At 37.9% G+C, this 72,089-nt stretch overlaps 1 long non-coding RNA gene across 1 annotated transcript; it reads right to left on the bottom strand.

Annotated features, from left to right (window-relative positions):
* Positions 1-27,866: 27,866 nt before the first annotated feature.
* Positions 27,867-56,338, bottom strand: LOC115426278 (uncharacterized). Its single transcript, XR_003936325.1, has 4 exons — positions 56,182-56,338; positions 41,937-41,946; positions 41,247-41,258; positions 27,867-27,877 (listed from the first exon to the last, which is right to left on the bottom strand). It is a non-coding gene; the product is annotated as an uncharacterized LOC115426278 (long non-coding RNA).
* Between the last annotated feature and the right edge of the window lie 15,751 nt (positions 56,339-72,089).

Here is a 72,089-nt window from a genome sequence, read left to right as displayed (position 1 = left end):
GAAATATAAAAGACAGTTAATACAAACACACCTGTTTGTACTCTTTTATTCCCTCACCCAATGAGAATCGATAAGAGAATCGATATGGAATTGGATCGATAAGCAATATCGATAATGGAATCGGAATCGTTAAATTCTTAACGATTCCCATCCCTATGAGTATACCTACTTATTTTTCAGTCAGCATTGCGTATACCCTCTTCTAAATCCCCCTGATGCGTAACATTCAGTCGTATCTAAGCCAAATTGCCCATGTTTTCCCCTAGGATGGTGAAGCCATGACCCGCCCTACGCTGCCTCTAATTGGCTAGTACTTGGTACCTTCACTGATTAGAATCGTTAACTTCAGGCATGAGGACTGATGAGCCAATCAGAGGCAGAGTAGGTTGGGTCATGCTGAGGAAAATATTGCTAACTTAGTACCAGGGCCAGAGCTCTGAATAGTGCTGGCCACCTCTGGAACCTGACTGGACACTTGAGGTCCCAGTGCCACCCCAGTTGATTGACAGGTCACTGCACGTCTCACTGAAAGATGCGCGATTATTGGAAATTAGAAAAAGAAAGGCAGAATAAATGTCTTTCAAATGAGTGACACATATCGAGAGAACCTACTTTGATGGAATACATAATTCTGAGGTAAGTTTTAAGGTGGTTTCAGAATGAGTCACTGTTTTAAACTACTGACTATATGACTGCACATTTAGAGGAGAAGACATTTTGTCGCCAATAGTTCAACTGTGTGAGTAGGCTAACGTTATGAAAGGCTAATGTTTTCCTGTGTTTGCCTCATGTTGAGTACATTTACTTTCATACACCTGCTTGTGTGACCAGTAATACCTACAAACTGCTTCTGATCAACTCACCATAATTTTGTGACAACAGTGAGTAAATACTACTGACGGATTTTTGGCTAAACAAAATAGAGTAGTCTTATATGTCACTGTTTCTAAAATGGCGTTCTTCTGGACTACTAAAAAAAAAAAAAGTGGGGGGGGGGCAAAAATTTAGAGTATACCCACTTCTCCAGGGACCACTACACCACTGGTTTTGTTGTCCGTCCCGCACAGGGTTAACACGATATTTTCGTCACTATAGATCTGGATACAGGGCAAAAATTAGCATCCTTGCTAGCTGTTTTATATCCTGTTATCCAGGCTAAATAAATGGAGACTGCCTCCGCATGAATCACTGTGTCTTGAGTTTATGCACGACCAACAACAAAACACAACGCAGAGGGAATAAAGCAGTCACACTTAGTATCTTTGAGTTGTGAGTCTCTGATTAAACGAAACAAAGCTATCTTTGTACATTTCCACTGGATGACAGAAATGATAACCTGCATTATTTTGTTAAATTTCTTTTCTGACTTTTCATCAAAGAAATAATCAGTAGGTAAAAATATATTCATTTGGAGTTGGATGTTTTGTTTGAGCTACGAGTTATGCGGTCTCTAAAAAAGGATCAAATTGTCATGAATGTAATGGAATTCAAGGAGAAATCCTCATGAATCCTCACAAACAGTCTGACAGTTTCCATAATTTTCGGGTACAAGTCATAGATTTACAGCACTTTACTGAACTCAGACATTTCTGATTCTTTCACCATGAAAACCAAGTGAACTGAAAAGATATGTTCACAAGCCCCAAAAGATTTGATCAGGATATTTATTTATTTAGTTAGGTAATTATTTGTTTGTTTGTTTGTTTGTTTGTTTGTTTGTTTGTTTGCTTGTTTGTTTTTATTAGTGATAGTTAACAAGACATTGTGGACAGAAAAACAACAACACATAAACAAAGGGAAAAATCTAACAAACAAACCAAAAACAACAAGAGAATAATGACAAACAACAAAAATGACAACATCATATTACAATGAAAAAGATAATAAATGTAAAGAGCAGCTAAACAATGATGGGGGGGGGGGTTGTCCAAGTGCTTTTCTAGTTACTTATCATTTCCTGGGCTTCAGATCCAGGTGGCGTTGTCGGTCCTGTAAGTCCCCCCTGATTGCCTCGCAACATTCACATTGTGAGCTTCATATGAAAACAACATGCCGGCTAAAATGCCCCCACCAGCCCGAACTGAAAATGGAGTTTTTAGAAGAAAAAAATCAGGATTTCATTTTCGGCCCAAATTGTGCTGCCCTAATCAATACTATTAGAAAACCCAAATCACAGGTACAACATCCTGTGCACTAGTAGGGATGTCTTCATAAAAGCAGGAGGGCTGATTTGGATATAGCATAAAATACCTGTTTTGTACTATAGTTGGTGTGGCTTATTCTTCTTATCCTAATCTCCAACATGATTTTACAGGGTGGGGAAGCAAAATTTACAATGAACATTTAGTTGTTTTTTCTCAGCAGGCACTACATCAATTGTTTTGAAACCAAACATATATTGATGTCATAATCATACCTAACACTATTATCCATACCTTTTCACAAACTTTTGCCCATATGAGTAATCAGGAAAGCAAACGTCAAAGAGTGTGTGATTTGCTGAATGCACTCGTCACACCAAAGGAGATTTCAAAAATAGTTGGAGTGTCCATAAAGACTGTTTATAATGGAAAGAAGAGAATGACTATGAGCAAAACTATTACGAGGAAGTCTGGAAGATACTATTAAAGAAGAATGGGAGAAGTTGTCACCCGAATATTTGAGGAACACTTGCGCAAGTTTCAGGAAGCGTGTGAAGGCAGTTATTGAGAAAGAAGGAGGACACATAGAATAAAAACATTTTCTATTATGTAAATTTTCTTGTGGCAAATAAATTCTCATGACTTTCAATAAACTAATTGGTCATACACTGTCTTTCAATCCCTGCCTCAAAGTATTGTAAATTTTGCTTCCCCACTCTGTATACTATTTTATGTCTAAAAAAAATTCCTCATAAGTTTGTTTGTGTGAAATTAAATGTCCATTTAATTTTTTCCTTTTGTTTTCTGATCATAAAACTATTTTTTCACTCATGCAGCATGAATATTCTTCAAGCTCAAACTGCCCCAAAAAAGGTTGTCTGAGTATTTACAAGGATTAATACAAAAGGCGACCAGGCGAGAAATATATGGGGGAAAAAATGACAAGCAGATGGTTTTAATCTGCTGGAAATATAATAGAAAAATTCAAGCATTCTTCCTCCTTTCAAACACTTAATAGAACTTCTTATTGTTTTGAACCTTTCGACCACTGAGGCATCCCACAATCCTGAAATCCTCATCAGAATATTGTATCAATTACAGACTAGTTTGTTTGAACAAAGGTGTGTTGTGCCTCCCGGTAATTCTACCCTAACGTGGGGCAAAAGGGACAGAGAATAACTGTGGCTTTCAGAGAGAAATGATAGGATGAACATACCTGATTATCAAAGGTTTACTACAAATGTTGCAAACAGGCTGATGAGTCCTTCTCATCAGACCGGGTTCACTGATTGAAGTGGTGTATTTGTACTGATCGGCTTATTTTTAACAAGGGCTACATGATATTGGAAAACTACGGTGGCCCAGAGGTGCAACAGCCCAAAAAATTATCCACTAGCCCAAAAAAACTATCCACTACAAGAAAAAAAAAGACAACAGCCCAAAAAATTATCCACTATAAGAAAAAAAAGACAACAGCCCAAAAAATTATCCACTATAAGAATAAAAAAGACAACAGCCCAAAAAATTATCCACTATAAGAATAAAAAAGACAACAGCCCAAAAAATTATCCACTATAAGAAAAAAAAGACAACAGCCCAAAAAATTATCCACTATAAGAATAAAAAAGACAACAGCCCAAAAAATTATCCACTATAAGAATAAAAAAGACAACAGCCCAAAAAAATTATCCACTATAAGAAAAAAAAGACAACCCAAAAAATTATCCACTATAAGAATAAAAAAGACAACAGCCCAAAAAATTATCCACTTTAAGAATAAAAAAGGCAACAGCCCAAAAAATTATCCACTATAAGAAAAAAAAGACAACCCAAAAAATTATCCACTATAAGAAAAAAAAGACAACCCAAAAAATTATCCACTCTAAGAAAAAAAAAGACAACAACCCAAAAAATTATCCACTTGTCCCAAAAAATTATCCACTATAAGAAATAAAAACAGCCCAAAAAATTATCCACTATAAGAAAAAAAAGACAACAGCCCAAAAAATTATCCACTAGCCCAAAAAAACTATCCACTACAAGAAAAAAAAAGACAACAGCCCAAAAAATTATCCACTATAAGAAAAAAAAGACAACAGCCCAAAAAATTATCCACTATAAGAATAAAAAAGACAACAGCCCAAAAAATTATCCACTATAAGAATAAAAAAGGCAACAGCCCAAAAAATTATCCACTATAAGAATAAAAAAGGCAACAGCCCAAAAAATTATCCACTCTAAGAAAAAAAAGACAACCCAAAAAATTATCCACTCTAAGAAAAAAAAAGACAACAACCCAAAAAATTATCCACTAGTCCCAAAAAATTATCCACTATAAGAAATAAAAACAGCCCAAAAAATTATCCACTATAAGAAAAAAAAGACAACCCAAAAAATTAACTGGTATAAGAAAAAAAAAAAGACAACAACCCAAAAAATTTTCCACTCTAAGAAAAAAAAAAAGACAACAGCCCAAAACATTATCCACTATAAGAAAAAAAAGACAACCCAAAAAATTATCCACTAGCCCCAAAAAGTTATCCACTATAAGAAAAAAAGACAACAGCCCAAAAAATTATCCACTCTAAGAAAAAAAAAGACAACAGCCCAAAACATTATCCACTATAAGAAAAAAAAGACAACCCATAAAATTATCCACTAGCCCAAAAAATTATCCACTATAAGAAAAAAAAGACAACTACCCAAAAAATTATCCACTAGTCCCAAAAAATTATCCACTATAAGAAATAAAGACAACAGCCCAAAAAATTATCCACTATAAGAAAAAAAAACAACCCAAAAAATTATCCACTAGCCCAAAAAGTTATCCACTATAAGAAAAAAAGACAACAGCCCAAAAAATTATCCACTCTAAGAAAAAAAAAAGACAACAGCCCCAAACATTATCCACTGAAAGAAAAAAAAAAAGAGAACAACCCAAAAAATTATCCACTATATATTTTTAGAATAATTTTATGTTTAGCGCACCGGCCTCCTCTTCTGGTGGGTTACTTCGTTAGCATTAGCCACATTAGCTCAAGGCCTTAAACATTTTCAGCCTATGCTTTCATTTTTTGTGGTGGCCTTAATTTTAAAGCAAAAGACCTTTCAGGTAAACAGTGCCCCTTTAATTGAAAAGGTGGATGATGTTTTTTTTTTTTTTTTCTTATAGTGGATAATTTTTTGGGCTGTTCTCTATTTTTTCTTACAGTGAATATTTTTTTTGGGTTGTTCTCTTTTTTTTCTTACAGTGAATAATTTTTTTGGGTTGTTCTCTTTTTTTTCTTACAGTGAATAATTTTTTTGGGTTGTTCTCTTTTTTTTCTTATAGTGAATAATTTTTTTGGGTTGTTCTCTTTTTTTTCTTACAGTGAATAATTTTTTTGGGTTGTTCTCTTTTTTTCTTATAGTGGATAACTTTATGGGGCTGTTGTCTTTTTTTTTCTTTTAGTGGATAATTTTTTTGGGCTGTTGCACCTCAGGGCCACCGCAGAAAACACTGACATTGTGATTTTTTTTTTAACCCTGCGATATATATTGCGATGAGAACAAATACACAGGTAGATAAAATAGCTGTGAGAAGAAAAGATGATCAACTATATTTTACACCAATTATTGACATGGATTGATAGAATTAATGGATCAACAGGTATTAAACAGATCAGTAGACGGTCTTGGTTGCCAGTGTGTTTTAGTCTTTATAAATAAGGTAAGACCTGTTGATCCACTAATCCTATCAACACATTTAAATAACTGGTGTAAAATGCAGTTTGTCATCTTTTCATGGTCATCAGATATGACCCATTTGGATGTTCAGAGGCCCCGTAGTCAACATGGAAACACCGTCATCTTCTACAATATTGATTCACCAGTAAAACCCATGACAGTGGATGGAAACATTTGTTTTATGTTCAGTTAATGATATATTTTAGTAAAAAAAAAAAATCACCTTTTCTTCAGTTTTCTCTGTTTTTCTTATAATAACCCTCAACTTCAATCGGAGCTTTAACGAAGATCTACACGATCAGTGAATTAAATATTGGAAAATACTTGATTTATACGGATAAAATACAAAATACAGAGGATAACATAAATAAATGGTGACAAATCACTGAAGAAAGGTTAGATACATAGAGAAAATGAAAAAATAAAAGTAGCTCTGGGTCTTTATGGGTTAAAGAAAATATTTAAGTCCATGTAAGTGTCTGTTATTATGAAAAAAAAGGACAAAGATAGCTTACAATAACATCCCCAAATTGCACCCAAAAATATAATTTACTATTATAGCAGACAACAACATGCAACAACAACTGTATGGCAACTGTATGTAATAAAGTAAATATCTGACAGTGGATGGACACTTGTTTTATGTTCAGTTAATGCGAAGTTAATGTTTTGTTGAAGAAGTCTCATTTTCTTCATTTTTCTCTGTTTCTGATATTATGATAATTAACTGTAATCTCAGCTTTTATTAACATCTGCATAATCAGTGAATTAAATATGTGAAAATATCAGATTTTTGTTGAAGAAACACAAAATACAGTGGATAATATTTTAAAAATTGGTGATAAATTATTATTATTATGGCAGACAACAATAAGCAACAACAACTGAGGATCTGAAACAGATTATTTTTGCCAACTGTATGTAATAAAGTAAACATTTCATCGTGGTATCTGATTGATAGCTTATTTATTTTCGCGTCTCGGGTCAGCCTGAGGTTGTGTTTTCGTTTATCACACGGATATTGTTTGTCTGAGTCACACTGCAGGAGCACAAAGATAGTTTATATTTCACAGACTTGGTTTAATGCCAGCGTTTCAAATTATATATGACTGCATTAGTAGCTCTGACATGTGGGAGTCATATTTATCTTCTCATTTGTGCTCGTCTTTTTCTTTTTTTTTTTTTCCAGAAACAACTACAGTGGAAAGAATTTACTGTGATGTTCTGAGCTTTACGGCACATCTGATGTTGTGGGGAAGGGTGTGGTAAATTGCAGAAGACAGGTGTTGTTATGAGAGTCTGTGGATGTTCTATCCATTTTTATTAGCTGCATGTGAAATACAAAGTCAAACCGATCTGAAAAAATCATCTGTGTTTGACAAACTGACTCGCTCAATTCCTTATGCTGTGAAACAAAGTCAAAAGATAGTGAATAAAGTGAAAAGTCGCCATTATTTGAAAACATCAGAACAGTAGTGTCATCATTACTGAAATGGAGAAGTAAATAAAGGTAGGGTAGGAGATGTTTTCCTGGAGCATTTTTTTTTTTACTATATTGCTTAAAATTAGTTCAAAACTATTCAAATAATGTATAAAGCAAAGAATAACTCACTGCCGGGCAATATTCAAGAAATGTTTTGTGAAAAAGAGAGGTTATGATTTAAGGGGGAAATTATACATTAGATAATAGATTACACTGGTCAACAACAAATTTATTGTTTAAGTTTTTTGAGCTGATTTAGGATAATTTTGGTGTGCTGAATCCAAAAGTCACATTAATTTTGCTCAATCAGGTCAACTTTCTGAACTATGCTACATATTGGCTTTTTAACACTTTTGCTTACATTTATGGGCATTTTCTGTAATGGGACTAGTACAAAGGCTGAACCCAAATGCAAGACCAGAACACAGATGACCAATTGAGGGTGTTTATTAAACACAATCACAGTAGTAAAAACACAGCACAAAATAGTTAACACGTCTGTGTAGGCGTGTGATACTGGACTCTTCGTCCGGGCTGTGAGCGGGGAATATGGATGGTCAGCACGGCCGAGCCGGAGGATTCCCGTCAACACCCCGACTAGGGCAGAACAGAGGATAGTCAAAAAACAAGCCAGGTCATACACAGGAGGGCAATTCAGGAGGCAACGGGACATGAGGGAAAGGCTACTCACGGTCAGGGTCCAGGCGAGGGTCAAAACACAAGGTAACACGTTGGAGGCTGAGGTAATCAGGGAATAGGCGGAATCAGAAGTCGAAGTACGAACCAGGTCAGAACCAGACGAGCAGGCAGACAAGGAACAGGCAGAATCGGTGGTCAGAAGGCAAAACGGGTCAAAACAGGCAGACAGACTGACAGGTATCCAAAAACGCTGGTAAGTGAGCACACAAAGGTAGAACACAAACTGGCAAAGAAACAGGGGAAAACACAGGGTTTAAATACACAAGAGGGAGGGAAGACAATTGGACACAGGTGGAGATAATCAGGGAGGAGTCAGGTAATCAGGAGCAGGTGAAACAATCAAGGAAGGGAAGTAAAGACACCAGACATGACACAAGAGGGAAACTTAACAAAATAAAACAGGAAATGACAGAGAAAACAGAAAAGACAGACACAGTCTGGGAGCAGACATGACATTTTCACATCATATGATACAAAATTCTGTCATATTTCTCGCAATAAAAGTTCTGAAGATTTTACTCTTGCCAATTTATGCTTAATGTTTTTTTTAACCCATAAAGACCCAAATAACCACCGCCGACCAAATTTATCCGTCATATAAAACGTTTAATAACTTTAGATGCACTCATCCTGTCAATCTATGTCAATAATTGGTGTAAAATACAGTTTGTTATCTTTTCATGGTCATCAGATATGACCCATTTGGACATTCAGAGGCTCCATGGTTACCGTGGAAACACCGTCATCTCCTACAACATTCATTCACCAGTAAAACCCATGGAGTTGGATCAATGACAGTGGATGGACACACTGGGTTTATGTTCAATTAATGAGAGATTTTGTGGAAAAAGTCACTTTTTCTTCATTTTTCTGTATTTTTGATTTAATAATCCTCAACTTTACTCTGAGGTTTTATGAACATCTACATGATTAGAAAATGAAATGTAGGCAAATACCTGGATTCACTGCAAAAATGGAAAATACAGAGGATAACATTACAATAAATGGTGATAAAACACATAAGGACGGTTAAATATAGAGAAAAATTCATTTGGGAACTGCCATAACTGTCACACTGGGTCCTTATGGGTTAATATTACAGGTGAATGAAATGGCTTTGACTAGAAGATCTTGCAAAAATAAGCCTGACGTATTCTGCTACGTCTGCGGTGAATACACCATTGTACCTAACAGGAATCAAGTCACAAGTTTCATAAAGTGTGCTTACCAATCTTATTTTGGTATTAATTATTATATTTTGTGAGAAGATCAAATTTTTCAAAATCAAATTAGCAAAAAAAACCTGACCTGATTGAGAAAAACAGATGTCATTTTTGGATTTAGCGGTGCAAAATGGTCCTAATTCAGTTGAAAAAACCTAGACAACTCGCAACCCAGTGTTATAGATTAGATTCATAACGTGCGCACAACGTTAAAAAGTTTCTGTGTCACCATCTGTGGAGTAAAATTGTGGAACAAATTGTGTGTGGAGATAAAACAAATATCAAAGATAATTCAGTTTAAAAAAAACATACAGAATTTATTCTTGAGAGGTACAGTATTTAATATTGACAATGAGGGCTGTTTGGTTATGGATAATGTTGTATTGATAAATATGCTGTAATTATTGAAGAAAATTGTTGAATTGTTGAGTCTGTTTGTATGAATGTACTGCCATGATCCTATTGTGTATAATTCAATTACCACATTATGTTTTAGTTGTGAATAAAGAAAAATGTATTGTTTGATTATTGTATTAAGTTAGTGATAAAGGTGTAAAAGCAGTTGAGGGGTACGATTAAATAAGTTTATACTTCTTCCTACTTCTTTTCGACCATGCAAAATTCAGACACGTACTTGAAGGTAGATTCTCTTCATTTAAATGTTATTTTGGTTTTGTCTTAATTTACTTCATTTTGTGTTATTTTGTTTCTTTGCATGTTCTAAATAAATAAATACATACATACATACATACATTTAAACTCCTTTAGCCCTATCAGCCCGCCCGCGGGCCGAAAAAATCATATTAATATTCACCTACTATAAAAATATAATAAATCAGGACAATGAATGTTTTTTTCAACTTTTGCTCAAAGTTTAGACCCTAATGTTAATAAAAGTACATCAAAAGTGTATTTTAGTGCAAACTTTAATGTTTAAACATGATTTTTAATCTTTGTGGGGTGAAATATACGCTATTAAAAATCTCCGACACGAACAATTAATTTATGTATATCATCGTCAATCCAGCCGAAAAAAAAAAAAACAGGCAAGGATAAAAAAATTCCAATTTCTCTTTTAGTTTGTTACAGTTTACTCAGGCATAGTAATAGATACAATATTTTAGACAATGGGAATAGATTCTGTGAGGTCTCTAAATGTCCATAGACACCAAGAACATCCATATGAACCTTATTATTGTGAATTTTTATTATTATTTTATTATTAAGAATTATTATTCTTCATTTACTTTGGAAATATCTTTTTAGGCATTTTTCCCCTGAAAATATGGTCAGGGTTAAACAGGTTAAAGAATCCCTGTCACACCCTGATTGTAACCAATTAATTCAATGCTCAAACACAAAAAGAAAAATTTTAGTCACCTGTGGAACGGACAGGACTGAAAAAACACCATCCAATCATTTTAACCAGCCCATCGAAATGATTGAATGGTGATATATCAATCAAACTCAACTGCCATTTGTCCCTCCCCCCTCTGCGAGTACAATCCGATACTCTGGAGGCGTGGCTTCGGGGGGAAGTCTGAAGAAAACAGTTTGGACTTTTGAATTGTGTGTGTTTTCAAAATGTAGCTTGGCTGACCTGTTTCTCCAGGATCGCCTACCCCACCTTTAAGAAGAAGCGACATGTCACGCATTACAATTCAGCGGAAATTACAGCTTGAGGTGGATAACTGGTTTCTCTGCTGTTCTCATGGATCTCTGTGAAGGAGAGCTGTAGGACCGATGGAAAATACAGATAGAAACTGAGCCTGTTTCATCAAAGCAGATACACTTTGCTGACAGACTGTACAATTGTGATGTGGAAGACAACAAATTGTTTAAGACAGAATTTGAGAGCATTGCGACCACAATAAAAAGCAACAATAACAACAAAAGAAGACCATGAAGGCAATCTCTGTCATCTTAAACGCTCCCTGTGCTTTTAAGAGCCGGTATTTTATTGTCAAGCAATAAACAAAACAGCAAGAATCTTTGGACTCCTGCTTTTAGATTGTCGGGGAAAACAACAGTTCATATAAAACACTGTAAATCTGTCTTCTTCTGTTTACGAGGACTACATCTGTCCTAATGGGTGTAACGGCTGATATTTGCTTCTGCGGCCACTTTTACCAGAAAAGTGCAAAAGGTATATTGACTCGACTACATGACATTGGTCCGTAAATGTACTTGCTGAATTCTTTTACAACACAGAGACGCACAGATACACAGATGGAGGCCATGAACAGACTCAAACTAGTACAGGCTGAAAGAAGGTGTCAGTTTATTCATTTGAAGACATCACAAACATATGACAAACACATTAAGTTTGGATTGCAGCAAGCAATAATTAAAAAAAACAAAAAAAAAACATTTATTTTGGCATCATTAGTCAAAAATCCATAATTAGCTTAGAGGATTAGACTTCTGTACCTCCACTGGAGTCTGTTCCAGGCTTTAGAAAATCCATCCCATGATAAAAGCACAGTCCACAAACAAGCTGTGACCAGCGTAATGAAGGGTTATGGTTGGATTTCACCCAGTATGACTGATAAACTTTAGTAGGGCTGTGGGGAACAAACAGACAAGTGTTTTAACCCATAAAGACCCAGCACTACCTTTGTGATGGCTCGCTAAATGATTATTACCTCCGCCAAGGAGGTTATGTTTTTGCCAGGGTTTGTTTGTCTGTTTGTTTGTTTGTTTGTTTGTTTGTTTGTCTGTCCGTTAGTGTGCAACATAACTCAAAAAGTTATGGACAGATTTGGATGAAATTTTCAGGGTTTGTTGGAAATGGGATAAGGAAGAAATTATTAAATTTTGGTGGTGATCGGGGGTGGGGGGGCCCACGGGGGGGGGGGGACTGATCAGCCTTGGCGGAGGTCTGCGCTCTCCGAGTGCTTCTAGTTTCTTCTATATTCAACCTTTCTGAACTGATTTATCACCATTTATTGTCATATTATCTTCTTTATTTTGCTTTTTTTTCAGTGAAAATCAATAATTTTCCTATATTTAATTTACTGATCATGTACAGGGTGGGGAAGCAAAATTTACAATACTTTGAGGCAGGGATTGAAAGACAGTGTATGACCAATTAGTTTATTGAAAGTCATGAGAATTTATTTGCCACAAGAAAATGTACATAATAGAAAATGTTTTTATTCTGTGTCCTCCTTCTTTCTCAATAACTGCCTTCACACGCTTCCTGAAACTTGCGCAAGTGTTCCTCAAATATTCGAGTGACAACTTCTCCCATTCTTCTTTAATAGTATCTTCCAGACTTCCTCGTAATAGTTTTGCTCATAGTCATTCTCTTCTTTCCATTATAAACAGTCTTTATGGACACTCCAACTATTTTTGAAATCTCCTTTGGTGTGACGAGTGCATTCAGCAAATCACACACTCTTTGACGTTTGCTTTCCCGATTACTCATATGGGCAAAAGTTTGTGAAAAGGTATGGATAATAGTGTTAGGTATGATTATGACATCAATATATGTTTGGTTTCAAAACAATTGACGTAGTGCCTGCTGAGAAAAAACAACTAAATGTTCATTTTAAATTTTGCTTCCCCACCCTGTAGTCTGTATAGTTTTTTATTACTGTTATTACTATTTTTTTTATATTGTTTGTTTTTGCATTATCCTTATGCATGTATACTTTTTTCCTGTACTTTATTCTGTTGCTGAATTTCCCCATTGTGGGATCAATAAAGTCTAATGTAATCTAAAGTCTAATCTATTCAGTATCAGACGTGAAATAGTCTGATCGGGACATTGGGGCAAAGAGGAGAAAGCTGTTTGATGAGTACTTTCAGTTCTACTGTTTTTTTTCCCTTATATTCTGCCTAGTATAGCTCAATCTATGGATTTTTTTTTCCTGATACATAGGTTGATTAAATGTTTGGGTTTTTTTTGTTTGTTTTTTTAACTCTGACAATCACTTATTTCACTTACATTACTATTAAGTCTTTAGTTTAATCTACAGTAGCCAAAGTCAGGGTGAAAAATGCCATAATTTCAAAGTGTACACCTTCCCTCTGCAGCTTTCTCTTCCAAAAATAAATAAATAAATAAAAATTTGTAGATTACCAACCCAAACCCTAACCTTAACCCTATTACATCAACCTGATATCCCTTCATCCCATTATGGAAAAGTGAAGCCATTTTTCCAAGGTTTTGTGTCAACATATGGAGTAGAGCTGTACAATTACATTCAGGTCATGCCCACCAGACTCTAATCAGCTGTCTCATGTCCTCTCCGACCACTTGAATTACAATATGCTGAAAGGTAATTACCGAGTTTTTTCTCCAGCGATGGCCTTTGTACCTTTTATCCCAACATTTTCTAATAAAAATACATTTTCTCATTACTCCAGATACGTTACTGTATGAATTACTATGAAGGCTAGTGCTGAATATAAACTAAAAACACTTCATTTTATTTATCTGCATGAGCTTGGTTACACTTACAGAGCAATGTTTATGGAAATCTATGTCGTTTAGTTTTAAATATCTATATGTGCACAAAACAAGTGTTTGCAACTTACAAATTTGCTTCATTGAGTCCTCATGATTGGCCATTTCAGTTTTATACAGCACGCAGAACACTATTTTATCAGGTCTCCAGCACTTTTGATGATTGGCTTTAGGCTTTTTGGTATAAAATGTTTTTAACAGCATGTTGAGAAGCTAGAGTCGACCTAACTGAGAATGAATACACACCGTTCATTTACACATTAAAAAAAATCAATGTACTCCTTTGGTTATATCTTATTTTGTCAAGGATCCATCTATAGCTTTATGCTGGAGAAATTGTGGTAAAACAGGTGACCATACACACGTATTTTGGGACTGTCCGAGCTTGTTTATATACTGTACTGGAAAAATATCAAAGAAGAAATTGAAAGAATTGTAAAAAGAGAAGTCCCTTCAAATGTTTTGTTCTATTTACTTGGAGTCATACCGGTCAATGATTTTAATGCAGAGCAGATATATTTTACATATTTTACGACTGATTGCTAAAAAAAATAATAACAGTAAATTGGAAGAGTGTCAAGTCACCAACGGTTACAGAATGGAAACAAAGACTGAAACAAGTGTACACTATGGAAAGAATGACCGCATCATTACAAATGAAAATGCATCTTTTTAAGCGGAGATGGCACATGGTCGAAGACTATTTGTATAATTAAACTTTTTGGGTTGTTGACGAGAATTGCTCTTATAAGCCCTGACATGAGGTGTTTTGCATTTATATAGATGCGTACATATGTATACAAATATATGAATATTTCGATATTTGGCAATGCATCTATAGATGTAGTATAATATTTGTAACAATAATAATACTATGTGGTGTAATTTATTTATTTATTTTATTTATGTCTTGTCTCAGATATTTTGTTCTGTTTTATATTGTGCAAAAATCTAAATAAAAAGTAAAAAAAAAAAAAAAAAATCAATGTATATATGTGATCAACAAACGTTTATATTTTTAGATAGGGCTGTCCAAATTAACACATTCACGCAGATTACTCCATCATCATGATTAATCTGATTAAAAATTTTAACGCAGTTTTAACCAGTTCATCCGGTAGAGACAGACAGTAGAACCAACCCAAAAAGGTGGAAGACACTAAACAGCACATTGGCCCTCTGGATAGAAATATGAGGATAAAAAACAAGACAGAACAGTTGATTTAAGTTGTGTTGTTGAAATTGTTGAAGGTGTTTAACCCTTTCATGCAATTATGAGAACTTTGGTCACAATATTTGTGTGTTTTTATTGCTCTTTAGGCATGAAAAAAACATGCGATTTAGGTTGTTTTTTTTTAAGGAGTTCCAAAACTGTCCACTCAGCCGGACCCCATGCATTTAATTTTTCAAGCAAAGAAACATGTATTTAAAACCTAATATCAGAAAGTGATACGGAAAAGTATGCAATAAAAACATTTTTAATGCTGCTAATCAGATGTTTTCCCACATTTTAACATACTCTAATACTAGTTATTATTCATTTCATGGAGATAATATGCAAAAAAAAAAAACTGTTTTGTTTGTTGATTTACACTAAAACATGTTACTGCAGATCAGGTTTATCAAGAACAGCACAGTTACAGTAACAGTATGAAATGCACTGTATGGGATGATGCATAAGTGTCCACTGTGTTGGCTGATATGGAACTAAAACAATAAAACCCATGAATATACAAGAGAACAGCTGGAGAATAGCTGTCCACTGTAGTGACCTCTGTGCATGAAAGGGTTAATAAACACGTTAAGTACATATATATTCCCTTCTTTCTTGAGTCTTTTTGGTCATGCAACATGAAACACAATTAATATAGATTAGGGCTGCATGATATTGGAAAAAACTGACAATACATTTTTTTTTAACCTTGCGATATGAAAATAAGACTCAGGAGGATATAATAGCTGTGTGGTGCTGACGTAAATGGTCAAACTAATTAGTTGTGTTTTCTCTCGTTGTGGCAGCAGGTGCATTAAAGCACTATCGACACAGAACACGTGTTTTTTCCCTTTCATGCATGAATTATGAGAACATTAGTCAATATATGTTTCTTCAGTGATTTTATTCCTCTTTAGGCTTGAAAAAAAATGCAATTGAATTTTTTTTTTTTTTTTATGAACCTTTTTTTCATGGAGTTACAAAAACATCCACTCAGCTAGACACCATACATTTAATTTTTTGAAACAAAAAAACACGTATTTAACCCTTTCATGCATACTAGTCATTACAGTGACTATTCTATTCTGACTATTCTCCAGCTGTTCTCTTGTATATTCATGGGTTTTGTTGTTTTAATTTCACATCAGCCAACACAGTGGACGCTTACAGGGGTTGGACAATGTGGTGGAAAAATTTACTTTTTATGTTTTATACTCTTTATATTTTATACTGTTAGTACATCTTCTTTTAATGCTGAGTCATTATTCATTATGTGTGATGTTTACCACTCTGTAACACCCCCAACCCAGGAACGGAGTTCTTGCCTTGAGTTAAAACCCAAACACCTAAATGTCTGAATGTGTAGATAGAGGATGGCGCCTGCACTCCAGATTGGATCCAAGCAAGGTTAGAGTGGAGAGGTCATCATGACCTCTTCATGGAGCAGAGAAGGAGTAGTATGGGGTGGTACGATGTACGTAAGGAATGACATCATAGTTTGAGGGGGTTGGATTTGGTTCTATATAATCTTTAGTTTTCTCTTGTTTAAGCAGACTTCACTTACAGAGTTTCTCTGTGATTGACTTCTCAATAAATGCATTTATTTATTTTAACTCTAACTTTCTCTCCTCCTCTTTGTGTGTGGGTTATCAGTTGAACATTTCCATAACAACAAAATAATGGAAACACCTTAAAAAATCAGCAAAATGTAATTTAATATGGTGTACACTACCAGTCAAAAGTTTGGACTCACCTTCTCATTTAAATGACATGAGATGGACCGCAGAGGGCCAACAAGTGTTCAGCATCACTGGAAACTCCTTCAAGACTGTTGGAAAATATTTCAGGTGATTACCTCATGAAGCTCATTGAGAGAATACCAAGAATGTGAAAAGCAGTAATAAAAGCAAAATGTGTCTATTTTGAAGAATCTAAAATATAAAACATGCTTTGAGTTATGTCACTCTTTTTCTAACGACATAATTCCATAGGTGTTCATTCATAGTTTTGATGCCTTCAGTGAGAATCTACAATGTAAATAGTCATGAAAATAAAGAAGAACCAGGTGAGTCCAAACTTTTGATTGGTAGTGTAGGTCCGCCTTTTGCGGCAATTACAGCCTCAATTCTCCGAGGTATTGATTCATACAACTTGTGAATTGTTTCCAAAGGAATTTTAAGCCATTCTTCAGTTAGAATACCCTCCAACTCTTTTAGAGACGATGGCGGTGGAAATCGACGTCTTACTTGAATCTCTAAAACTGACCATAAATGCTCAATAATGTTGAGGTCTGGGGACTGTGCCGGCCATACGAGATGCTCAACTTCATTAGAATGTTCCTCATGCCATTCTTTAACAATTCTAGCTGTATGGATTGGGGCATTATCATCTTGAGGCGAAGGTGTTTCCATTATTTTGTCCAACCCCTGTATGTATCATCCCAAACACTTCAATTCATACCATTACTGTAACTTTATTATTCTTGAAAAATCTGATCTGAAGTAACATTGTTTTATCGTAAATCAATTGCTAACTGTTATTAGACTAATTAACAGTTTTCTTAAACAAAAGTTGTTGTTTTTTTCATATCTCCATGAAGTGAATAATAACTACTATTAGAGTATGTTAAAATGTGAGCAGTAGCAGCATTAAAAATGTTTTTATTTCCTAATTTTCACACTGTATATCACTTTCTGATGATGGTTTTAACCCTTTCATACACAAATTATGAGAACCTTAATCAAGATTTTTTTCCTGAGTGTTTTTATTCCTCTTTAGGCATGAAAAAAACAATGCGATTGAAAATTTTCTTATGAAAAATAAATACATTTTTAAAAAGTTAAAAAAAAAAAAAAAAAAAAAAAAGCATTTAAAAAAGAATAGTAATAATAATAAAAAAAATTCTTAGGAACCTATTTTTCATGAAGTTGCAAACATGTCCACTCAGCTGGACACCATGCATTTAATTTTTGAAGCGAAGAAACATGCATTTACTGATAATTGTGTGAAAACTATAACTATTACACTCAGGGGAGATCTACACAATGTTACCAATTCATGTCAGAAACGATATGTAGTGTCTTAAATCTTTAATAAAGATATGTGTAAAAAAAACAAAACAAAACAACAAAATCCATGAATATACAAGAGAAGAGCTGTAGAATAAGTGTCCACTGTAGTGACCAGTATACATGAAAGGGTTAAAAATGAATCATATTTAATGTGATTAATCAAAATTAATCTACAGCAACCCTGTGATTAATCTGATTAAAAATTTGAATCGTTTAACAGCACTAATTTGTAATTGACTGATCAGTTGTGTCGTTTATTCTATAAAATCAAACATAATCCACACCAAACAACTTTTATATCAACAGATCTGCTGAAAACTGTCTCTCTTTCTCTTCTTTCTCAGGTGTTTCATGTGCTTTTAGCCTGAAGCGGAGGACAGAGATACAGTACATTTTTATAATCAATATACAGGAGTGTCTGTTTCACTTATTGAAACACTTACAGCAGAACTAAAGCTTTAAATCTTCTGTCTCCAAGCTTCCATCAGAGAAATGATTCCTGACTCTTTACTCTCCTAAGTGAATGCAAACAAAAAAATCTCGCTGATTTGGATGCAGATAAAATCTAATTTGTGGCGTAGTAATGCAAACAGATGAGATGTCAAAATATTTCCCGACACAGAATCTTGTTTTCGTTCCATAGACTCGAGCCTCTTAAATGGACCCTCAAACGCTCGCAGACAACAACATTTGAATATTTACAGCCTATTCATCTCAGTGCTAATCTCAATGTGCCTCCCATGTGCTTCTTATCTGAAGGGCTTTTCTAACTGGCACATGTCTGAATACACAAACCCACAAGGCTGCAATAAGCCAAAGTGGCAGTCATGGCATTACTGCACCCAAAATTCTTGCCCCACTTGCTCAGACTGGAGTAGTAATTCCCATCTTGGCATCTGCTCGCACTCTCAGTCGATGGATGGAACGTGCATATGTGGCGAATCCAGACCACTCCAGGGTCTTTGTAGTACGTGGGTATGGCCATGAATGTCTCAGCTGTGGCAACTTTCCATGGCAGTAGATTTTAATGTTTCCACTGAGGGGAGTAATTGCAGACAGGCTCGGCCAGACTGGCAGCAATGAAGGGAGTACACACAACCAAACAAACACACACACACACACACACACACCTCAGTGGACACACACTGGTGCCCACTTCACACTGAGAGGGGCCATAATGACACTGCTAATGGTATCTGCTATCAAAGGCAGGAGAATTAGCCATGAAGGACAACAAATTTCAACATCAGAGACAAGCATGTTAACTGGGATGTTTAGATGAGCTGAGTAAACAAACTCACAACCATTAATAATGTCAGAGGGGCATACTGGGAATTGTAGTAATGATGTAACTGGAATGATGTAGAGTAGCTGTCCAATTTTCACTCGTAACAACAAAAACAGACCGAAAAATAAGCAGATTTTCAGTTTTGTTTGCATCTTTAAATCTGATTGATAGTGTGACATTTCCACATCACTGTGCCAGGCAAAGCTGTAATTAGTTGTGCTGTAGAGATAAGATGAATCATGCTTTCTTTTCCCCAGATCTATGTTCCTGCAGCTTTTATTTGTGGATGTGGGTAAAAGCCATTGCACAATAAAGTTCAAGCCTTTGGTAAAATACTACAAAAGGGCATGGTATAAAGGGTTCGCTCTCTGCACTCGTACAACCCGGTTCTGCTAAGACTCCAGAGTATGATGTGTTTGATCACCCTGCTCCCTTTGCTCCCAAGATTGTTTTGTCAAGGATCTAGCAAGAGAAACATAATCAGAGAAGTTTCAAGAGTTGCAACTGAGGATTAACCCAGACCCGAGAGAGCGGGTGGGTTAAATTAAAAAAGAAAAACTTTGATCGGCAGTAAGGAGGGTTACACAATACAGTTTCCAAGAATAACTGTTTGCCTTACACTGCTTTACTTCTGAAAGAAAGTGTGAAACTTCTCTCACCTGTCCTCTGGGAGGAAGTCTGAGGGAGAAGTTTGCCAAAGGTAATATTGTCTTTGGAAGCCGTGGAGAAGAATATGCATTATTCATTACATCTGGTCAACTTCAAAGGCTAGATGTAAGCAACAGTAAGGTATCACTGCTTGAATGTTATCACCACAGAGACTCACCATAGGTTTTTGTTCTCTAGGAGCAGCTTAACAAGATGTTGTCTTAGGAATTACATGGAAGATCAGAGCTCTGAGCTGAGAGGAAGTGAAAGATGGGGGAAAAGTAGAGCACTTAAAGAATTTCCAGATTCTGATGTTTGACAGCAAATCATCACCCTTGCAAAAGAGTTGTCCTTGTCCTTACACTGTGTACTCTGAAGGGGTGGGTTTAGTTCTTACCACCTGGTGGTAAAAAGCACCTGGACTTGAACTTTCATTGACACAAAACTGAATCAGAGCTGTCAAACACAAAAAGTCAGAAACACACAAAAAGTATTTTTCTTTCTACTCTGCACACAACAATCTTTCCAAAATGTCTTCTTGGAAAGTCTGGGTCTTTGCCAAAGAGTATGACAGGTCTCCTTGGTGAGTAATAAACACTGCACTGATTACACTCATCATAAGCTCTCTGCTAATGTTTTTTTTTTTTTTTTTTATTGTTTCTTTATTTGGAATGGACATGTAAATTCACCAGCATATCAACACTGGTAAAAAAACAAAAAAACAAAAACAAATGTCATTCCAGTTTTTGTTTAGTCCAGTACATGCATTTCAATAACCAATAAGGCAAATGAGTCCCAAAAACAAAAAAGCCTCAAATCGTGGAACAAAGTTCGTTTGTCCTTGTATTGACCATTCTCCTTAAACATCCAAAAATTTAACAGCAATTGCACTCAGATAATCACAATGGATATACATTATCCTCCAAAGGATGATCTGGTTTGCCCAGAATAAACATAGTCAGATGGGGCTCATGTACTCACTTAAAAAAACACTGTGACACAAATTAATTAAAGATTGAACAATATATACGGAACTGTATATTGAAATTAAGGGTATGTGTGTGTGTGGGGTCAACTGCTTCCGCTGTCATAGAAATGATCATCGAAAACCAGTCAGAAACTCTGCTAATGTTAAACTGATAGAAGGCTTCAAAGATCAAGAATATCAGAGTAAATCCAAACCAAATCTGTGGAAAACAGATTTGAGCCCCTACCCATTATGCAAAGGCACATACTACAAATAATGTAAGTCAGGGGTCACCAGTCCTGGTCCTCGACGGCCAGTATCCTGCATGTTTTGGATGTTTCCCTCTTCCAACACACCTGATGGTCATTATTAGGGTTCTGCAGAGCTTGATGATAGGCTTATCATTTGAATCAGTCGCGTTGGAAGAGGGATACATCTAAAATATGCAGGATACCGGCCCTCGAGGACCAGGATTGGACACCCCTGATGTAAGTGAATCTGATACAAATAAACAGACCCAACCTAAAACATGGACGGTTATGGTTTAGTCTTAGTTAGAGCTAATTTGGCAGGTAACATGATCATACACATCATCCAGATCATAAATAACAGCACGGTCAAACATTTCAAACTTTTCCTTTAGATGTCAGTTTCTCACTGTATTGAGTGTTATGTACTAACCTATGGGTTTCTAGCATTAATGTCATCTGCAGAAACTGCTAGTCTAGTGAGGTTGCTTCAGTCTGCTTATACTTATACTTCAGCATCTGCCGACAACAAAGTGTTGAAGTTTAGTTGATGTTAACCTGCAGAGTGCCAAAAACTCCATGACAAAGAATTACCCAGGATTTTAGTCGTTCTACTTTGGGTTCAGCTTCTAAACTTTGAAGTGCAGTGAGTTTGATTTGCACAGATGCTTCAGAGATACATTGATGTTGATATGTTGAGTGTAAACATGTTTTTGATTCAATATCAAACCCCAGTGGGACAAATTAAACTACCACAGTCTGGGTAATTAATGGAAACAATGCAGCCGTATGTACACGAAAATGTTGACAAGTGTTTCCGTCATCTAGACATTGGTAATATTGTAATGATGTCACTTCAAAATAAAGTGAAAATGTATAATTTTGTTTCAAGTAATGTAACAACAATGGCCTAAGATGAGTGAGATGATGAAAGGAACACTTGTTATCTTTGGTTGTAACTTGCCTACATAAGAGATGAGAAAAACTCAATTCAGATGATGGATGGATTATGACTCTAATCTCAAAAGATGATGATACTTTGAGGTTGAGGGGTTCATGGGCCATAGTCTTTTGCCGTGTTTCTACGTGGTAGAAACTACGTGGTACCGGCTCCACTCGACTTGACTCGGCCTTTTTGCGTTTCCATTATGAAAAAGGACCTGGAATCTAGTACCTGGTACTAGTTTTTTGGTATCACCTCCACCAAGGTTCCAAGACTGGGGAACAGATATTAAAACGTAATGTGTAAACTAGGCCTGTAACGGTACACAAAATTTTCGGTTCAGTACGTTTTCGATTTTCAAAGCCACGGTTCGGTTTTTTTTTTCAGTTTGGTACGGGAAGAAAGAAAACCCCTCAAAATGTCTTTAATACATTTATGAATTTTTAAAAAATATTTTTCCCCCAATTTTTGGACACAATAGCATATAGAAAAAACAGGAATATACTTCTGCTGCTATAAATCAAATAGAAAATAAAATGAATTATTAATATTACTAAATTTATTTTAAACATTAGTGTTGCAGTTTTCCCTGAAAGGTTGTTTTAAACAAACAACAAAAATCAAATCACAGTTCTGTCAGTTCACATTCTGCAGAAAAATTCCACATGAAGTGCAACATTAACAAAATGACAAACTGGTATTCTGTTTAAACAAACTGAAGAGCAACAATGACAACAAAAAATTAACCAAATTACTTATTTTAGGACAGAGAACAAACAGTTTAGGACACTTTGTGTACATGCGCGCGCGTGTGCAGGGTGCGATTTATCTTTTTTTTTTTTTTTTTTGGTCGGACCCGGGATGGGGGGTCCATAACTAACATAACTAACGCTGGCGTGAAACGAAAGTGAAACTTTATATACTTTTAACGTCCAACTCCTGGGTTCTATTCCTCTATTATACAGCGTATGGGAGAGAGAGAGAGAGACAGACAGACAGACGGACAGAGCTAGTGTCAGTGTTTTGGAACTACCGTAGTTCATAGGTGATAAACAACGTCTGTCTTATTATCGTCTCTTTCCTCGTTGTTGTCTTTCACCGGGACCTGAACTGATCCAAACTGGACTGTAATGATGAAGGAGGGTCTTCAGTCTCTTCCTTCCAGGTTCACATCATATTTGCTGTTTTTTTTTTTTACCTTATATCAGCTGCTATTTCGTATTTCGGGTCAACATGCGCGTCCTTCAATATGTCCATGTGGAACTTGCACCGATTTAAAGTTCTTCATCAAACAACGTCTTTTGTTCCTTTTTCTTTTTCTCAACATACTGTGCCGTTTGGGTACAGCTGTGTACTGAACCAAACAGGTGTGTACCGAAACGGTTCGGTTCGGTAAGTGTACCGTCACAGGCCTAGTGTAAACAGTGCAGACCACTCTATTGCACTGTAGGAAAGATGTGATTGGTAAATGTCTTACCAATAGCAGTTACAAAAAAGAGGACAACCTATGGATCTACACACCACACACACAAGCTGTGCTGGGAAACAATTAATGAACCAGCATCAAGTTTTCCCATCTGCTCTAAAGTGAACAAGAGATTGGAAAGATTAGGGTCAGAGTTGGAGCAGCTCATCCTGTAGCCAAAGGGGCTGACACTAGTTGAGAAGCACAGGAAGGGCTGGAGGGAGCTGCTGGGGCAGTTTGTTAGACCACAGAGACAGTCATCTGATTACTTTCCTCCACAGCTAACGATCACCCTCACAACAGCAGAGATACAACAAACACGTTATAGGGATTCCTGCAAGGGCCACTTGTACACCCATAAATCATCAGACTACTTCTGGACCATAACATTAACTGCTCTCTGTTTCTCAGTTACTCAGGCCAGTGAATATATCATAAAACAAAATATGTACGGCAGATAAAGAAACTCAAAGGTGCGTCTTGATGTATGTGTATTTCAGGAGGTGGTATGGAAAGGAAGACAGCGAAACAAATGAACTCAAAAATATATACGCTTATAAGTTGCATTTAATTTCACAGGACATAAAGCTAGCCATTATTAGTTTTTCTCTCCGACTATGAAGCATACTCTAAAGCCATTGGCCACGGATGACGCTGTACCTTGGTTATTACTGAAAAACAAATCATAAACAATAACCACACTTCCTGCTTAACTCAACCACCATAAATTACACCTCAGAGCCATGCTGTCATTTTGTCTATCTTAATATGACTCAAAACAAACAACAAATTGTGATTTCACATATTGGAAACACATCGTTTATCTTCGGGCTGTATCCTCAAAGACACCAAGTGAGTTGGATGAGAAACAGAGCAGAGCGTATTGAAAACTTTTCACATATCAGATGCAGACAGTGTTGATTAAGACTCGGCTTCATTAGCAGTAGGTCTCTTAACTGGGTTGTCTGCTGTAATAGGCATGCCTGAATGAAATATTTATTAAGTGTGCCCTGCAGAACAGATGTGACAAATAGTACATTTATAGACTGTCAGCGGTCCTGTTTGTACGAAGGGCTCCTGGATTTATGAGGATCTGTCCTGCACAGTTGTTACAGTCAGATTACACGCAACGGGAAACCATTTTGTATCTATGTTTCTACAACTAATGGTCACTGCTAAATGAGAACTTTTTTATCTTATAATTCAGAATCCTTAACTGCATGCTTGATTGATTACACATGATAAACAGCACAATAGGCTGCCTGATGCTAAATGAGTCAGTGTGACTGCATCTATCTATTTGCACTGAAAAAGGGATACAAATCGCTCCTGCAGCTATCCTCAACATCAATCTTTCCTGCCTTGTTGAATTCCTAGGAGGGAAGATAAAAAAAAGAGGCAGAGGGAGAGCATTGTTTTTATAATGCAAGTGTAAGGCCCAGTCCCAATTCACCCCTTGCCCCCCACCCATACCCCTTGGCCCTTGTAATTGGCACTACCCCTTGAAACAGAGCAGCAAGAGTTAGGGGTTGAAATATTCTCCTATGAAATGGGACAACCCTTTACGACCTGTTACATCATCATCAGTCATCAATGCTGTTATAAACAGATGCGACAACTTGGTTTTCGAAAGTATTCATCATGCCGTCAGCAGCTGTAACCATCTCTGTTGCATGGGCTTTGGTCATCTTTTTGTGGCATTCAACTAGGGCTGCTCGATTATAGAAAAAAAAAAAAAAAAAAAGATTATTTTAGCAATAATTGAAATCACGATTATTAAAAACGATTATTTGTTAACCTTAAAGTTGTTTATTTTTTTCTTGCAAAGCAATGTAAATATACTCTTTAAACATAAATAAAGCTTTTAACCACTAAAACAAAGTATGTTCACTTTTGTATGAAACAAAAAAAATCTTTGAATGCAAATAAGTGTACTGTAAATTCAAGTATGTTTCCTTTTGTAAATAAATAGTGCACTGTCATTAAACTGCTATAGACTTGCCATAGAACTGTAGCAATAAAAAAAAAAAAAAAAACTCACATAAAGTGCAAATTATAAATTCAAGTTTGTTCAATGTAGTATGAAACAGTAAATTCAGTGGCGTGCTGTGAGGTTTCAGTTCAGGCCTTCTGTATACATCAGCCATCTAGAATACGTACGTTAGGGTTATATGGGTTAGGTTAGGTTAATACGGGAGTTGCAGCATAAAGAGATTCGGAGACTGAAGATTGCATTGCGGACGAAGTTGTTTTTATGCGTTTTAGTTTTTCATAAGATTACGATAAAGGTGGCGGTGGTTAAACTTTAGATGGTTAAAAAGGTTTGTTGTGTTACGGGTCGGTGCGGACACAACTACGAAACACTTTTTGCACGTGATGTGTTTTTGCTCTTCGTCTTCTTCATCAAACCCAAAGTGATTCCATACAATTGAATTTGACTTGCCTTTTTTGTTTACCAAGCACTTCTGCTGTGATTCTCCTGCCATTTTTCCAGACCGCTAGGTACAACTCTCCTCTTGGGGTGGACCTGCCGGCTAGCAGGCAGCTGTAGCTTAGAGGGGGGCGGGGCAGAGCAGCTCATGGTAGCTTGCGTGCGCGTGAATTAAAATAACTCAAAATTAATAATCGTTTTTTCTCGATTACATAATTTTTGTAATCGTTGCGTGTAATAATCGACATCGTAATTGAATTTCGATTAATTGCACAGCCCTACATTCAACTATAAACTGGAAAAATGTGATCTATAGCACATTGAAACTGCATTAAACAGTCGATCAAATGAGTAAGTGTTTTACAAAGAAAATACGTACATTTGTGTGTTTCTTTCATCACACTGCTGCACTTTTTAGCTGTGTTTACCTCCATCTTGCCAATGATTCAAACAGAATTATGGGAAATTTCTCCTACCCTTCTGTTCGCAGTGTGGTCCCGAAAAATCACCGTTTCAAGGGCCATACAGCCCTCCACCTTATCTCTACTCTTTGGCCCTTGCACTTGGCACTACTCCTTGAAACGAAGCTGCAAAGGTTAAGGGTAGAAACATTTCCCTATGAAATGGGACAACCCTTCGTGACCTGTTACGTCAGCGTCAGCAGTCATCGATGCCGCTATAAACGGATGTAACAACTTGTTTCTGAAATAATTCACCATGCCGTCAGTAGCTGTAACCATCTCTGTTGCATGGGCTTTGGTCATCTTTTTACAGCTATCAACTATAAACTGCAGAAATGCGATCTATAACACATTGAAACGGCATTAAACGGTCGATCAAATGAATAAGTGTTCTACAAAGAAAATACGTACATTTGTGTGTTTCTTTCATCACACTGCTGCACTTTTTAGCTGTGTTTACCTCCATCTTGCTAATGATTCAAACAGAATTATGGGAAATTTCTCCTAACCCTCTGTTCGTAGTGTGGTCCTGGAAAATGTCAGTTTTTCTCTCCGCTTTAGCCCTTCCCCTCCATCTAATCGAGAACTGTGACTACACTACTCCTTCACGTGTACGTGCAAAATGGAGGGGGGAAGGGGAGGAGCCAAGGGGTGAATTGGGATTAAGCCTAGATATGTTACTGTATGAATTACTATGAAAGCTAGTGCTGAATATAAACTAAAAACACCTCATTTCATTTATCTGCATGAGCTTGGTTACACTTATTGAATAATGTTTATGGAAATCTATGTCATTTAGTTTTATATATCTATACGTGCACAAAAGAAGTGCTTGCAACTTGCAAATTCACTTCATTGAGTCCTCATGATAGGCCATTTCAGTTTTATAAAGAATGCAGAGCACTATTTTACCAGGTGTTTGGCACTGTTGATGATTGGCTTTAGGCCAGTCGTTCCCAACCTTTTTTAGTCCATGACCCCATTTTAACATCAACAATTTCTGGCAACCCCATACATTCAAAACGGAGAATTTTTTTTTTTTTTTGCTAAAATTAATCAATGTAACAGTTTGCTATACTATGTTGCAAATAAATGTTAATTTTAGACGACATTTAGTCTATATAATATATATTATTATGGATGGAGGCAGAAGAGCCAGGTGTAGATTACTGCACAAAGTGAACATTGGATTTTCCTTGGTCAGGATATGTACAGTCAGTCCAGCTTGGATTTACAAGGCTGACAATTAATACTGAAGAAAGAAGAACTCAAACTATGAATTATGAAAGAGCTGCAGCATCTGAAACCGACCACAATGAACATTTGACAGATAAACAGTACCACAGTGCTTCAGTTTCAGCTTCAGTTTGTCATGTCTTTTATGGATTGTGATTGTCTCTGTCAACTCATCACATATTTTTATTAGTGCTTTTTTTTTTTTTTTATCAATTACTAGAAATTTCAGGTGACCCCATTTGAATTCCAGGCGACCCCACGTGGGGTCCCAACCCCAATGTTGGAAAACACCGCTTTAGGCTTTTTGGCATACAATGTTCTGAACAGCATGTTGTGAGGCTACAGTCGACATAACTGAGAATGAATACACACCGTACATTTACACATTCCAAATCAATGGGGGGTGAGGGGGAGGGCCAAGAGGTGAATTTGGATTCAGCCTAAAAGACATCTACACCCCAACCCAATCTGGGCCTGTGACATTTCCTTGGAGTAAATGAAACCCAACAGCCTTCCAATGATGCATCTCCCCTGCATTCATGCTCATAGACTAGGATCGAATTTAATAAACGAGAAAGCGACAGTGATGTGTGAAAGTGTGAAAAAAGATGAAAGAAAATATTGCAGAGGATAATTTTTGTAAATTAGACAGACACAACATATCAAGTTTTAACTGCCTGGTGATTGCTCAGTACAAATTATTATAATGAGACGTAACGTATAATTAAAATGATAAAATGCTAATAAATACCTTAGTATGTGCTTCATTTAAATAGTAAAATGGTTCTTCATGTGCATTAGCTTCCACAGATACATTATGATGGAGTGTGTTAATTAAGATCTCATTGGGAGTGACATTTCCATGTGCGCTGCTGCTCTCGATGGGCTGGTGGGATGGGGAAGTCACCACTGTCCTCTGCTTTTAAGAGGCTGACAGTAATGAGACATGACACTGCAGGAATCAAGGTCTTAGTGCAGCCATAATAAATGACTCTCTGCATATAGACAGTATGTGGGGCCATATACTGCTAATTTTAGACAGACCTGAGTTGACAACCTATCTCTTCACATTTGTGTCCATCAATTATTTTTATATGTGCATGTGTATATTTATGAAAGTGCACACTGGGCTATAATCAATTTTGCATGGTGTTTCATATGTATGTAATTATGTCCGTGGCTTTCACAGTTACATAACATGTGCACTGCAACATGTGTACTGTGTTATGGTTTACAGCGGTATAAAAAATGATTGGTGGTTATCATACACTATATGAACAAATATACTGGATCACGTCACAGTTAGAGCTGGTAGAACTAGTTTGACTTTGTTGATTTGAAATGTTATAATATAAAGGTAATGACAGCGGATGTCAATAAACATGATGATAAATGTCCAGTCATTTTTACTTTTACATTAAAGGAGTTATATACAGTAACATATAGTATAGATAGTATAGATTACTGCATATAACTATTAATATAGTAGATTATAGAAGACACTGTTATTTTGACTGTTAAAACAATCAGCTATGAGTTTTAGTTTGAAGAGGAAAACTTGATGATACCATAATACAGATGTGTGTGAACAATCTTTATACTTAATTCATTGACAGGGTTTCTGCAGGTATCAGTAAATCTAATTGAATGCTCTTTTTAATGCCACTTTAAACAAATTTAATGCCCATGTCCATCTGCAGATACAGTTTATATATAGTTTTATGACAGTTTACCGTCGACAGGCTTTAACCAGGTTCTGAATACATCCTCTTCCAATCACTTCTGCTGAAACTTGCATTTTCTGATATTTGCTAATATGCCCTCCACTATTCCCTCACAGTATGAGCACGCTCACAGCAGATTGCATTCCAAGCATCCGGTGTTGTGACTTTGTTTATTGGCCATAACAATAGCCAATTAAAGGATTCGGCCTGTCAATCATCACATTATACTTGTGATCAAAATTGTTAAGTGCTTATATAATCAAAATAAATCATGAATAACGATGCTTTTTTTTCCCATCAAGTGTATTTAATTTTTTTTATGCCTCTGAATATTGAATTTAACGCTTTTTAATGCCATTTAAAGCCTTAATTTTCACAAAATCTATGTAATGACTTTTAATGCTTTTAATCACCTGCGTAAACCCTGACTGAGTAATACAGTCTGGGTGTACATTGCATTGATTCGTTGGTGCTTTTGGTGGAACTAAATGTGTTCTGGTAGCAGATTTTCCCCCCTTCTGTTTAGAATTTGGAATATAAATACATAGAAATACACAGATATAAACACATAGAAACCTTTTAAAGACTGATATTTCCTGTGAGAGCTGAAGAAACCAGTTGGTTACTTATTGTTTAAATGTATTTATTTATCTATTTACTTACTTACTATTTATTTATATTGATTTATTTCGAATATGGAAATTGTACAAGCTTCCTGATTGCTACTAATTGGCTTCTTTGCACAACATAATATAGAAATGAAAATTCAAGGAAGCAAAAAACAATAATACACACAAAAAAGAACAAAAAAAAGTCAGATTTGAAAAGGAGTGAGAAGAAGGATACACACATCCACTTATACGATCATATACATATATATATATATATATATACATACATACATACATACATACATACACATACACTTACAAGTACAAATACATATATACACTGATACATACATATATGTTCACATTGGCTTCTCTGCCTCTAATCTCTATGCCATATCAATGAGTAAAAAATGACAATAGTTAGTACGGATAATTATCAATTGTAACTGCTAAACAAAATATTTGTGTACATTTTCTTAAACTGGTTAATATTTGGACTTTGCTTGAGTCTCACTTATTATGACAAATATTTGTATTCATATATTATATTATATTTGTCATTATCATTTTGTAGCCCAGTAATGAGACACCTTAAGTCAAGGTGGGCACAATACACAATACTCTCTCTCTCTCTCTCTCTCTCTCTCTCTCTCTCTCTCTCTCTCTCTCTCATAAACAGTATTTACAACACAGGTAAAACTCAAATACGATACAATATTGAACTTTACAACAAATCAGGAACTACATCCTCTCTTAGCTGTGTATTGGTGTTATTGTTAACATGTTTACTTTTAAATATTCTTGCAGTCTACCAAACAAAACAGCTGCTTTTGTGTCTGATTATAAAGGCACCAAATTCTCTAAAACACATTGGAATGACAAGTGGAATGGCGACAGACCTTCCAAAACAGCCAGCACATCCCTGAAGCCACACACATACACAATCTGCTTTGGCACCTCAACCAAACAATGATGAAGCCAGCCTGAGACCAGAAATGCAATTAGCTAAAGAATCTAAATGAAAAACTACCTTATAGCCAAACAGAGAAGAGACAACAACGTGTTTTATTGTTGTTGATTCCACTAACACTTTTTAATAGCTGTGAAAATGTGGAGAGTATAAAGAGATAACAGCTTATTGGCAGATTAAGTTTCTGAAAAAGCTGACTGGCTGCAGTTAGAAAGTACTGCCTCTGTAAAAAAATATATAAATAAATAAATATATAAATGGAATAAACAAACAACAGGCACACCTCGGTCTGTTTGTTTGCACGAACAGGAAGAGATACGGTGACGTTCTGCAGTTTGCTTGAGGCAGCCTCATGTCAGGCAGCTTGAAGCCAAGCACAGCGATTTTCTACGCTCTGTTTTGGCACTTTTTATTTTCAAAAACAGGATCTGGATACCTTTAGCAAAATGCAGTGATCTTTTACACCCTTATCACAAAAACAACCTGTCAACATATTAAAAAAACTTTATAGAAGAAGACTTCTAAGTGCAGTAACTCTGGCATACTGACATTGGGGATAAGCTGTATTGATTCCTAATGATACTTGTTTAAAGAATCCAGTTGGTACAAACAGGCCCTTTACGCACATTAGCCTTTGATAATGGAAATCTAAAAGGTGTCATGGTGGAAACATCTCAAATCTTGCTGGTTACTCTTGAAAGACAACAAACCTTCTCTGCTCTGCAAACAGACAGACTGAAATTTCTACATCTTCATTCCTGATACGATTGAAACTTCACTTTCTGATTATAAACAGGGTGGGGGGGATCAGCCCCCCCTCTGGTTTTTACATCCCTACATCTGGTCAATGAATTTCATCCTCGTGGGGGGACGACAACCAACAAACTGAAATAACAGGTTTTGTCCAAGTTTTCTTACACCTATATCCCACTAACATTCACCTGAACCCAGTGGTTCTCAGTCTTTTTCTGTCGGGCCCCCTTCTGGAGCATGAAAAATCTCCAAGCCCCCCTCAACCCCAACAACATTGTACCTGTGGTGCAATTATTACTTTTATTGAAAGAAACATTAATATTGTAAAAAATACTTTTTGCTTTTCCTTGAATAATTTGTTGTGCAAATTAAAAATAACATAGATTTTTGATTGAACAATACAAATGAACTCAACAAGACTGCTCCCTGAGACATTATTTTTCAAAATAAAAATAGGAAATGTGTAATTATCTTAAAACTATGACAATAAAGTAATTTTTTTTTAGAACAACAAACACATTTTGGTAACAAAGATGAACATTTTAACAGTATCAGTGGCTGCAATGAGCCTGTTTACGTTGCACATTTCAGAACATCAAAGTGCAAACTGTACAAACTGTGCAAAAACAGAAACATTGCACATTTTTCTTTTCCAGTCCAATCCTTGTCCACTCTCCAAATCTAAACTCTTTGTCTAATCTAGTGACAGATCACCATGGCAGTAGATTTGTTTGTTGTACGTCCCTAAAATGAGTCCAGAATGCTCCAACACTAGAACATTAGTTCCACCCGCTACATGTTCTAACCTGAAGAAAAAATAAACTCCTAGGAATGATTCCATGCCCCCCCGGCAAGTCTTTGCGGCCCACCCCACTTTTTGAGAAACACTGGCCTGAACCGAACTGTCGGCAGTCTCAGAATTTGCGAACGTCCCCATGCACTGAGGTGTCGTCAAGGGGCGGTGAATGTAAGTGTCCAGTGGATACAGGTTAGAAGTTGTGAAAATTTCATGTAAGATCTGCTGTATAAGAGAGGATTAGAACCCAGGAGGTGGATGTTGAAACTATGTAAAGTTTCACTTTTGTTTTAAGACAGCATTAGTTACGTTAGTTATAGACCACACCCCCACCTATATAACTTCCGCCTCTGCCTCCGCTGCCCAACCCCCCCTCACACACCCCCGCCGCCCCGACAAAAAAAATAAAAACACCCCCCCCCTCTCTGTTTTTTTCACAAACCACACCCTGATTATATACAGGGGTGGACTGACCAGTAGGAAATTCTGTCAAAGTCCAAAACGATCATCCCACTGATGTGGTGTCTGATGTGGTGAATCAAGGGAAAAAAATCAGCGATATCAACATCAAAACAACAGGTGGTGCCAAAACAATTATTTAAGTTATTATGTGGGGGACATACACAAAACTAGAAACAGAAAAACCCAAAGAAGAGTGTGAGAAAACATCAAATATGAAGCATAAGGAGAAAGGTGGCTGGGAAAAATCAAAAAGAGAAGAGGGCCAAAGTATTACAGGCACAGGCATCCAAATGCAAAAAGCTTACTGAGCTATTTAGCAAGACTGTGGAGGACAGCCGGGAGGAACTTGGAGAAACTAGTGACCTAATGAAGACGCTTTTACTCCCACAGCTTTGAGTACATCTTTATAAGCTCTCCAAGTTCATGTAGAGGAATAGGTCAGGCTGCCTTATCCTTGACAGTGTTGTGCAGTACTTTTGTTTTATTAATTTGTTGATCATTACACTGGTCAACAACAAATTTATTGTTTAAGTTTTTTGAGCTGATTTAGGATACTTTTGGTGTGCTGAATCCAAAAATCACATTAATTTTACTCAATCAGGTCAACTTTCTGAACTATGCTACATATTGGCTTTTTAACATTTTTGCTGACATTTATGGGCATTTTCACATCATAGGATACAAAATTCTTTCATATTTCTTGCAATAAACAAGTTCTGAAGATTTTACTTTTGCCAATTTATGATTAATGTTTTTTTTTAATATTACAGGTGAATGAAATGGCTTCAACTAGAAGATCTTGCAAAAATAAGCCTGACGTATTCTGCTACATCTGCGGTGAATACACCATTGTACCTAACAGGAATCAAGTCACAAGTTTCATAAAGTGTGCTTACTAATCTTATTTTGGTATTAATTAATAGATTTTGTGAGAAGATCAAATTTTTCAAAATCAAATTAGCAAAAAAACCTGACCTGATTGAGAAAAACAGATGTCATTTTTGGATTTAGCGGTGCAAAATGGTCCTAATTCAGTCGAAAAAACCTAGACAACTTTCAAAAAACATTTTTTTGTAACCCAGTGTTATTCATTGTTTTATTTTGAAAGCCTTCATAATCCTATTTCAGGACTGAACGAATGCTTTGTAAATAAATAAGTTAACACAAATAATTGTTGATTGCGAAATGTTATTCTCTGTGAATATCTTGTCTAGGGTTGTGGTAGAGTATCTTGACATGATGGCAGGTGGATATTTAAATGTGTAATCGTGTATGGTTTGTGGGCCTAAATTTTGGAAAAAGTCCAGGGCCTTTTTTTTTTAAGTCCCAGTCCGTCCTTGATCATATATTAATAGTCCCCCATCTTTCACTATCACTGACTGTATCTGCAATAATCTATATCCATCCATCCGTTAAACCACTTTATCCTCAGGAGGGTTGCGGGGGATGCTGGAGCCTATCCCAACTACCCATGGACGAAGACGGGGTACACCCTGGACGTGTCGCCAGTTTATCGCAAGGCAGGACATATAGAGACGAACAACCAGTCACTCTCCCATTCACACCTATGGGCAATTTTAGATTAACTAATTAATCTACTAGTGCATGTCTTTGAATGGTGGGATGAAGCTTAAGTACCCGGAGAGAACCCATGCAAACTCCACACAGAAAGGTCTTGGTGTGGGAATTGAACCCAGGATGTTCTTGCTGTGAGGCGATCCACTGCACCACTGTGCCACCCACCAACAATATTATAGTAGTATTATAATTATAATAAAATCATTGAAAAACACATTTCATTTGAAAATCCAACACTGTATTTTCCATTAAAAATTATCAGAAAAAATTACAACCTCATTACGTGTTGATCACATTTAAACACTGACTCAGTTTTGGAACAGATTCAAAGATCTGCTGGAGTTGCGCGACTAATCAAGATAGAATTTATAGCAGTGCCACAGGATCATTAAGCCTATTTTCAACATGTAATATACAAGTGGATGATAGAGGAAACAAAGAAGAGTGAAAGGAGGATGAAAACAGCTCAGTGCCTTCAGGAGCCATGGTGACGAGGTAGGACATGAACGGAAAGTGGACGCTGTCTGGGCAGGAACCCCCAGTGTAGTCTGGCATAGCCGGAATTATCCACGCTGGTCCAAACTTCAGCACAGAGGGGAAGGAAATGACAGAAGTGAGAGGACCACAAATCACTCACTGCTTGACAAATCCATCATGTTCCACATTGTGAAATTTCACAGCTAATTGAATAATTAATGCAATAGACTCATTGTGCAAAGTCTGTGTGTATAATGGTTTTGATCTGATGGTGAGATTAACAATTTGGTAACACTCTACTTGAAGGTCTAGTTTATAATGCATTAAGCACACATTCATAAGACATGATAATGCATTTATAATGCATTATAGTAGTCATTACAACAGTTTATGATCATGTACAACAACTTATACCAAGGTTAATAAAGTATTATAAGTGTAGGCATAATGTATTATAAATTCAGCTTTCATTATGTTTTCTACATCCATACCAAAGCAGTGTGAAGGAATTTATTTTTATAGGTGGGAAACTTTTGTTAGGTTTTGTCACTGGTCCCTATACCCATCTATTTTAGGGATTTCATATTTATTAACAAAAAAAAAAAAAGTATGTGTTTGAATTAACAAAGATTTAGAGCTGCCACATTATTTTTTTTATTTATGTATAAAGCAACATGTAACACTTCTATTTACTGTCTCTGTTCTTTTAATGTTTTGTTTTTGCAAAATAAAAAGTTATTAAGAACACTTTGATGTATAATTTTTGACTGACACTTTACTTAGAGCCAGCAGATACTGCTCATACGTCATCATACTTGTGTTATGTCATACAATTGATAATGTGTTACGTAACCCAGGACTTGAGATTCTTCCTACAAACACTGTACATTGTTGGATGTATAAAACATAATGAAAGCTGAATTTATAATACATTATGCCTACACTCATAATACTTTAATAACCTTGGTATAAATTGTTGTACATGATCATAAACTGTTGTAATGACTTTTATAATGCATTATAAATGTATTATAATGTCTTATGAATGTGCGCTTAATGCATTATAAACTAGACCTTCAAGTAAAGTGTTACCAAAAATTTATATACAGTAATAAACATAGACTTGATATAAGACGGCCTTTACTCTAAATGTTACATATGGAATATCTATCTATCTATCTATCTATCTATCTATCTATCTATCTATCTATCTATCTATCTATCTATCTATCTATCTATCTATCTATCTATCTATCCATCCATCCATCCATCCATCCATCCATCCATCCATCCATCCATCCATCCATCTTCTTCCGCTTATCTGGGGCCAGGTCGCGGAGGCAACAGTCTAAGCAGGGATGCCCAGACTTCCCTCTCTCCAGACCCCTCCTCCAGCTCTTTCGGGGGGAATTCCAAGGCATTCCCAGGCCAGCCCAGAGACATAGTCTCTCCAGCGTGTCCTAGGTCTTCCCTGGGGCCTCCTCTTGGCGGGACATGCCTGGAACACTTCCCCAGGGAGGCATCTGAAACAGATGCCCGAGCCACCTCAGTTGCCCCCTCTCGATGTGGAGGAGCAATGGCTCTACTCTGAGCTCCTCCCTGGTGACTGAGCTTCTCACCCTATCTCTAAAGGTGCGCTCAGCCACCCTACAGAGGAAAGTCACTTCGACCACTTGTATCCGGGATCTTGTCCTCTCAGTCATGACCAAAGCTCATGACCATAGGTGAGAGTAGGAACGTAGATTGACTGATACATTGAGAGCTTTGCCTTTCGGTTCAGCTCCTTCTTCAGCACGACAGACCGATACCGCTATGGGATATCAAATGTTCTGGTTTTATAGGTACTATACTTGAACATGCATATAATACATTTGGAATATACACGGCTTGGCTAAAAAAAAGTCCAACACTAATATTTCATTGGACCACTTTGAACATGGACTGCGGCATGCATTTGTGATGTACCATTTCAATACGCTTATGCAGTGTCTATAATTTTTTGGACACAACATTGCTGAACCTAGACCTGATGAACTCAACTAACCCCAGATCATAACACCGTCCCCACAGCCTTGTACTGTAGGTACTAGGTGTGATGGGTAATCAGTACATCCACCTCTGTTCTCACCCTGATGCGTCCATCACTCTGGAACAGGGTCAGTCTGGACTCATCAGACCACATGACCTTTATCCATTCAAAAAACACAGTCCAATATTTATGCTCTCCATCAAACTCATTAAAGGGTTAAAGAACTTGTTTCAGCTGAAACATATTAACGAATGCAGTAATGACTCAATGGAAGCATCTGACCTATATCTTTGGGTAAAACCAGTTTCAGACTTTTCTTGGCTCTCTGTGTCTCAGTCTGGGTTTTACTGCAGTTTGAGACACACAACCTTTTACTTGTCAGAAAAAAAAACCTACACTTCGGGTTTTTAAACATTATGAAAGTCTGTGATCAACAGGTTTATGCTCAAAACTAACAACACTGACCTTTTCAAGAAGCTGGTTGAAGGAACAGAAAGAGGGAGGCTGTGTTCGCAATAATAAAGCCAACACTTACACTTAAAAGGTTTATTTTTTTATAATCATTCAACTGCATGTAAACAGCAATATTAGTGGGATATTTATTTTCATTAGTTATGTAAATGGTTGTTTGAAATGTAAGCTTTTTTACTGAGGGCAATTACTGAGTATTTAACCCTTTAGTCAAGTATTTAACCTTAGTCAAGATATTTTTCCTCAGTGTTTTTATTCCTCTTCAGGCATGAAAAAAACAACGTCATTGAAATTTTTTATGAAGCTCTTTTTTATGGGGTTTCAAAAATGTCTACTCAGCTGGACAGCATGCGTTTCATTTTTGAAGAAAAGAAACGTATTTAAAATACAATATCAGAAAGTGATATACTGTGTGAAAACTATGAAATATTTTCTTTTAATGTAGCTAATCTGATGTTTTCTCATATTTTATCATACTCTAATACAAGATATTACTCACTTCATGGACATAATATTTTTTTTTTTTACTTTTTGTTTAAGAAAACTGTTAATTACGGTCTAATAAGAAATAGCAATTGATTTACTCTCCAACATGTTACCGCAGATCAGGTTTATCAAGTATTTATCAGTAATTGTGTGAATTGCAGAGTATGAGATGGTGCATAAGTGTCCACTGTGTTGTCTGATATGCAACTAAAACAACAAAATCCATGAATATACAAGAGAACACCTGTAAAATAACTGTCCACTGTAGTGACCAGTATACATGAAAGGGTTAATGTACATAACTAAAAGTTTCAGCAAAGCTTCTCTGAACCTGGTTTCTCAGGTCTTTCTCTTCTCTAGCCTCTCTACTGTCTTCCTACCTCCCATCATCCCTGTCATCCAATCACTACCTGTGTTCAGACTTTCTATTACATACATTTGGTTTAAAAGTCGAGCTCACCCTCATTGAACTTCTTGATTGCCATGCAGGCAGACACATGCTCAGTCAAATATCTGGTCTTGCAGACACCTATCGCCACCCCAACTCCACTTACTTTACCTCCAGGAGACTCTCGACTCGTCACTGGGATAAGGTCAGATGCCTTCCTGCAGAGTTTTCTACCAGCACATGCTCCATCCCATCCTCTGCTGGAGTCTAAAAACCTTCCTCAAATGAATTAAGTGCATCACTTGAATTTCATGAGGTGATGTTTCTTCTTGCTAAAATATAATCCTTCAAATATTTATGTGTTGACCTAAAATATGAAGCTGAAGTTTAAGTTTTTGTGCAATTCTGAGAACAAAAATCTATTTTTTAATCTTTCAGGGCATTGTTTTATATCTATGTTCTTATCAGTTTTAAGTTGGTTTTCAGTACTGACTTTCATTGTCTTTATGTATATTAATGTGGATGTATGGCTGTGATTTCCATTTTGTGTAACTTCTGCTGTTGCTGCTGTCTTGACCAGGACACTCTTGAAAAAGACTTTTTTTTTAATATTTTTTTTATCTCAATGAGTTTTTTTTTTTTCCTGGTTAAAAAAAGGTTATAAATAAATTGTAATATTGGTGAAGACGTCTGCACCACATCGTCTTTAAAAGCTGTAGAAATTCCACTCCATGACTTAACACTTTGGCCAATAATAGTTTTGTTGTTGTTGTTTTTTTTTCCAGAGGTGTAGTGGGTTAAATATGTAATTGACAGCTTTTTTTTTTTTTTTTTTTGAATTGACAGCTTTAATTGCTTGTTGTTGTGATTCCATCAGTCACAACTCTATTGCACTTCTCTGTGGATGTTACAGAAGCAACATGGCAGCTCCTTGAACAGTGATATATTGGCTTCATGTAATCCAACCTCATGCTTAGTCTTTTGATTTGGACAAAAAAGAGAGAGCTGTAAAAGGAAGGTGTGTACATTCAAACTGATCTATTAGTCTGCTCCTGTGTCATGTTAGTTTTAAGTATAGTCTGAGTGTTCAGCACATTAATTTTCCTTTTTTTTCTCTTCCCTGTAAAAAAAAAAAAAAATTCCATATCATAATTTAAAACCAAGCCATGTGTTCCTGTGCTGCACTATCATCCTAAATCACTGTCACTATGAGGCCGATTTCATCTTTTTATAGCAGGACAGATAGGTCACCTCATGTTGATGTGCAGTTGTTACCCACCTCCATAACAGGCATTGTTTGCTTACGTTCCAATCAACCGCCCCCCAAAAATGCTCAATCACCTCCCACCACCTTGTTTAGACCATGACAGAATGTACTGATAGCCGGCTGGCCTTCCGCTCACACACAGCCAGATAATTCCACCTGTGCCTGCATGCCTCCAAATTGATTCGTCCCCCTCTGCCTGTCCCTTTGGTGCAGCTCAGCTGTTTGATTGAGGTGCTCCCTAATGAATTCTCAGAGGCCAGGTGCTGATACTGTGTTAACTGCAGGCAGAGAAAGCCATCTATAAAATAGGAGGGCATGGACAGTTAGGCAGTTTTCCTGAGGGGACAAGGCGAGATGAAATACGAAGGTTGGCTAAATATAATATCCACCAGCTGTTTTGTCAGAAGTTGCACGCTCTGACTCTTTTTCAGCAGTGCACTCTCACACCTCTGACTGCTGCTTATCAGTCACACATTTATGCAAATGAGCCAACAAACCTAGATTCACCTTTAACAAGCCGCCACATCAAACGCTTATTACAAAAAGGCTCTGTTAGTTGAAACATGGATAGACACCTGTATTACCAGACCAATCACAAAGGATTGTGTTTTACATAAAGCTGCCATGATGGACACAATGTCACCCTCGGTGCCTCAGAATTAATGATAAGATGAAATGAGTTGTCTGTCTGGGGACATGCCATGTAGGAGATGGCTGCTATTAAGATGAGAGGGCAGGAAGGCAGAATGCGCTCGCCTGCTCATCTGTCTGACATTGTAATATGTGCTGACAAGTTTATTGCCGTGTCCCATCCTTGAACGAGCAGCAATTACTGTGGCAAGTGCTGATAGTCAGTTGGGCCAAGCCAAAGGAAGTTTATCACGAGAGGGAAGATTTTAAGAATGAGTCAATGAATTACTTAAGGATGTGAACGATTCAGAGGGAAATGTTCACATGGAGGTACAAAATATACTGAAAAACGACTCTTAAATCTGTCTCAGGAGGCATATGCAGCGCTATTTGACGAGGTTATTTTGCTCCTAACCAAGATAATCGAGTGAAAAGTCCCCAAGCTGGTATCTAAAGATGTCATGTTACTGTCAAAGGTTTGCACTGCAAATAGGCCATTACACACAAACCAAGACATTAGTGGAGAAAATCTTAGTTGTTGGATTGAAACTGGAGGGAGATAGCACTAGAAGTAAAAATAACATTTATAAAACTGTTTAGTCCATAAAATTTCAGAAAAAAATTAATCTCTGTTGTCACAACAGAAAAATCTAAGAAATTAGTCATGTGACAACATGGTCAAGCATGTTTTTATGAATGCATAAAATATTAGTTTGATCTGAACTTGAATTCGTACTGATATTGAGAGATGTTTTTGCAACAAAATGACTAGTAATTACAACTGATGACAGAAAATGAGAAAATCAACAACCTCAGCTTTTAAGTCCTGAGCACAACCTGTTTTTATGTAGTCCAGTTAGGTTCATACTGTCTATTAGAACTTATACACATTTCCTTTTCTTTTTTGTCAGACAGATGGAAAAAGAGTACATTCTTTTACCTTAATTCTTTTACCTGTTTTTATGTAAATATGGGCAGCATATGTGCAGATGTGGTGTTGTATTAGTAAGGCAAGTCCAATAAAATCATACATTTTTGTCTGTCTGTAATAAAAGCCTTGTCACCACAGGAATCAGTAGGGATATTTATATATATTCAATACAGATTTGCTCTGTTCTATTCTGGAGAAAGGATTTTAGAAATGTATGTATGTGAGTCGAACTCAACAAAGTGAACTGAGCTGGGAATGACTGAAGTAAGACTCGGTGTTTTGAACTCAACCAAACTTAAATTAAATATCCATTTAAAAGTGAAATGAACTGGACAGAGCTGAATGCAACAGAACTGAACTGAACTGACTTTGAATGAATGAGAAGGAGAGGACGAGACGTGCTGCAAACACTGGTACCTTACTTAGCTAGTCTGGTCACACCTTCCTGCAAATTATACTGCTTATTATCCCTGAGCGCTCTATCACAGCCCTAAATCAGACTGAATTATGGGTGCACAGCCTCAGCCTGTGACCAAGCAACACTGCCCAGCTTTGTGACAGTCAGGGAGAACATCATCTTACTCCTGCCACCGTCTCTCTCTGTCTCTTTCTTTCATCCTTTGTCATGTGTCAGTGTCTTTTTCACTTATTTTGACCTCAGTTCAGATCAGCTCTCTCCCTTGATTCTCATTATCTCTCATTTTCTCCTGAAACTATACTGCACTGTGGACGGCTTCTCCCATTGGGCCACAACTAAGGCTTGTGGAGGTGAAAACAACGTATCTGAAAGAGTAAAATCACTGACAGCTGTTTGATGATATTTGGCTCCAACTGACTTGCATTCAAAAACATGAAACAGAAAATAATTATTGATTCAGTACTTCTCTCTAGAAATACTGAATCAATAGTGTTTTTCTGCGAGTAATTATAGTATTGTTTTCTCTGTTTGGATCGGCTTCTGTTTGGTAACTTACGATAAAATATACTTTTTTAATAAAATAAGAAAACATACAACCCTATTAATAAGACTGAAGGTCTAACAGAAGGCTTACCTGTCTACAATACAGATTTGAATGGTGCGATGTGCAGGTCTTTAAAAAAAAATGGTATTTTTTCTGGCTGGCATCTCTACTGTCAAACTCACATCAGTACTCTCCTCTCCAAAGTTAAATTCAGAATAGGCTTTCTCTATCGAAATAAATCTTCATTTACACACTGCAGAAAAAGGTGTGTAAAAACAAGATAAAAACACTAAATCTGAGGAAAAAAGTACTCAAAACAAGTGAAACTATCTGTCCATGCAGCAAGATAATTTCACTTGGCAAGTTTTCTTTAATTAAGATTGTTAAATCAAGAGATAATCATGTCTCTCGTCAAAATAATAATAATAACAACAACAATAATAATAATAATAATAATAATAATAATAATAATAATATCTAGAAAAGCACTCGGAGAGCGCAGACCTCCACCAAAGCAGATCAGATCCGATCACCACCAAAATTTTATAATTTGTTCCTTGTGCCAGTATCAATATTTCCTGAAAATCTCATGAAAATCCATCCATAACTTTTTTTGCGTTAGCTTGCTAACAGACACACAAACAAACAGACAAACCCCGATGAAAACATAACCTCTGCCGTTCCTTGCCAGAGGTAATAAATAAAAACTAGAAGCACTCGTAGAGCACAGACCTCCACCAAGGCAGATCAGTGGCCCCCCCACCCCCTGATCACCACCAAAATTTAATCATTTGTTCCTTGTGCCAGTATCAGCATTTCCTAAAATTTTCATCCAAATCCATCCATAAGTTTTTGAGTTATCTTGCACACAAAAAGACAGACAAACCAACGGCGACAAAAACATAACCTCCTTGGCGGAGGTAATAATGTCATTCAGGTTAAAAAGTTACACTCAGAAGACTAACCCCAAAGTAATCTTTGACACAATCCAGTCCATTGTGTCCCCTGCTGTCCCTGCTGCCCCTGTGCTCTGTAAAGCTGACAGCAATGACTTCCTAAACTTCTTCACAGACAAGATCAGGGATATTAAACACAATATCCCACCACCCTCTGGCTGTCTGACCCTATCTGATCCCCCTCTGCAAACCTGGTCCTCTTTCGACCCTGTGACACTGGAGGACATCTCAGCACTTTTATCCAAAACGAAACCCTCCTCCAACCCTGCAGACATCCTCCCCCATAAGCTCCTTGTCGGTGTCTTTGACACTATTGGACCATGGGTCATAAAGTTTTTTAACCTGTCGCTCACAACTGGTTTGTTTCCCAGCTCCTTCAAACAGGCCATCATAGAACCTAAACTAAAGAAAACCACACTGGACCCCACAGACTTCAAAAGCTACAGGCCCATTTCAAAGCTCCCCCTATTGGCCAAAATCCTTGAGAAAGCAGTGTCTAAACAACTTACAGCTTTTCTGGAGACACACCAGATCTATGACACTTTTCAGTCTGGGTTTAGACAACGCCACTCAACAGAAACCGCACTATTAAAAGTGTCTAGTGACATTCTGATGGCGGCTGACTCCGGGAAATCCACGGTCTTGGTCCTGCTAGATCTCTCCTCGGCCTTTGACACCGTGGACCATACCATAATGATTGAGAGACTGAGGGACCTGGTAGGGATGTCAGGTCATGTGCTAGACTGGTTCTCCTCTTACCTGACCGGCAGAAGCTTCACTGTGTCAATAAACAACTTCCAATCTGACTCAGCGGATCTACTGTGTGGTGTGCCCCAAGGCTCTGTCCTGGGACCAGTCCTATTCTTACTCTATGTCCTCCCACTTGGCCACATTATCCGACAGTACAGTGATGTCTCCTATCATCTATTCGCGGATGACATCCAGATATACTGCTCCTTTAACTCCTCTGAGCCCCACAAACTGAGTTCCTTAATCAACTGCTTGTCAGAGCTGAAGCAGTGGCTAAATGATAACAGCCTCCAGCTGAACTCCAGCAAAACTGAGACCCTCATCATTGCCCCGGATAGTGCAATCCCAGGGATCAAACATCACCTTGGAGACCTGAGTTCCTCGGTAAAGACAAAACTGAGGAATCTGGGTGTCATCTTTGACCAGGACATGTCTTTAGAATTCTACTCCAAACACCTAGTCAAAAACTGTTTCTTCCACCTACGCAACATCTCCAAACTCAGATCTATGGTGTCCACAAATGAGCTCGAGATGATCGTTCACGCTTTCGTATCTTCTCGCTTAGACTACTGCAACAGCCTGTTTACATGCTTAAACAAGAAGGAGCTGGCCCGTCTACAGTTTGTCCAGAACTCTGCTGCCAGGCTCCTGACCCGCACAAACAGGAGAACCCACATCACTCCCATCCTTAAATCTCTCCACTGGCTCCCTGTTCTATATCGTCTTCATTTCAAAATTCTTGTGCTAACTTTCCGGGCCCTACATGGCCAGGCCCCTGCATACATTGCTTCCCTGATCCAGCCCTACAGCTCGACTCGTAGCTTGAGGTCTTCAGGACAGTACCTGCTGATGGTTCCACGGACCTGTTTTAGCACACGCGGTGACAGGTCTTTTAAAGCTGTGGCACCACGTCTATGGAATGACCTGCCTCTACACCTACGGTCCATGGACTCTGTAGAGAGCTTTAAGAAACACCTCAAAACCCTCCTGTTCAAAAAGGCTTTTTAGTCTCCCACCTCACCCAGGACCACCACAGACTGATTACACTCTATGTATTCATCATAACGTACTCCATGTGTCATCCCCCCCCCAGTCTCTCTATATCTCTATCGCTCTCTCTTTTCTCCTCCTTTACTCTCTCTCTCTCTCTCTTTAACCCCAACTGGTCAAGGCAGACAGCCATCCTTCAGGAGTCTGGGTCTGCTCGAGGTTTCTGCCCGTTAAAGGGAAGTTTTTCCTCGCCACTGTCACCAATCACAAGTGTTTGCCCCTGAAGGATTCTGTTGGGTCTCTGTAAACTTAATTTGATTCTGATTTGAATTGATAAAGCACTTTGTGACTCTGTCTGTGAAAAGTGCTCTATAAATAAAATTTACTTTACTTACTTACTTACTTACTATTTTTAATGAAGGTTATGGTTATTGTATTAGAATATTCAGCCTGGTGGTTGCTAATGTTAGCATTTTTTCAGTATAGCATTTTTACAGCAGTCCTTTTATACATTGGATGAAGTAAACACTGCTGTAATTAAATACAACTGTTGGCATTAACATTTGGCTGAAATTACTTGTTTTCAGTGGGGAGGGGTGGTCATGGCTCAGGTGGTAGAGCCAGAGAGGTGGTAGAGAAAGTCCAATAACCGAAGGGTTGGCGGTTCGAATCCCGCTCTATCCTTGTCAGTCCGTTGTGTCCTTGGGCAAGACACTTCACCACTTCACCCTCCTTGCCTCCAGTGCCACTCACACTGGTGTATGAATGCGTGTGAATGTTTGGTGGTGGTCAGAGGGGCCGTAGGCACAAATTGGCAGCCACACTTCTGTCAGTCTGCCCCAGGGCAACTGTGGCTACATATGAAGTTTACCACCACCAGAGGGAGAATGTGAGAGCGAATGAATAATGGATCAATAATGTAAAGCGCTTTGGGCGTCTAGAAAAGCGCTATATAAAATCTAATCCATTATTATTATTATTATTATTATTGTACATTATACAAAATTTCAGTGCTAGATGTCACACTTCCACTTAACAGACACGAAAGATTTCAAAGTTTTTTTCAAAGATTTCAAAGTGTAGATTTATGAGGATATCAATGAATGAACATTTTTTTAAATAATTTAATCATTTACATGTTTATTTGGCAGGGACAGGACACATTAATGAACATTTCTGTTAATGTGCCAGTATTAGCAAAACATCTATTTTTCAACTTTCAAATTAGAAACATTTTAAAAATTAAGGCTACACCCACACGTTACATAGCATTAGTTCACATACACAGTATACACAGTAAACCTTTAAGTATTAGTAAAACACCTAGAGAGAAACTGGCGCATGGGCAGAGAAAACAGAGACAACTTGATTCCGGTGATGATGAAAATTAATATGAACAATTTAACTGGTTGCAAGCAGCTCTTTTTAGTAAAACTTTGTAAATATGCAAAATACCATGAGCCGCAGATGGAGTTTTGCTAAATTTGTATCCAACATCTCATAATGGTATACACCAAAGATGTACAGAATATACAAAAATCCCACATGAGATGTTCAATATAGTAAATATTATGATATTCACCTAATGGATGGTTACATGAATTTGCAGTAATACATTTGCAGAAAAAATTATTAGACCACCCTTGTTTTCTTCAATTTCTTATTCATTTTAATGCCTGGTACAACTAAAGGTATATTTGTTTGGACAAATATAATGATAACAACAAAAATAGCTCATAAGAGTTTCATTTCAGAGCTGATATCTATCCATTTTCCATGTTTTCTTGATAATAACCAAAATCACTTCAGTTCTTACATCAGTATCTATGGCATTGTACTGACAAAAACAGTGCATTTAGGCATTCCATGTTTTCTTTTCTGTCTGTTTTAGTCACATGATACACACAGGAGTTAGTACTTGATGCCATACCCATTGTTTTTGATGTCTTTTGATGGTCTAATAATTTTTTTCCACAACTGTATGTCTGGGTACAGTCTTGTCCACTAACAGATGTATCTAGAAACAGATCTGTCAACGATCTAGTCCGTAGACTTCCAGACATTCTCTGCATTTTTGACAAATACAGGTGTATCACCATCTTGGATACCACCATGTTTCCATTCTTTTCTTCTGCTGAATTGAAACTGTAGTGGAAATGCAACACTAACCTGTTTTGACAACTGCCACTGAAAACAAATGAATTAGAGGAAGCAGGAAGGAAAGTGTGCCAGCACAGCTCTAATAAAATATAAAGTAAGACTAAAGCAGCTCCTTGATCAGTATCATCATGAGTTTTTATTGTGTTGAGACATGTTTCCTTGTCTTATCTCCTCTCACTTTAACTTCAGCATGTTGTATTTGGCTTTGTTTGACTTTATGGATTATTAATGATGTGTTTCCCATAGAAGGCTAGGAGGTATTGATTTACGTTACTGGTGCTGATAGTAATTGTTCTGTATTGTTGTCTATTGTATAGTATTTCATTGAGATGCATTAATCTTCACATGTAAGATTTTCATTTTCTATAGCTGCTGTGATGTTACTATAACCTCTGTCCAGGGACTGCGATGAAAATTAGCCCTTAGCGGTTAATGGTACAATATATGTAGTGTGCACTGCTCCCGTTAGATAAACAATGAATAAATCAGTGGTTCTCAATCTTTTTCTGTCGGGCCCCCCTTTGGAGCACGAAAAATCTCCAAGCCCCCCTCAACCCCAACAACATTGTACCTGTGGTGCAACTATTACTTTTATTGAAAGAAACATCAATATCGTAAAAATACATTTTGCTTTTTATTGAATAATTTGTTGTGCAAATTAAAAATAACGTAGATTTTTGATTGAACAATACAAATGAACTCAACAAGACTGCTCCCTGAGACATTATTTTTCAAAATAAAAATAGGAAATGTGTAATTATCTTAAAACTATGACAATAAGGTAAATTTTTTTTAGAACAACAAACACATTTTGGTAACAAAGATGAACATTTTAACAATATCCGTGGCTACAATGAGCCTGTTTATGTTGCACATCTCAGAACATCAAAGTGCAAACTGTACAAACTGTGCAAAAACAGAAACATTGCACATTTTTCTTTTCCAGTCCAATCCTTGTCCATTCTCCAAACCTAAACTCTTTGTCTAGTCTAGTGACAGATCACCATGGCAGTAGATTTGTTTGTTGTACATCCCTAAAATGAGTCCAGAATGCTCCAACACTAGAACATTAGTTCCACCTGCTACATGTTCGAACCTGAAGAAAAAATAAACACCTAGGAATGATTCCATGCCCCCCCGGCAAGCCTTCGCGCCACCCCGGGGGGGCCCGCCCCACTTTTTGAGGAACACTGGAATAAATAAACACATATATAGATATTGGTGGAGTTGTACCTTTCTTTGGGATGAAAGTTACCTCTTGTAAAGGTCTTCTGTGTTCGTTGATTGGAAGCTCCAAAGACAAGTTCAGGATGCATCTTGGACTCAGTTAATAATATTAATTAATAATAACAATCCGCACTGGTCTCTCTCAACAAGAGCTCATGCCAGAACTTGAGTCACAAATTCCAGGTCTGGTTGACAATTACTTTCTTGGGTGACTCCACCCCGAACAATTGGTTGGATTTTCACAACATCATCCGACTCTGTCTTCTGATTGGACCTCACCTATTGACATGACTTGCCAAATGTTAGTCCATGTCTTGCTACTGGGATGTGCTACGCAAAGTGTCATGACTGTTATCTTAGACGTGGATCTGTTGGAGTGTAAGGTCTCAGCTCCCTGTAGCCACAAAATCTCCTCCTGCAAGCAGAACTGACCGTGAACTTATCAGTAGTGACCTCCATGAGTTTACTGTGAGGCGAGTTTATCAGTAGAGAAGTACATGAGGTTACTGTGAGGCAAAAGAGAGAATACAATACTAGTAACTGCTGCATGGTATTTAAAGGTGGGGTATGAGATCATAGAAAAATGGTTCGAGCAAGCTACATTTTGAAAATAATTCAAAAGCCCAAACCCTTTTCTTCAGAAGCCACGCCTCCAGAGTACTGGCACGCACAATGTTTGTTCTTGAGGATTCACGAGCGCTGCACAGCAACAATTTGCCAGCGGCCCCGGCTCCGGCCCCAATCCATGCATACCTCATTCAGTCTCCTCCAACACCCCCGCTCTTACAGAACAGCCCCAGTTCATACCTATCTGACTAACGGTACATTTCCTAGTGATGTATTGCCGGTGAACTTTCCATCCTAATATAACTAATATAGCCAAGCTCTGGCTCTGGCTTTGTTTCCTGTACAAGTGCTCCAAACCTCTGAGAATGCACGATTCATGCACAAAGAGGGGTCTGCGCAGAGGAAGGAGGGGGGAGGGACAAATGGCAGTTGAGTTTGATAGACATATCACCATTTCGATTGGGTGCGCTAAATGATTGGATGGTGTTTTTTCAGTCCTGTCCGTTCCACAGGTGGCTACATTTTTTTTAATTTTTGTGTTAGAGCATTTAATTAATTTGTTGTAATTGGGGTGTGAAGGGGATTTTAAGCAATATAGTAAAAAATGCTCCAGGAAAACATCTCGCACCCCACCCTTAAAGGTCCCATATTATGCTATTTTTTAGTCACGTCATATAGGTCTGAGAAGCCCAAAAACATAGTATTTAAGTTTGTTCACCCCAAAATCATCCTTTGTTCGGAGTTTCAGCGGTCGAAAAAGTCACTCTCACCAGCCCTCCTCAGAACAGGCTGTTTCTGGGCCTGCTTCCGGGTATGCAAATGAACGCATCTGTCCACGCCCACTCCCCCTCCCCTCTCTGGGAGAGGACGCGGCTTACGCTAGCGGTACTACGTGCTAATGTTGACTGTGAAGCCCCTCTCTCGTCTACAATACACATGTCTCAGACAGAACGTCTTTCCAAACACTGGCTTTCTTTGCCTTGAGGCGTGATTGAGCCCTGACGGAAAACGGCGGTGTTGTGTCGGGTTCGTGGACCTGACACGGAAAGACGCCTGCCGCCACTAATGCAGGCAGCTGCTAACAAGCTTGATGCTAACTACACTGATGCCAACCACAAAAGGCCCGTGTTCAAAGTAGTTCTGTTGAATGTCTCTTGATATTATCAGCTCTTGCATGTTAACGGGGACGCAAACGTTAGCAGCAGTAACCGAGCTATGTTAGCTGCCATGCTAACGTTAGACGTACACATCAACAACCACCATCTTATCCGTAATGTAGGGTTATGCAGTAAAGATACAAAAAAATGAGAAGAACTTACATCTGCCACACTTGTACTTGAGTCACGAAGCGTTGGTAAGCGTTGGTCCTTCTTGATTCGGAGTCTTTGTGCTAAGCCGGAGCTGTATGGGCCCATGTTTGAAAAACACTCGTCCGTGAAATGCTGGGCACACACATACAAGCGTTTGGGAATGTTGTTTGGTACACGACCATCACAGGTAGAATCCAGCCACTTTTTTCGGAGAGGCTCGGAAGTGGGGAGCAAAAATAAACTTTCGTGTTGGTGTGTGCAGCCAACAACACCACAACTTGCGTGTCTCGCCTTCGCCATGTTTGTTGTCCAAGAGGTACTTTGCCAGGGTGGGGCTCACCTTTTCATGCAGGGTGGGGGCACAGTCAGGGGGAGGAGTTAAATCCGCTTATGTCATCATAAACGGACCCAACTCAAACTCTGCCGTTTGAGCAGGCATTTTCACAAAATGTGGTGTAGCAAGGCAGGGAGGAAACAGACAGTTTTCAAATTCGAACCTCATAATGAGGCTACTGCAACACACACTACTATAAGAAAACTGTCACAAAGTGAGATTTGCATAATATGGGACCTGTAACATAATACTATAATTATTCTTCACTCCCATCATTATCCAAAAAAATCACATGGACTTTCTCACAACATGAACCATGAACGTCTTCCACCTCCCTGCACTGAAATGTGACCTTCTGCACTAAATTACACACAGCTTTTCAGAAGGTAGCCACATTTATGTTGCTTATTAGTGAAGCAAAACACTTCACTTGATTAAATCATAATAACAAATGATATAATAAATCTAATTAAATCAGTTAAAGCTTCTACATGAAACCAGACTTGTAAAATAGAAAACTGACTAATCCAGTGGTTCCCAACTTTGTTTGGCTTGTGACCCCATTTCAACATCATAAATTACCGGCGACCCCAGACATTCAAAACAGAGACATTCTTTTGCTAAAATTAATTTGTTTTTGATCATGGAATAGTTTTCTATACTATGTTGCACATAAACAGCAATTTTAGATGGCATTTAGTCTATATAATGTATATTATTATGGACGGAGGCAGTAAATCCAGGTGTAGATTACTGCACAAAGTGAGTATTTTATTTTCCTTGGTCAGGATATGTACAGTCAGTCCAGCTTGGATTTACAAGGCTGACAATTAATACTGAACAAACAAGAACTCAAACTATGAATTATGAAAGAGCTGCAGCATCTGAAACCGACCACAATGAACATTTGACAGATAAACAGAACCACAGTGCTTCAGTTTCAGCTTCACAGTTTGTCATGTCTTTTATAAATTGTGATTGTCTCTCTTAACTCACCATATATTTTTTTAATAGTAAGTTGTTGTTTTTTTGTTTGTTTGTTTGTTTGTTTTTTTTTTTTTTAATCAATCACTAGAAATTTCAGGTGACCCCATTTGAATTCCAGGCGAGCCCACGGGGGGGCCCTACCCCAAGCTTGAAAAACACTGGACTAAACACTATTTTTTTGTAATTTAACCCTTTCATGCATGAATTATGAGAACCATATTCAATATTTTTGTTTTTATTCCTCTTTAGACATGAAAAAAACAATGTAGTTGAAATTTTTTAATGAGCCTATTTTTCATGGAGCTACACAAATGTCCACTCAGATGGACACCATCTGTTTAATTTTTGAAGCAAAGAAACATATATTTAAAACCCATCACCAGAAAGTGATATACTGTGTGAAAACTATGAAATAAAAACAATTTTAATGCTAATCTGCTGTTTTCTTACATTTTAACATACTCTAATACTAGTTATTACTCAGTTCATGGAGATATTTTGCAAAAAAAAAAAAAAAACTCCTTGTGCAACAAAACTTTTAATTGCAGTCCAATAACAACTAGCAATTGATTTACATTCAAACATGTTACTGCAGATCAGGTTTATGAAGAACAGCTGTCCAAATTATTGGCTGATATGGAACTAAAACAACAAAACCCATGAATATACAAGAGAACAACTGGAGAATAGCTGTCCACTGTAGTGACCACTATGCATGAAAGGGTTAAGGTGTTACCTTTCCCCTCACATCTCTACAGGTTAGCTTCAATGGTTGATAACATGGAGACAAAATCCATATATATTTATTTCAGCTGCACAATACAGAGCAGTACAGTTTAACCCAGGTTAACTTACTAAAGAGGCATACATTTAACAAATAGCAGCTTTGGGCATACTCTGACTACTGGCCAACCTGATATCATGAATTACTTAAATATACACAACATACACACCACTTTTAATTGGCGTGTTATCTGTACTCATTATAAGCTTTCCGTGTGTATGTTCACGCTGTGTCAAATACCACGTGACTAGCGGTTAGGGTTAGCGGTTATGGATATGTAAACTGGAGATCTTAGCATCAATCGACAGGCGATCAAATGGTATTGAATAACAAGCAAAAGAATGAAAATGTGTACATATAGCACGCCAAATGCCATAAGAACTGGTGTGACATACAACGTGATTTCATGAGATCAGTCTGCTACTGGCACAAGACATGGTGGTCAACTGAATTAAGTTTGGTTGATGTTTGAAAAGATTAGGAAAAAAAAAAAAGATAAAATATTCACCTGGAATCCATATATTGAACAAACTAAAGTGAAGTTATGTGGTGACAACTGTATTTTCTGTGAGGTGCAACATTCTTATATGTGGAGCATTACTTTTGAGAGGCTTTATACCACAGTCTGTCAACATCACATATCATATACAGAGGTGGTTTGTACTGTCTGGGATGCTCCCTGCTGTGGCAACGCTGCTAAACAGAACAGTCTACACAACACACAATAAGTAACACAGTGAGATGTACAAACAATCCCCTGGTGGGAATTCCTTGCAAAAATAAAGTACCCCTTAGGGTGTGTGTACATCCAGGTGAACCAAAGAAAGTACAAACTCCACTTATGGCACCGATGTCAAGAAAGCATATGTCATGGTTTACAGTCAGATGAGTGTGATTGAATGGTGCTTGTAAATTATTTAATGCCAGTTGTTACATCTTCAGGGTCAGAACGGTGATAAAAGTAGTGTGTTATTGTCACACTTGGGTGAAGGCTGGGGTGGGAGTTATGTATTCCCTGAGTGAATAACACTAATTTAGTGACCTTCCTTCACCTTGACACAAGTTTTTGAAACTAACAAAATCTACTAATGACAAGACTTTGTCCAGCAAATAAAACTAGTCACAAAACTTTCACCATCATATCGACCTTGCCAATAATGCTATTTTGTAAACACACTAAAGAGACACAGTACACAGTGTAATATATGACAGTATATACCAGTGTTTTTCAACCTTGGAGTCTGGACCTCACGTGGGGTCGCCTGGAATTTCTAGTAATTAATTAAATTAAAAAAACAACTTACTAATAAAAAATATATGGTGAGTTGAGAGAGTCCGAGTCCATCTGTAAACAGCTGGAATTCTTGGCACTGAACGTGGAAATTTATAAGGGTCTTTGTTTAACTGTGGTTGGGTGTTACAGACCTCCATCTGCCTCCAAGGAGACATTAGACTCCTTAAAGCATCTTTTGTCAAAATTGAATTATAGTGAAGTTGTTATAGCTGGCGATTTAAATTGGGACTGGCTTAAAAAAGCCTCTGCTGAATTTAAGTCCTTTTGTGATTCCATTAATCTGACCCAGCTGGTTCACTCACCCACCCGGTTGAACCCTAAGGATCCTGAGAGGTCCACGCTGATTGATTTAATTTTGACAAATGTCCCACATAAATTCTCTTCTCTGGGTGTCTTCTGCAATGACTTAAGTGACCACTGTGTTGTCGCTGCGATTAGAAGCACCAAGGTGCAAAAATCCAAACCCCATATAATTTTTAAGAGGAACCTTAAACACTTCAATGAGCAAGCTTACTTCCATGATTTGAGTAATGCTGATTGGATGAAGATTAGATTAATCCCTGATGTAGAGATAGCGTGGGCATTCTTCAGGGACACTTTCATGCAGATTGTGAATAGACACGCCCCCTTTAAGAAGTACAGAGTAAAGGGCCGTGAAAACCCTTGGTTTTCTCCTGACCTGGCTGATAAGATTCATGAGCGCAACCTGGCCTGGGCCAAGGTTAGGAGAACTGGCTCTATGGCTGATTGGACTGTCTTCCGTCACCTTAGAAACAAATGCTCCACTTTGATAAAAAAATGCCAAATCGGAATATATTATTAAAAAAATGCCAAATCGGAATATTATCTGTCACTCACTACTGACAATCTAAATAACCCTCAGAAATTTTGGAAAGTTATTAAATCACTTTCTGTAAGTAAAAGTGCCCAGACTCTCCCAACCTATGTTTTAAAGGACTCTGTTCCAGTTTATGATGGACGGGAGATTTTAAATTGTTTTAATAAGCATTTTATATCATCTGGCTCTTTGTTTGACTCGGTGGGAGCTGCTCCTGTGGAACCTTACACCCACTTCCCAGTATATACTGGTGAGCCTTTTAATTTCTTACCCTTTTCTACTCAGGAAGTTCTTAAAGCTCTCAAAGCATTGGACCCCAGAAAACCTTCTGGACCTGACCTAATGGATCCTTATTTTTTAAAGTTGGCAGCAGACTTTATAGCGGAGCCTCTGACAATTCTTTTTAACCTTACAGTGGTAAAAAATGAAATTCCCTCTGTGTGGAAATCTGCATTTGTTCTTCCCTTACTGAAAGGGGGTGACCCGGCGGTTTTAACTAATTACAGACCGATATCGAATTTGTCGGTACTAGCCAAAATTCTTGAAGCTCTTGTGAATGAGCAGTTAAAGGAGTTTTTATATTCTAATGATATCTTATCAGAATATCAGTCAGGTTTCCGAAAAAAACACAGTACTGTCACTGCCGCAGTGAAAGTGACAAATGACATCAGAGTTGCGCTTGATAAGAAACAGCACTGTGCGTCACTTTTTATTGATTTGGCCAAAGCATTTGACACAGTTGACCACAATATTTTAAAACGTAAACTCTGTCAATCAGGACTCTCACAGGATGCAGTTGGTTGGTTTTCAAACTACCTGAGTGACCGGACTCAGTGCATCAAATTTACTGGCCAGTGTTCTGACTTTGTTGCTGTCCACAAGGGGGTGCCACAGGGCTCTGTATTAGGTCCCCTCTTATTTATTATTTATATTAATGACCTGGGCATGCATATGCCAGGTGCTAATTTGCATTTTTATGCAGATGATACAATTATATACTGCTTTGGATCAACTCTTGTCCAGGCGATTGAATCCCTGCAGAAAGCCTTTGTTGCTGTCCAGTATTCATTAATTCAACTGAAACTGGTCCTCAATGCAGACAAGACTAAACTTATGTTGTTTTCCAATTCAAGGACACCTCCGCAAACATTACCCTCAGTGACCACTCTGGAAGGAAATTTAATTGAGGTGGTCCACACATATAAATACCTGGGGGTTTTAATTGACAACTCCCTCACTTTCAAGCCACATGTGGAAAACCTTGTGGCGAAATTGAGGCTAAAGTTGGGATTTTATTTTCGTAACAAATTGTGTTTTTCTTTTAAAGTAAAAAAGCGTCTTGTTGCTGCGACTTTTTTATCAGTATTGGACTATGGAGATCTTTTATACATGAATGCTTCTGCTCAGTGCCTCCTGAAGGTTGACAGTGTCTACCATGCTTCCTTGAGGTTTATCACCAACTGTAAAGCATCAACTCACCACTGTGAGCTGTATTCGCGGGTAGGATGGCCTGCTCTGACCACCAGAAGGACCAACCACTGGTACTTGTTTATATACAAGGCCATACTTGGCCTCTTGCCTGGCTACATCTGTTCCTTAATTGACAAGAGAAATTCAGAAAATTATTCTCTTCGAACAAATGAGTGCATTCTGCTGTCTGCTCCATTTGCCCGTACAGAAATGGGTAAAAAGGCTTTTAATTGTTCTGCACCTCATGTATGGAATCAGTTACAGAAAGACTGGAAACTAACTGAGTTGATTTCCTTGAGCACTTTTAAGTCCAAATTGAGAGTTCCTGAGGCCAATTCCATATCTTGCACCTGCTTTTCTTAATCTGCCTGTACATGCAATTTTTATCATGTTTTTGTCGAGTGTGTGTGTATGTTGAATGTATTTTTGTAACTGTGTTGCATTGCTGCTGCCTATCTTGGCCAGGACACCCTTGTAAAAGAGGTTCTTAATCTCAATGGGACATTTCCTGGTTAAATAAAGGTTAAATAAAAAATAAATAAAAACAATCACAATCCATAAAAGACATGACAAACTGTGAAGCTGAAACTGAAGCACTGTGGTACTGTTTATCTGTCAAATGTTCATTGTGGTCAGTTTCAGATGCTGCAGCTCTTTCATAATTTATAGTTTGAGTTATTGTTTGTTCAGTATTAATTGTCAGCCTCGTAAATACGAGCTGGACTGACTGTACATATCCTGACCAAGGAAAATCAAATTCTCACTTTGTGCAGTAATCTACACCTGCCTCCATCCATAATAATATACATTATACAGGAGATCCTCGGGTTACGAACAAGTTCCATTCCTACGCTGGTGACGTAACCCGAATTTCCGCGTAAGTCGGAATTAACCCTTTAATACCCCCTAAATCTTGAAATAAATATCCAAATACACGTATTACGGGCTTTGTCCTTAATAATGGTCGCCACGGTCGACCGACTGAAGCCTAAGGCTTTACCAATGTTCGTCGGCGTCTCACCTTTCTCCGACCTTTTGATGATATCCTGCTTTGTTTCCATTGTAATGGCTTTCCTCTTGGCTGGACCAGCATCGCTAGAAGATTCTGCTTTCTTTTTCGGGGCCATGATGTGAAAAAGAAGGGTGAAAAAGGCGAGGATACCAAGAAAATTACGGAGCACAAACACAGACACTCTAGACTCAGGCGTCGTAAAGTCAAAACAGCGTAGGTCAAGTACCGCGTAACCCGAGGACCTCCTGTATAGACTGTCATCTAAAATTAACATTTCTTTGCAACATAATGTAGCAAACTATTACATGATCAAAAACAAATTAATTTTAGCAAAAAATGTCTCAGTTTTGTACGTCTGGGGTCGCCAGAAATTTATGATGCTGAAATGGGATCACGAGGCAAAAAAGGTTGGGAACCACTGGTATAGACACACTGCCCTGACAGAAAATGCAGTGCAAATCCATGTGTGCAAATAAAGTCTCATGCTCCCAGAATCGCTCTTTCACAATGAATCCTGGTGTTGTCATGTTGGAATATGAGGAAAAAATCCATTGATGTTCAGACCTGGTCATTCAGTGGATGCAGGTTGACATCTGACCCCGTTTTATTGACACAGAATGTTACTGATCCTCTGGGGCGTCGCTAGCAATTGTGGGCCCCATGAAAATGTGGTGGACCCTTCATAAAATTCAGTATCTTGTTGATGTGGGGGTAGGGGCGACAGTTATATACGTGGGGCTGCGGTCCATGACTAATGTAATTAACGCTGGCATGAAACGAAAGTGTCCAACGTCCAACTCCTGGCTTCTATTTCTCTATTATAAAGTGGATCTTTCATGAAATTTTCACAACTTCTAACCTGTATCCACTGGACCCCCTCCACTGTTCTATGGCCCCCCTACAAATGCTAGACCCCTTGAATTTGTTACGTTTAGCCCCCCCCCCTCCTCTTTATGGCACTCCAGCTGATCCTAGACCTGACCAACTGAACCAACCCCAGATCATAACCCTGCCCCCAGAGGCTTGTACTGTAGGCCTTAGGCATGATGGGTAATCACTTCATCCACCTCTCTTCTCTGGACCCATTTTTCTGGAACAGGGTCAATCTGGACTCATCAGGTGATCAATGGAATTTACTGGTGGTGGAGTGGATGTGATTTGTGATCAGTGTCAGTACTGTCAGTTTAATAATCAAAGTATGAAAAAGTCTGATATGAAAAATCAGTGTTGAATGAGTGCAAATACCACATCTGAGTAGCTATCAACTACTATCCAACAAACTGTTGATACTGAAAGGCAGTCATCACTTTTCCACTGACCCTCAAATTGTGCAAATATAACTTGCGTATAAAAATTTACCTAATGGAAAAACGACAATTTCGCCCAAAGTCAAAATGGTAAACCATGCAAAACTGCAATGGAAAGACCTAATTTGCAACTAGAGTCAGGTGAATTAAAAAAACGGATGTTGACGGATGTTACAACAAGCGAAGAAGAAGAAGAAACATGTTGTGGTATGTGTGGACACACCAGGAAGCCCAATCATTTTTTAACCCTTTCATGCATAGTGGTCACTACAGTGGACAGCTATTCTACAGCAGTTCTCTTATCGTATTTTCAAGGATTTTATTATTTTAGTTCCATATCAACCAACACAGCGGACACTTAAGCACCATCCCATACACTGCAATTCATGCCATTACTGTAACTTTACTGTTCTTGATAAAACTGATCTGCACTAACATACTAACATGTTAGAGTGTAAATCAGGTGCTTGTCATTGTTGTTAGACTGTCATTAACATTGATTTTTTTTTATTTTTTTTTGCATATAATCCCCATAAAGTGAGTGTGTTAAAATGTGACAAAACATCAGATTAACAACATTTTAAAAATTATTTCATAGTTTTCACACAGTGTCTCGATAAAAACATATTTCTTTGCTTCACAAATTAAACACATGGTGTCTAGCTGAGTAGACATTTTTGCAACTCCATGAAAAATAGGTTCATAAAAAACTATTTCAATCGCATTTTTTTTTTCATTTCTAAAGAGGAATAAAAACACTCAGGAAAAAAAAAACCTCAATTAAGGTTCTCACAATTCGTGCATGAAAGGGTTAATTTAGTACGATATAGAGGGGTAATATATAATAAGAATGAATATATCTGTAAATCAACACCATATTTACGTTTGTCGCCATGTTTATGGAATGATTTCTCGTGTCATCTTGCGAAAATAAATAAACAAATCATCGCATTTGTGATTTAATGGAAAAACCAACATCAGGCACTTCTTTTTTCCCCAACATTTAGTGAATATCAGTAAAATTTTGTGCAGATGTCCCATGGAAAAGCGACTAGTATCATACAGCAGCTGTGTGATTGTTTTCTGAGCAACTGCCTTCATTTCAGAGAAAACCACAAAAATGTCAGAAAGTACCTTATGGGAGAATTTTTCTTTTTCAACCCTATATAATAAAAGGGAAGTGAACTCTGTGTGTCTGGGGCATCACACAAAATCCAGAAAGAGCTGACTGCTGCAGTTTGACATACTTATGTATTTTTGGTCAAGGATGAGACTAGTGAAAACGGCAAGTTGATAGGACCAATATTTTGGGAGATACAGGAGGTCCTCGGGTTACAAATGAGTTCCGTTCCTATGCTGGCGACGTAACCTGAATTTCCGCGTAAGTCGGAATTAACCCTTTAATAGCCCCTGTCCTTAATAATAGTTGCCACGGTCGACCGACTGAATCCTAAGGCTTTACCGATGTTCGTCGGCGTCTCGCCTTTCTCCGACCTTTTGATGATATCCAACTTCGTTTCCATCATAATGGCTTTCCTCTTGGCTGGACCAGCATCGCTAGAAGATCCTGCTTTCTTTTTTGGGGCCATGATGTGAAAAAGGCGAGGATACCGAGAAAATTACGGAGCACAAACACAGACACTCTACACTATGGGGCTGGAGACAAAACGATGGACGAGACTCAGGCGTCGTAAAGTTGAAACAGCGTAGGTCGAGTACCGTGTAACCTGAGGACCTCCTGTATTAGTAATTTTGGAACACAGTTGCCTCCCAGTGGTCACAATCATGTTGCTATGCCCAGAATCATAGACTTATCATTGAAGTGGGTTACCTAGCAACAAATAAACAATAGGGCCACGTTGCCATGGTGTCAAATTTCATGTGCAGAAACAGACATGTCAGCTGAGGGGTTATTTAACCGAAATTCCAGCAGAATTTACCAAGAAAGTAAAGGAAGTAAAGGAATGAACTGTATCAGAGGATCTAGTGCCCATGGTTCCCAATGGATGAATGCGCTAGTATTCAAGAATCTGGACAAAAAAAAGTGTAAAAATGTCAAGTGGAAATGTGTTATACTTTTAGAGTTGCCAACATGGACAGACAAAGTGCACCTGAGTACAGCACCTCAGCAAGGCCATACAATGTAGAAACCAGCCTTTTTGTGACAGACGGTGCTCTAATTTTACCCCGCTGATATGCTAAATATGTTGGTCTTAAATTCACAAAAGAGGTTGAAAATATTTGTGTGCCAGACTTTTTGCACTGTACAAAACAAAAACAAGATCTCCTTTTAGAAGAGATAAAGACAGTGCAGCAGCAGGTCACCACTGCTAAAATCTAAATACATTGTTGCTGTGTGATTAGGCAACAAAATCTCTTAACATGAAATTGAAATGCAAAAATTAGAATTAATTAGAAACTCTCTGAGGGCCCAAACCGCTCTTAGAGTTTTGCATATTTTTGCACTTTTCAGAAGAATTTGACTTGCAGAAATGTTTCAGTGTATTCCCCAGCTCTGTATAACCTGCTACATCAGAATGAATGCATGATTAGAGCTCAGCAGTTTTCGACAAGCGACTGCAGTCCCTAATGGTCGGATTTAAACTTTACTTATGCTGATTGCATTAGCATTAGCATCTATTTCAACCTATTTTTATGTGACTAAACTGTGGATTGCCTCAGTTTGCCACTGTGTGCTTTAGGATAAGGCTTTGATGCCAAGAATTCATCTGTATTTACTTGAAACACAAAAACTGCTCTGTTTCATTGTACATAATGTCATTGGTGTTCCTCTGCCTGATCTGTATCACAATTATTCCGCAAGAGCAATTTCAAGGGCTTGAATCATTTGGAGATTATGAGTTTCTCCCCTGCGTAAAGAGATTTAGACTTCCAAAAGCAAAGTCAAACAGGGTGAGAAATTTCTTATTACTCATGCCGTTAATTTCTTAAGGCTCATAGTCCAGCTGATGAGTCTTTTATATGAAACTATGTGGGTTTATGGTCATGGGCTGGTGGCAGCAACAATGTTTTAAACACATATTGGATGAGTGGTTGCATCTCCCACTTTTACGATATGCTGTTTCTTTTATGTGTATTATTATGTTTGTGAATGTATAACGGACTTTGCCCATTTTTTACTTTTATAGAATAGAATGAACCTTAAAGTCTAGTTTGTATCTGACATCTTTTCTAAAAGGCAGTGAGTAAGTTTCACTTTTGAAAGTTAAGCGGAAGAAAGTTAAACATTTGAGCATTGCCAGGGTCATATATTTCCATTTTCTTGGCAAAAGGTTCACTGTTGTTGTTTTAGAAGAGTAACATTTAACATTTTAAACATTTGTAAGACAAAAAGCAGGTCATTAGCTGAAAAGAGTCCCATTGTTTTCACATATTAAAAATAAATACCATAGTCTGTGCCAATCCATGACATTTGTGGATCATGCGTCTTTTGCCAAGATTCGCTTAGCAAAACAGTTTGGGATCCTTTTTAAAGTCCCTCTTGATAATAAATCTTTAAAGTTAAACATCAGACATCACACCGAGTGAGTCTCACAAAGACTCAGTGTGAACAAATGTTTCAAGCTTCATCGAGGCCAGGTCTTAAAGTCTTTGACAGGGAAGCTGGGAAGAAGAAGAAAGAGAAGGTGGAGCTGGACTAAAAACACAACTGCAAACATAAAAATTCAATGTGCCGTCTATTATTTATCCAAGACAAATGCTCCTCATTAGAGGGAGGCAACTGTTTTACTTTTATTTAACAATTTCAGGAACAAAAAAAAACATTAAACATTTATTGAGCCAAAATATTGACTGTGTACAATCTATTTTGGATCTGTGTCTTAAAGGAGTGATATTTAGCTTTTTTTTTTTTTTTTTTTTCAAAATGGAATTATGTTTTTTAAAACATGTCCCTGTGGTCTACATAAACTGTAAATGCTATGCTTGGGTCCAGAAAGGTCATTTTGAGCGCTGGCCCTTTAAATGCACATAAGCCACTTCAAGCCCCGCCCCCTCCGGGTTGTTGGCTGTGCTGCTCTGTCCCGTTCAACCAACAACTGAACATTTTAGGTAATGGACTCAAAGTTTGGACATATTTTCAGTATGGACTACAACCACTGCTGCTGGCAAACAATTATGTCGTACTCGGAGAAATGTTCGAAGTCTTGACCTTATATGTGCAAATGTCGTGACGTAACTAGTTATAGATGTAACAAATTAAGCAGGAATTAAAACACGTTGTAGAAAGCCACTGTGTGAACTTCTGTCACACAATGTTTGTCAGGTTTAACATTAGTACAGTTTCTTTGAAAACGTTTCATATCCTACACTACAAATAAGATGCGGATGGACAAACTATGGCAGCACCTGTCACTTTTAGATTTGAAAGAAGTGATATTTTGCTTTTGTTTAAATGGCATTATACATTTTAAAACATTTCCCTGTGGTCTACATGAACTGTAAATGCTATGTTTGGGTATGAATTCTTCATTAATTCAATTCCACAGGTCCATTTTCAACCCTATTTCTGAGTAATGACACAGGAAAGGTCATTTTCAGCGCTGGCCCTTTAAATGCAAATGAGCCACTTCACGCCCCACCTTAGCCAGGTTGTTGGCTGTGCAGCTCTGTCCTGTTCAGCCACCTGTGTTCGTTAATACAACCAACAACTGAACATTTTAGATAATCGGCTCGATGTTTGGACATATTTTCAGTATGGACTACAACCGCTGCTGCTGACAAACAATTATGTCGTACTCTGAGAAATGTTCATTGGAAGTCTTGACCTTATATGTGCAAATGTTGTGACGTAACTAGTTATAGATGCAACAAATTAAGCAGGAATCAAAACAGGTCATAGAAATCCACTGGATTTTTGCCAAAATGAATATAAAGATAGCTTTGCAGCACCTGGAGGGTTCAAATTCAAACTATGAACTATTAGGGTCCAAATACACAAATAAATGTACCAAAGACTAATAAAAGTGGGTTTAGCTGAATATGAACCCTTTAAGACAGTCTGTTACTGCTGAACTTGATAAACTGATTTTATGTCAAATATTTGTTGTGCGTTATTAGTTGCAAACTTTAGCCAACCTAATCGGCGCTAGGGAAATTGTATGCGTAATCAGAATAACGTGGCTCCGAGCTTATCAATGCCTTGAATCATATGTTTTTTATATCTGCCTTATACACTTATTGCATAAACTTTCTCAAACACACTTAAAAATGAAGTTAAACTTGCTCACAGCTACTTGTGCAGATGTATAGATTGTATTTGACAGTTTTAGGGCATGTTGCTGCAGCCATAGCCTATGGGCCTTTGTTTAACTTGTACAGCCACAGTTAACTGTATAATGTTGTGAGGACAGCGCTAATTACCAGACTGCACATCCAAAGCACCCTGTGTGGAGCTGAACCAAGTGTTTAAAGTGTGTTCAGACTCAGATAAATGAAGCAGGTGTGCTGAAGCTGCAAACCTGTGCAATCCAGCATTTCTCAAGTGATACACTCATCTATCCAGCCGAATATCAGTATTGTTATAGAACAAAGTTAAAGATTTGCCTTTGACAACCATCAGCCAACTGGCAAATACAGATGACTTTCACCGATGGCAGTGACCGATGTCTGATTACATTTGAATGCAGCTGCAGTTCTGTTTCATCAGCATGAAGTGTGAAGTGTGTGTGTGTGTGTGTATGTGTGTGTGTGTGTGTGTGTGTGTGTGTGTGCATGTACTGACTTGAAACGATAGAGTAGCATAGGAATAGTTACAACAAATTAAGACAAAACACATCAACAGCTTTCATAGGTTACAAACAAATAAAATGCAATGTCTAGTCAATAAAGTGGCGACTTGTACAGGGTGTATCCCGCCTTTGCCCGTAAGTAGCTGGGATAGGCTCCAGTGACCCCCGTGACCCTAGAGAGTAGGGATGGGTTCCATCCCGATTCCATTATCGATATTGCTTATTGAACCGATTCCTTATCGATTCTCTTATTGATTCTCATTGGGTGAGGGAATAAAAGAGTACAAATAGGTGTGTTTGCATTAACTGTCTTTTATATTTCCATCTCTGCACAGGGGGGGTGCAGTGAAAGTGAAAGTAAAGACGCTTTACTAATTCCTCTATTGCCGCATTTGTACTACGTGGAACCAGTTCCACTCGGCTCGGCTTGTCTCCCGTTGTTGTGCACCTCCTTTCCTTTCCCTCTTACCTTTGGAAACTTGTATTTGAGGACTTACAACGTTTGTTGCCCGCACCGGAACCAGAACCGGCCCAGCGTTCACTCTGCCGCTACATTCACAAGCACCGCTAAGTAGCGTATCAAATACGTGACATTCCTGTAAATGATTCACATGCTGTGGATGAATGTTTGAGGATATTGGAGGGATTCCATCCTTTTGAAGACATGGAAGCTTTGCAAGTGTTCCAAGTAAGTGGACCTGGTGTCGTCTTTTTAGACCGTTTCTGCCTCAACACCATGTTGGCCACGTTCTGACCAAAACAATGCAGCGTACGTGTGACGTCATCGCGCATGCACAATGAAGGCGGAATTGATAAGCAGAATCGTTAAGGAGGCAGGCAAATGATTCCAAGGAATCGAGCTACTGGGAACCGGTTCTCAAAAAAGAACCTGTTCTCGATTCCCATCCCTACTAGAGAGCATAAAGCAGGTTCAGAAAATGGATGGATGGATAGATCTAGTTATAAATAATAAAATACCAACTTTAATAAAAACTGTTACAGTGAAAATTTTCAAAGCAGTTATATTGACCAAAAGTATTATTTTCTTGGTCCTTTAAGATAGATTTAAAGTAAGTTCTGATAGTTTCATGTCCTTCTGTAAATCATTCCACAACAAAGGGTCAAGCTGTTTTACCTAACTCATTACCCACCATTTCTAGAACACTCTGGTAAAGTGGACTTCACTTATGTAGCACATTTTTTACACCTTCATGGTGCCCAAAGCACTTTACAAGGCCTCATTTACCCATTCAAATACACACACACATGCACACACACCAGTAGGCAGCTCCTGCCATGCAAGGCACTGCCAGACCCTACTGGGAGCAATTTAGGGTTCAGTGTCTTGCCCAAGGACATGTTGACATGTGGACATGTGGACAGCCGGAGCCAGGATTCAAACCGCCGACCGTCATTGGACAACCTGCTCTACCAGCTGAGCCGCAGCCACAGCTCTGACAGCCCAGACCATATAGCTTAGGGGTTTTACACATGTATGTGAGGAGATAAGACAGAAGCAGCCCAAGGACAGATTTATAAATAAATGCCAACCAATGTGACAGTGTGCGGACATGCAGAGAAAGACACTTACCAACAGCATACAGAGTACAGGGGTGATTTTCACAGCCAGTAATAAAACAGAAAGCACATTGCTAAACTGAATCCACCTTCAGATCTTCATAATCCAATGGCAGACACTAAACTCCATTCAAGTCAATGTTTTTCATGAGCGGCAGCAAAAATGCACTATATGTAGTATTTCTACGTGACCTAAATCTATCAGTGTTTAGGATAAAGAGTTCTAAAGTAATGTTAAAGATGCACAGATTGAAGACAGCTCTGAACTTAGCCCACAAAGACCACGTGGTAATTGTGGCAGTTCTCAAATGAATTTTTCTCTCCATTACACCTTATGTGATTTATCACCATTTATCATATATTAGCCACTGTATTGTGCTTTTTTTTCAGTGTAAGTCATGTATTTTCCGATATTTAACTGACTGATCATGTAGATGTTCATAAAAGCTCAGGTTAAAGTGGAGGGTTATTATATCAGAAAATGAGAAAACTGACGAAAGAGCTGCTTTTTCAGTAAACATATCAGTATCTGAACATAAAAACAGTTGTTTCTATCCACTGCCATTGGTCCAACTCCATGGATTTTACTGGTGAATCAATTTTGTAGAAGATGATGGTGTTTCCATGTTCACATCCAAATAGGTCATATCTGATGACCATGAAAAGATGAATAACTGTATTTTACACCAATTATTTACATGCATTGATAAGATTAGTGGATGAATAGATATTAAACATTTTACAGCAACAGATGATTTTGATTGCCAGTTTCCATTTGGGTCTTTATGGGTTAACCAGCGCGTTGACACGTGGGGATCTAGGAGTTGTAGATTGTTTTTCTGCTGTTGTGTATTCATGCATGCTGTACCACATTTGTCCAGCAATCACCACCAAAGCATTCTGGCCATAGCAATGTAACTGTAAGGCTGTTGTACTCCAAAATGACTAATATCCTCCAAAATATTGGTCCTATCAACTTTTCATTTTTGCTACTGTCTTCCTTGACCAAAAATACATAAGTACACCAAACTGCAGCAGTCGGCTCTTTGTCGGTTTTGTGTGAATCCCTGGATGCACACAGATGCACACAGAGGCCACTTGGCTTTTATAATTCTATTCTATTCTATTCTATTCTATTCTATTCTATTCTATTCTATTCTATTCTATTCTATTCTATTCTATATCACATTACTGGAAGAGCTCACAGCGTCTGTGTGTGTGTCAGCACGATTCTGACAAATGTAGACATTTTTACCTGGCTAATTTGGTACCTCAGGGCTCATGACTGCGACTGAATTACGGTCGCATGCGCCTGAGAATTTCGGTAGTGCGACTGTTTTTGAGATTACAATCGCACGGTGCGCCAATAAAAAAAATGAGCGAAAATTAATACGTGCGCCTAGAATAATGGCTGCAGAAGTAACTCGTCAGCTGAAAATAAACAAGCTCCACGCCCCGCTGACTGAAGCGGAAAATCTAGTCCCCGCCCCCTCGCGTGCGCAGGCGGCATAAACAAAGGGATCAAATAACTCCACCGACATTTGAAACAATCTCCTGACTTCAGGCGTGGTGTAGACCACAGTGACTAAGGGTACGTTTACACGGCAACACTCCGCAAAGATTTCTCCTTTGCGTTATAAAATCATTCCGCATTAAGACGCCGCCGCTATGATAATGATCTGCGTTAACATGAGTCCGCGAGGACGGCTGAATACGCTGTAGTGGCCATGCCAGACCAGTAGCTGGCGATGTAGAGCTGTAGTGAAACAGTGGTGGTAAAACAGGCACCTGCGCACAAACAATTTCCGGTTTAGACAGCCTTTAAATGAGGAGAAGAAGAAGAAGAGGAGGAGGCGGACAACACTATTTACAAACAACAATGGCGAGTGGTCGTACAAAGACGCAGGACTTCTTTGTCTGGACAGACGAGCTGAGCACAGTTAGCAGCACGTATGTTGTTCTGAAACCGGCCATTGTTGTTGTGGTTGTTCCTTCTTTTTCTGCAGCTTTATTGTGTCATAGAGGCTGGCAAACCAGCTTGGAGGCGCATTACCGCCACCAACTGGCCTGGAGTGGGTTAACTGGCGGTTCTTAGCTGCGCGCGCATGCGGTGACGTCATATTTTACCCCGGAACGCTCCGACTCACGTTAACACGGAGCTGGAATGCGGAGCGTATCGATAACGTTCCACCCTGGACCTGGTATCAAAAGTTTCCGGATTCAGGCACTCTAGGCACCGTTTCCATGTTAACAGAAGGCTAATCCGCGATGAAATCTTCCCGGAGTCGACTGAAGCCTACGCCGTGTAAACGGCCCCTAAGGGCCTTTAGGCCATGAAATAAAAAAGTTGGTTGTTGCAAATAATGGTGTGATTCGTCTTTCTTCTCCAAGAACCAACTAAAGTATATACCACACATTGACAATTGTTTTGCACCTGTGTCAATGTAAGCTTTTTCTTTCATACTCTATTCAAATACTTTATTCTAGGTTGTTAACATTGCTTAAATACATATAGGAATATTACTTGGTATGGCCAAGAGTTTTGCTTGTTCTCCAAATTTTTTATATAATAGTGGTGCGCCTAGATTTTAGCCTGTGCTCCTAACTTTTTAGGGTTAGGAGCACAGTGCTCCTAGGTCAAAAAGTTAATTTTGAGCCCTGACCTACAGTTGAGGAATAGTCCCATCTCAACATTAAATATCTCGGCAACTTGATAGGACCAATATTTTCAGAGATATTAGTCATTTTGGAATACAATTGCCTTACAATTATGGAAGTGCAGTAGCACGCTGCATGACAAGAAATGAAGTTCAAAACAGGACACCACATTTACAAGCTACAGTCCCGACATATCGGTATCAGAAGCCAGTTCTGGAGAGGGCAAGAGGGGGCAATGCTCCCTTAAATAAATGTCCTGCCCCCTCAAAACTAAGTTTGCAAAGTTTCAGGAGGTAGGGAAAAGGGAAATGAGCTTCGCAAGAGTGGGAGACATTGAGGAATTAGGAACGTCCGTTAAGTTTCACTTTCACTTCTGTGTGTACTCATTGTGAAGTACGTGCAGTGCAGTACAGGACCCCCCCACCCCACCCACATCTTATGAACTATTCACCCCCCACCCCATTGGTGTGCTCTGCAGCTCACTATTTCAGTCTGCAGGCACGTCTGCATATTGATATATGAATTACCGCTCACATTTGAAATACCATACCATACCAACTTTATTTATAAAGCACTTTAAGAACTTTACAGCTGGCCAAAGTGCCGTACACCAAACATAAAACAAGGGATTAAATAAGTAAATAAAACTAGTGATAATACAGGGTGTAAAGCGGGCTAAGAGCAACAAAATACAACCATCATAAAAGCAAAGACAAATTAAAATCTGTTAAAAACAGTCTAAAAAAAACAAAAAAAACCCAGACATGTCACTCACTGATTAAAAGCTAATGAGAAAAAGTGTGTTTTTAGATGTGATTTAAAGACAGGTACAGACTGAGACTGTCTAACAACTAAGGGCAACTGGTTCCACAACTTTGGGGCGACAACAGGAAAGGCACGATCCCCACGAAGCTTCTTTTTAGCTTTTTGAAATAATTACTTACCAAACTATTTTTATGTCAATACTTATACAATATAAACTAACATCTTTTCCTAAAAATCTTCCCTCCCCAGCATAAAAACTCGCACATCTACAGCCTACGGTTCCCCATGGGTCACACACTAGCACAGATATATTCACAGTGATGGGTCAAGAGGTCACTTTGGATTCTTGTGATCACTAGAGTGAATCTCAATGTCAGTCTCTGGGGGATATTTTGGATGAGAACCAGTTAGAAACAACTTTTGGAGTTACTGAAAGCGACAAAGAGATAAAAGCTAAAAGCACTGTTGTTGTTTTCACCACTGGACACAGCTCTAAATGACAAGAATGGAGTTTGAATGGAGGTATAAAGTTAAAATGTTACGTTATTGTGTTTGCTACAGACAACAGTATTATTTTGGCTGTCAAAATAACATAGTGTGAGTTTTTGTTAAAGGAAAATCTGATGATACCATAATTCAGATGTGTATAAACAATAGGTTTCAGACTTTACAGATTCTAGTGATAACTCAGTGGTGTTTTTTTTTTTTTTTTTGTAGCGGTGAGTGTGTTCTAGTACAGGGTGGGGAAGCAAAATTTACAATGAACATTTAGTTGTTTTTTTTCTCAGCAGGCACTATATCAATTGTTCTGAAACCAAACATATATTGATGTCATAATCATACCTAACACTATTATCCATACCTTTTCACAAACTTTTGCCCATATGAGTAATCAGGAAAGCAAACGTCAAAGAGTGTGTGATTTGCTGAATGCACTCGTCACACCAAAGGAGATTTCAAAAATAGTTGGAGTGTCCATAAAGACTGTTTATAATGGAAAGAAGAGAATGACTATGAGCAAAACTATTACCAGAAAGTCTGGAAGATACTATTAAAGAAGAATGGGAGAAGTTGTCACCCGAATATTTGAGGAACACTTGCGCAAGTTTCAGGAAGTGTGTGAAGGCAGTTATTGAGAAAGAAGGAGGACACATACAGGGTGGGGAAGCAAAATTTACAATATTTTGAGGCAGGGATTGAAAGACAGTGTATGACCAATTAGTTTATTGAAAGTCATGAGAATTTATTTGCCACAAGAAAATGTACATAATAGAAAATGTTTTTATTCTATGTGTCCTCCTTCTTTCTCAATAACTGCCTTCACACGCTTCCTGAAACTTGCGCAAGTGTTCCTCAAATATTCGGGTGACAACTTCTCCCATTCTTCTTTAATAGTATCGTCCAGACTTTTTCGTAATAGTTTTGCTCATAGTCATTCTCTTCTTTCCATTATAAACAGTCTTTATGGACACTCCAACTATTTTTGAAATCTCCTTTGGTGTGACGAGTGCATTCAACAAATCACACACTCTTTGACGTTTGCTTTCCTGATTACTCATATGGGCAAAAGTTTGTGAAAAGGTATGGATAATAGTGTTAGGTATGATTATGACATCAGTATATGTTTGGTTTCAGAACAATTGACATAGTGCCTGCTGAGAAAAAAACAACTAAATGTTCATTGTAAATTTTGCTTCCCCACCCTGTAGAATAAAAACATTTTCTATTATGTAAATTTTCTTGTGGCAAATAAATTCTCATGACTTTCAATAAACTAATTGGTCATACACTGTCTTTCAATCCCTGCCTCAAAATATTGTAAATTTTGCTTCCCCACCCTGTACTTGACTTCCCCTGCTATTAATGGTTTGGAATATCAGAACTGGATATGTAAGCCCTCTAACCAGAACTTCAGGGTGAGGGATTCAGAGAAAATTGGGGGGAAAAAAAGAGAGAGAGAGAGAAATCAATAGAGAATCAGGCAGATAAGTACAATCAGTTATGACATTGGTATTGATAATATCTTATCACTTCCTATTCCTATATTGCACTGACTTCATTCGGAGCATGCCCATTTAATCTTGGTGGTGAATATGTGTGGATGCATTTATGTATGTGTGTTTCGGAGTTAAATTAGTCAGTAGGATTAGTGCCACTCCCCTAGCAGGTCCATATGGCGCAGTGCTCAGCTCGAAGGCACACTCGACTCATTAGCATTCCCCTGTCAAAGAGGCCAAACGGAAGACACAAACCAAAGTCTGTGTGGGTGTGTGTCTTCATCATTGCCAAAATCACATCATATCTTGCGCAGCGACAGACACAGACCTCCCGACGCATGTTATTATTATGCATTGTTGTTGTATTTTAACCCTTTGGCGACATTGTTTCCCGAAACTTTGACGCCTGTACATGTCCTTTGGCTTTGCACTGAATATGGGTAAGGATTGGAGTAAAAGTTACTATTATGGTGACAAATGCAAACATGCAAGAGCAGAGAGAAAGAGGGAGGGTGAGGGGGGAGTCAGGATCCCCAAATCAACTGTGGTGCATTCCAAAAAGGGTGTCTGCCATATGCTTACTGTTGAAGAGGCAACTGCCCCCAAAGCCTCGCATTCCATGTTGTTGTGGTTTGGTGTTCTCGATGGCACCAGCGTGATTCTGCACTAATTACTATTTTGGATCGTGAGGATAGAAAAGAAGAAGGAGAGGACAGAGATGCCAAGAGGAAAATAGACAGACTGAAAAAGAAAAAGGGGAGGCAGAGAAAGCACAAATTAGTTTTGTGGGGGTTCTAATTCTGACAAATAATTTAAATGGAAATGGAAAAATATGAAAAACAATAGAAACCCAGCAGGCCTATGAGAAGTTTTTTTTTTCTTTTATGCAAATAAAATATCTCTCAGTATGAAAAAGGTAATTTACTTCAAAGGCATATGCTTCACTTGCCCATGTGATATTGTTAATAGTATTTCATTTTAACCTTGGAATACAGTGGAGTTCTTGCTACTCTACAAAACACCTGCAGGATGGATTCAACCTGTCATGGCAGTAGTCAGGTTATCATTTTCTGTATTTCCATACTGTACATGTGTAATTTATC

Source organism: Sphaeramia orbicularis, chromosome 1 (genome assembly GCF_902148855.1).
Source record: "Sphaeramia orbicularis chromosome 1, fSphaOr1.1, whole genome shotgun sequence".
In the NCBI taxonomy this organism is placed as follows: domain Eukaryota; kingdom Metazoa; phylum Chordata; class Actinopteri; order Kurtiformes; family Apogonidae; genus Sphaeramia; species Sphaeramia orbicularis.
The sequence above is the reverse complement of the archived record's forward strand: the minus strand, read 5'-3'. Positions and strand labels throughout refer to the sequence as shown.